This window comes from Apodemus sylvaticus, chromosome 3 (genome assembly GCF_947179515.1).
Source record: "Apodemus sylvaticus chromosome 3, mApoSyl1.1, whole genome shotgun sequence".
NCBI lineage: Eukaryota > Metazoa > Chordata > Mammalia > Rodentia > Muridae > Apodemus > Apodemus sylvaticus.
In genome coordinates, this window is record NC_067474.1 from 142735334 (window position 1) to 142805348 (window position 70015).

Below are 70015 nucleotides of genomic sequence, written 5' to 3' on the forward strand. Positions count from 1 at the left end.
TGTGTGTGTGTGTGTGTGTGTGTGTATGTGTGTGTGTTCCTCCCCCAACCCCTCTCTCCCCGCATGTTCCTGGTCAGCCTCTTCCCTTCCTTCTCTCTCTCCCCTCTCTCTGTTCTCCTCCTCTGTCCTGTTCTTTCTTCTCTACCTCTTTTCCTTTCTCACCCCCTTTTCCCATGCCTGAAACAAACTTCATTTTATACTAGGGGGAAAAAAAGTTCCCTTTGCCTCCTAAGTCTTATGAGTCTCCTTCCTCAACTCCAGGAGGGAAACTTTGGATCTGGAGGAGACACAATAGACACAACAATTGTTTGTCTGTTCTAAGAATCTAGACAGGCTGAACTTCAACTCACCCTGTAGCATAAGCTGGCCTGGATTTCTTTCAATCCTCCTGCCTCAGCCTTTCAAGTGATAGGATGATATGTGTGCACCACCATGCCTAGCCTCCAATCCTCTTTTATATAAAATATCCATCACTAGTTGGTTTTATGAGACTAGTATGACGTTCTAGAGTGTTGTCCTTGGAGGTCAGTGGTGCGCAGAGAAGGTCCAATAATACTGCTACTACTTGGGCCTCTGGGGTGAGTCCACAGGCCAGGCTGGGTTGGTGTGTTACAGACAGGAAAGCTGGAGCCACCAGAGTCTGTGGTGTGGAAACCTGGAGGCTTGCAGAGGCCTTCCCAGAGGAAGTGGCGTTGGAAGTTCCATGGTGTCAGGTAGACGTTAGCTAGGCAAGACAACTGAAGAAAAGAATATTCTAGATAGACATGTCACTCCAGATCAGTGGTTGGTGGTGTTCAATAGTGATAGCCCCAGCCTCCTGACTGCCTAGAGGGATGATGAGACTCTGTGTTAACCCTGAGGACCTCTGCGAGATGATCCTTTACACTGTCTAGACTTCCAAAGAACTGGTCAAGATGAGAGACTTCTTGTTCAGCCAACCACGTCTGCCTGGGGCACCTTCTGCTTTCTCAAACAGTGGGAGTGGACTTTGGAGACAGTGGCCTAGAATGTTGGTTCTGGTTGCTGTGTGACAGTGGACCAGTCGCCTCTCTTTGGGCCTTGATTTGTCCATCTGAAAAGTTAATAGTTGGGGATAAGTTGAGACCTTCCACCTTTGAGGACCTTTGAGGGCATGCACCTTGGGAAGACAGCACCCTATAGTGATTCGGCTCCTAATCTTGAGTTCAAATCCTGCCAGCAGCATTTACAGGGTCTCAGGCACAGCACTCTCTCTCAGGCTCCTTTCCCTCCTCGGTGGCCTCTGGCTCCTACGGAGATTAAATGAGCTCATAGACATGAAGCGCTTGGGACTGCGCCAGGCCCAGCGACTGGCAGCTGCTGTCACTCTCTTCTGTAATGGACCTGAAATGGAATGTGCCAGTGCTGCTGATGGCCCTGAAACACGTCTGCACCCTCAGGCTTGAGCGTGAGTGCAAACTCTGCAAAAAGAATCAGAGTGTCCCAATGGGAGTCCAGAGGAACACCCAGGACTGGGTGGAGGCGCTTCAACAGAAGCTGAGGTAACTCCCCGTGGAGACTGCTGGGTGGACGGAAGCTGTGCTTGCATGTGGGCAATCCCCAAATGCTGTCCTACGAAAGTGAGCCTAGATGTAGCTCAGGGTGGCAAAAGAACCATCCTTCACCCTCAGCTGGTAGGATCAGGATGGCCTGGGGCAGAAGAGAGAGAACACAGTCTCCCATCTCTTGTGACCCGCTGGGGGAGTCTCTGCCTGTTCCTGTAACCATTTAATTCTAACCGCCTGGTGCCTATTCAGTTTGCAGCTTATGTAGTCTGACTGGTTTTTATACAAAAGATGTGAATCCAGAGAGAGGCAGGAGCTTGCCAGAGATCACATAGCCGATGAGAATGTAGGTCTCCCAGGCCACAGGCCCTGCTGATCCCGTCGGAATCAGCCTCTTTTGAGTCCATCAGGTCTGTGAATGGTAGCTTGCTCTCTGGCAGCCACAGCTTCCCCAGATGTTTCTTATCTCCACATTTTGTGGGAATATGGCCACCCAGTAACAACTGGGCTCAATGCTTTCAGGGAAAACGACTCCAGCTTCAGGGATCCCAGGGAGGAGCATTTGTTGCATTGAAGTTATGGCTTCGGGAAGATCCTCAGGGCAGGTCCTCAGGGGCCTAGAGCTCCTCCGGGCATCCCAGAGCCAATTCTTTCTGACTTAGAGGCCAGACTCACACATTCCTCTGTAGGCAGAACCAAGTGACCACCTGTTTCCATAAACAACAGTAAGTGGTGAGGGATAAAAGTCTCTTGTTTTGTTACCACTGGGAGAGCAATTTGGAGTCAGCTGGGTCTGAACCCTCACTCCTTGGCTCTGTGATCTTGGTCATTTTCTTCTGTCTCTGTTAGCTGCTTTCCTCATCTATAAAATGGGATAATATCTCCCTTTCGGGCCCACATGGAGTTGTTGAGATAATGAAGGTAAAGTACCAGGCACAGAAGTAAACACTTAGTTTTTTTAAAAAAAAAATATTATTATATGAGTATGGGTGTTTTGCCCACATGGATATCTGCACCACATACTTTCCTGGTGCCTGTGGAGGCCAGAAGAAAGCATTGGTTAATGGTGAAGCCTCCAAGGCTGGAGGAAATCTTCAAGGCTGTCTCAGCAGGTACACTCAGGTAGGAAGCATGCATATGTAAAGGTACCAGACAGGCCAACCTCTACCAGACAGACAGACCAACCTCTACCAGACAGACAGGCCAACCTCTACCAGACAGACAGACCAACCTCTACCAGACAGACAGACCAATCTCTACCAGACAGATGGCCAACCTCTCCCAGACAGACAGGTCAATCCCTCTCACACAGACAGGTCAACCCCTCCCAGTCAGATAGGCCAAGCCCTCCAGTCAGGCAAGCCAACTACTACCAAACAGGCCAACCCCTCCTAGACAGATGGGCCAATTCTTACCAAATAGGCCAACCATTATCAGGCAGACAGACAACCTCTCCCAGACAGACAACCATAATCTGCCGGACCTGATCTTCTACACTATCCTGCCCACTTGATAACTGACCTGCAATTGTTCACCCACTGGGAGGTCGATAGGCAGAATTCCTATCTTTTGAGAAGGGAAGTCCTCCCAACAGTCACAAGTCATTGGCTTTATGAAGGAAGCCTCAGGAACTGGCAGAGGTAGCTACAGGGGGGGCTATCTGAAGCGAGAAGAGAGACCTGTGTTCTAGAAGAAAGGTTGCTACTTTGACTAACTCAGCAGTTTTGACTGACTACACTGAGCAAGTCCCTTTCCTGTCCTTAATTTTCTTATCTGAGAGCTGGGGCAATAATCTTTACTTAGCTAGGTTTTCTAGATAGTTCTGCGAATGTATTTTTGTTGTTATTCTTATCGTCTTTAATAGTGTCGCCGTAACCCTGGCTGGCCTCGAACTTTTGGCAACCTCCCTGTTTCAGTCTTCGCAATGCCAGGATTGTAAATATGAGCCACAGGACTCAGGTGGTTCCACTACGGGTGACCAACTGGGGACACGTAAGCATCTTCCAACTGGAGAGGCTCCAAATCCTTGCTGCGTCCGGAGGTTAAGGCATGCCTGCTTAGAGCTACTCAGACCTGGACTCAAGTGTCACCTCAGCACTTTCTAGCTGTGTGTTGCTGGGAAAGTAATGGAAACTTTCTGACTCTTGCTCTCTTGACCTATAAAGTTGATATTTGGTTTCTCAGCTACAGGCTATCAGCTCATCTTCTAAGATGCGCTGAGACATGCCTACTATGAGGTAAGAAAGAGGAAGCTCACAACAGTCTCTCAGGAATAGGAACAGGTTCTCAACCTTTAATCCCTCTCAACACCTCACTTCCCACTGGCCCCAGGCTGCTTCTAACAGACATACCCTACGTCACTGGGGCCACAAATAATAGAGACTAATCTTTTTACTTTATTTATTTGTTTGTTTGTTTGTTTATTGGTATTTATGCCAGGGATTGAACTCTGCCACTAAACCACAATTCTAGCCACACCTTAACTAGTGACAAAAGAAGTAAGTTCATGGTAGGAAAAAAAAAACATTAAAACAGAGAAGTAAAAAAGAGAGAAAGATTACAGGTAACCTCATCATACAAAGATAAGCCGTGCTGACAGGGAACCTGGCTCTCCTGCATTTCTCCGATGTTAAAGGAGAGCTGCCTGTCAGTTGGGCTTTTGGGCAGAGGCAATGAGTCTCAAGGACCACTGTGTCCCAGTCTGAGGGGCTGGACCATCTGTGCATGTTAAAGGATAGAGAAGATAGTTCAGAGAACACACACACACACACATACACACACACACAGAGAGAGAGAGAGAGAGAGAGAGAGAGAGATGCTTGGCCCCAGATGCAATGCCACCCTATACCCTTATACTCCCAGACAGATGGATAAGAATGTGTTTCTGCCTCACGTTAGGGAACTACGAATGTCAAACTTTAATCCAAAGCAGTGGCCCAGGGCTTGGGTAACTATGCTCAGTAGTAGAGGCTCTGGTTCAATCCCTAGTATCCATTAATTAATTAGTTATCAATTAAGTAAGTAAGACAGTGGCCTGCTCTTCTAACCCCTGAATTGTCCCAGTAAAGTTTGTCAGGCCGAATGCCAAGGCCCATTGCGATCTCTGCCTCTCTAACAAATAAGAAGCATCTTTTAGAGTCTGGCCCAGTTTCCCTTGCTCCTGAAGGAAAGGTGGGCCACTCAGTCACTTGGAGAAGCATTCTGGGGAAGGAAGAGAAGGCTGAAGAGGCTGAGCTATCGAGAGCAGGGTGTAAAGGGTTTTAAAACTAAATCAGCCACTGCCACTTCCTCCTCTTGGGGATGTCATATCAAGTCTCATCTCTAACCTAACTTTCTCTCTTGTAAAATAAAGATCATTTGAGTATCTGCTTTGCAGAGGGTTTTGAGTTTGGGTGTTTATTTAGAGACAGAGTCTCAGTATATGACTCATACTGACCCCAAAGTGATGGGCAATCCTCCTGTCTCAGCGTCTGGGGGGGGGGCTCTGAGTATGTTCTGCGGGCTTAGAAGTATGTCCTGCTACACCCAGCATTGTGTATGCTAGACACAGGCTCTTCTGCTGAACCAGTGCCCAGCCCACTGTTCTTTCCTTATTGATGAGATGTCTACAGTGTGCTATTTGATCTCATTTTCTTCACCACTGTGCAAAGCTGGGCTGGGACTGGAGCTCACTGGTAGAGTATTGGGCAAGTCATTGTCCTGACCTTAATTCTTCATCTGTGAAGTGGGGATATGATAATAGTATTAGAACAATTATGGGGGACACATAATGCATATAAAGCATTTAGTACAGTGTCTTGAACAACTAAGTAGGAATTCGATAAGTTATAACCAGTACCTTGTAGGTATTAGCCGACCTCATGAGCCCTGGAGACATTCTTGAGATGAGTGAATTAGCCAAGATTCCTGCAAATCACTGTAGGGAATTATCAGCATTGCTTCTTCTGGTCCAGCTACTCCTTTGTTCACTCTGTGGGCAAGCATTACAACGAAACACAGCACAGCTTGACTCTGAAGCCATTTCCACAAATGCCCCACCCAAGGGAGCCCCTTGGGATAGTAAGACTTTTCTAAAGAGGTCCAGGGGAGGAGATAGAGACACACCATAGCTCAGGGTGAGCAGAAAATGCTGTGCTCCCCTAACAGTTCTGACTGGCTCTTTCATTGGCTGTTGTTGTGTTGTTCTTGTGTGGTTGGGTGTTTATTTGTTTGTTTGTTTTGAGATAGGGTCTGTATAGTCCTGGCTGTCCCAGAACTTGCCATGTAGACCAAGCTGGCCGTGAACTCTCAGAGGTCTGCTTCCCTCTGCCTCCTGAATGCTGGGATTAGAGGCATGCCTCTTTGTTTTGCTTTTGAGGTAAATTCTTGCCATGCAGTCCTAGGACTCACAGTGTAGATTGGAATGGACATACACTTTTAACAATCTCCATACTTCTCTCTCCCAGATACTGAGGTTACAGAAGTCCACCCACCTTGCTCAGCTGGCCTGGACCTCTCTTACAAATACATTTAATGTGTATGTGTGTGTGAGAGAGAGAGAGAGAGAGAGAGATGGAAGAAGAGGGAGGGAAGAAGGGAATAGGAAGGGAGGAAGGGAGAAAGAGCATGCATGTGTATGTCATACATGTGTGTGTGACAGTGCGCATGTGGAGGTCAGAAGACAGCTTGTGGAGTCAGTTCTCTCCTTCTGCCACGTGGGTTCTGAAGACCTCAGATCGTCAGGGCTTGGTGGCAAGTGCCTTACTTACCCTACTGAGCCATCATCTCGCTGGCCCCTCCCTGGTCTAGACCTCTTAACCCTCTTGTCTCTGCTTCCCGAGTGCTGGAGTTACAGGTGTGTGCTACCACACCCAGCTCACAGCTCGACGTCATTGATGTGCCACAGACACAGTTCCCAGCTCTCAGGCTTAGGCCGTCCCTGGTTGCTCCTGGCAGGGGACATGATCTTTCTACCTCTCCAAGCCTGTTCCAAGCATCGCATCACTGCAGGGTTGGGAGGGGCAAGGGTTAGCTTTCCATCCTTTCTCTCTGCCCCCTCCCCGCTCCCCTGTAAAAGCACCGTGGTCCTGCTCAGGCCATTCACCTCGACCCTCAAGAACAGGAGTACACAGCTGCTGCACAGTCTCTCTGTGGCAGGCGCTTTCCGCCCGCTGCCCACCCCTAATGTAACCTCAATCTGCACCCACTCCCCAAATCTACCTGCTTCGGGTGCTCGCAGGTTATCTGAGCCCCACCTCCCCTCCTGCCAACTCTTCCTCAGAATATCTAAAGCCATTTGGGGAACAAATCAAAGCCCACATCCTCCTCTTCGTGGACTCAGAAGCTCAAGGCCACACCCTCTCCTAAAATAGTTTTTTCTATGCATTCTCCTAATTCAAACTGGCCTCTTCCCCAAAGTGGAGGTCATGGCCTGTGAGTCTGCAGGTAGCAGCATCTCATCCGCAAAAGTATCTTTAAAAAACATTCACACTGAAAGAGTACAAAAAAAGCATGGAACTGTGGCTTCTTCCCCCCCCCCCCTCAGTAAATATAGTATTACAGAACCCACATTACTTCCCAAGGGGCAAGTCTACCTGCGTGTGTGTGTGTGTGTGTGTGTGTGTGTGTGTGTGTGTGTGTGTGTAGGTTCTTATGCCTCTGCCCTCGGCCATATTTATCTTTCTTCTTCGAATCCTGCAGGCTTTCAAAAAATGTGGCCTTTGCTAAAATGCATGTATGGTCCGTTCCCACCTTCCGCTGTTATTATGAATTTGGGTCTACAATTCCCCAGGCTCACTGTCGACAGTGTTCAGAAGACAGCTTTTCCTGGAAAGGCGAGACAATCCACAAGACTGGAGTCTCCAGTAGAAAGGGCTAATAGAGCATTCGGGCCCATATGGTGTTTACCCGATTTTATCTTATTTTATTTTTGCAGCTGTAGGTATTAAAACCCAGGGCCCCTACCTCCGAAATACACCCGTAGTCCCTACTGGGGTTTAAACCAAGAGCTTTGTATATTAGAAACACCGCCGCGAAGCTCCGCGAGGGAGAAAAGCCCCACACTCCCTCCCACAGAGAAGCTGGTGTGGTGATCCGGGAGGACCACGGATGCTGCAGCCCACCCGCAGGCGCCAGAGGCAGTGGGAGTGGCTGGGGGAATTGCAAAGAAAGGATTTTGAGGCATCCCTGCCAAAGAATGGGGTATCCTTGACCTTGGCGGAAAACACTGCGAGCGCTGCGGCTACAATTCGCTGGTTTCCTTCTCCTCCCTCCCATCTCTTTCCCCCCTTCCCCCCTCCCTCCCTCCCTATTCAATGCAGCGGACTGCGGAGGAATCCCAGCCTGGCGGGAGCGCCCACCCACGCGACTGCGGCACGCGAGGGGCGGGAGCGGGAGGGCGGGGGATGCCGGTCTTCCCTGGAAGGCCCTGGAGGGAGACGAGGGGAAGCTGATCACGTGGTACCGCCACCAGGCGTTGCAGGATTGGCGGGTCTGGCTGCAAGGGAGCCGGGGAAACCTGTGGCCCCCTCCCCTTGTGGGCCCGCGAGGCGCACCCGCACTGCGCGTCTGGGAAGGGCGGGAGTCGTGCTCTCTCTAGGGATGTAACCTCGTGGTCGGGTCCCAAAGTGCTCTGCCCCCGCAGTCTACCAGTCTGGAAATACCTCGCTTCCCCTTTCCTTCCCAGCTTCTGCTCTTCCCACCTGCCGGCGGCTCTAAAGAGCCTGCCTGGAGGCTTTATTTGGGCTAGTTCAAGTTTCCCTTACAATTTTTCGATTTAACTCAGACTAGAGAGGGAGCAGAATACTAAGACGTTCTGCACCCCTCAAACCCCACACATCCAGATCGACCCTCATCTCCCACGTCTGCTTGTGTCTTGGGCAGAAACGGGAGAGCTCTGGTGAAGTCTATATGATTAAAAAGCCTGTTACATTTATTTGGAAATATTTAACTCGTTTTTATTCAACGCATTAAATATTTAAGCCACTAGTGTCCCTCCTTTGCGTTCATTCTGACTTGTAATTAACGGTTATTTGTGTGGCTGTTGCTAAACGGACTTCTGCTTGGAATGTAAGTTCCACGAAGGGGGGAGGGGCGTGTGTTTCCTTTCTCCATCGTTGTAACAGCAGCACACTGCGGGTGTAGGAGGCTTTATATTTTTTCCTCTCTCTGGAGATGTAATAATGAGCCAGCGGTAGGTATGCTGAATGAGAAAGAGCAGAGCGACGAGATGGCTCAGCTGATAAAGGCATCCAGTGTCAGGCGGAGACAACCTGAGTAGGGCTCTCCAGATCGCTTAATGGAAGCAGAGAACTGACTCTCAGACCTCCACCTGCACACGTGCTGTGCAAGCAGCCGCCCCACTCAGTGAGAGGCAAAAGCAGGCAAAATCTGTTGTTGGTAAGGACCGGGGTTCAGTCCTCACACAAGCGTGCACATACAAAAAAGCCAACCAGTGTAAGCCATAAGGGAAAGGCTAGGTGGCTGACATTTATTAAACATTTTCTGTTATACAAAGGACTAGGATATGGGGCTTTCAAGCAAGTTCAACAATGAAGCCGCTCTGATCACAGAACCTACCCTGCAAATAGTAGCCACCTGTGGTCACCTCTGCCTGGGGGAGGGGGAGGGTGCTCCCAGACGCACCCCACACCCCACACCCCCCACACCCCCGCTTTTAAGGATCCTGGGCAGATCCAGAGACTCTTAGAGCTTCTGCCTGAGCCTGCTGCTTTTTTCTGCTTATGCAGATTGATGGAAACTTCTTCAGCACCAAGAACAGATTTCCAGAGCTATTTTCGTGCACCGTTTCTCAGAATAACCATCTTGAAATATGGCAAGGAAATATATTTAGGGGAGGTGTGATCAGGGAATCTCCACTGACACATAGTAGGTGTGTAATAAACGTTAAGCGAATACATGGCTGGATGAATAGACAGACAACAACTGGAGAGTGCTGGGGTGGGGCACAGATTTTGTAACAGAACAAATACACCATTTCTGACTTAGAGGGATCACTCATTCACCAAATACCCACGGAGCCTTCTCCGAGTAAGCCTCCATGTCCACAGTCCCCTCTCTTCTCAGGCTGCCACGTGTCCTATGTCTAGACAACAGGATGCTGACACTGGAGGAATACATATAGAACAGTCCAGAATTTAGATATCTGGGTTCCCATGCTGGTTTTGCCAACTGGTCATGTTGTCCACAGTCTCCAGCTCTGAGGCTCCATCTTCCGTTTGGAAAAAGTGAGGATCGTGGTATGATCTCACAGGAGCTACCTAGACATATAAGTGAGATGAGGAGTACCAAATGCCACTCTTTACAGTGATACTGAAGATAGCCGGAGTGATCACACCTACCAGTTTGCCCAGAACAGAACAATGGATAGCTTTGTTGAATCAAAGCGACTCTTAGCATTCTTTTTATCCTCAAAAGCGTCCAGTTTTAGATGGTAGGCTGGTAATAAAAGCGACACTGGTTAACTGTATTGTTGTATTGCTGCTTATCTGTATGGTTATCTGGGGCACAGGGGAAAGAGGTCTGAAGAACAAACAATGAGCCAGGACCTACGCGTGGGATTACATCAAGAGCAGAGGGCCAGGAAGGCTAAACAGCTGAGGAACAGCAAGGCAGTTCTGGGGAACAGGCAACACAAATAGAACCAAGCGGCCGGAAGGAAATGAGGATTATACAGGGCCGATCTGAACCAGTGGCTTCCCGAAGGAGACCAGTTAAGGAACTGGGGATAAATTCCAGGCAATACACATAATGAGGCCTGAACCAGGCAGGACAGGGCCTGTAGGTCCAGGAAGTGAGGAGCCAGATGCAGGAATCTGAGCATAGGTCAGTAGCAGGAGGATATCCAGGTGGAAGAGAGGTCACTCAGTAAGTAGCCTTGGAGACTAGGAGATGAGAGGCGAGCCAGGCAGGGCAAACTGAGTGTTCATCACACCTGGTCATAGGTAAGTGTGAGGTTCACTGCAGATAGCACTGGTGCAGGAGAGGAGGGAGCTGGGGGGCCAGCCACTGTTCAGGTAACATCTGACTAAACGAGCTTCCATAAGCAAGCTCGCTCCAGCACTTGCCACTCTTGTGGAAGACGCACCTGGGTTCCATTCTAGTACCCACAGAGTGACTCACGACTGCCTCTAACTCCACTCTGTAACTTCTAGGGGATCTGACACCCACTTCTGGTTTCCATGTGTATGGCACCAGGCATACACATGATATCCATCCATCCATCCATACATACATACATACATACATGCAGGCAAATATTCATACACATAAAAAACTGAATCTTAAAATATGTATAAAAATAAAATGAGCTTTCACAGCCAAGCTTTATTGTATACATCGATAGTTCCAGAACTTGAGAAACTGAGGTAGAAGGATTGGAGCTTTGAAGTCATTGTGGATTGCACACAGTGGGGTTCAAGTTTAGCTTGAGCTACGACACTGAGATCCTGACACACACACACACACACACACACACACACACACACACACACGGCACTGGGGAATCTAACTCAATGTCAGAACACTAGGCTAGCCTGAGAATAAGGCTACCAACAGTGCATGATAGATACACGTAAAATAAAGTAAAACAGCTTCCTGAGCAACCTTGAGAGGCAAGACAGGATTCAAAACCAGAGCCTCCCAGTAAGAAAAGAGCCATTTGTTATAGTCCAACAGGCCCTTTAATCACCGAGGTCGATACAGTGAGGACTCGGTTCCAAAGTCACTCGACACAAGCGTGCAGGCATTGCTTTATCTACAGACCCTTGCTTTACAACACAGATTCTAGCACCTACAGCCAGTGTGCACACTTTCACTGTGAAACACTATCAAGACGTTTAAGAGGCCAAACCTACGGTACATCTGCATTTGTGCACTGGGAGGATATTGTTCACGGGTCCATAGGAGCGTGTCAGACAGTGGTCTGGACAATTAGGTGAGCAGACAGGAACGTGTGGTTGCTCTTGAATAGGAGTTTGTGGTCGCCACAGGGGTCACAGGAGTAGGTAGAGTTAGCGCTAATTGGTAGGGTTACTCTCCAAGAGGTGTTTTTCTGGGTCGAGAGAGATAGAATCAGGAGCTGAGTCTGTCAGGTGCAGGTGGGAGTTGTCCTCATGGTCTATGAGCTGGCTTTAATCAGCAATAGTGACTGATGGTTACCCTATGTGCAGCCTTGGAGATGGTGATGAGGATAGGCCTTGCTTGGTCTCAGTAATCCTCAGTAGGCCAGTCCCAAGAGACCAGAGGAGAGAATTCCTACCCAGAGTTAGGTCTTGACACAGTTAGCCTCTGCCCAGAGGCTAGAGAACATCTAAACTTCCAATGTCAGCCAGGTATGGTAATAAACTAATACCATCACTCAGAGGCAGGAAGATGTCTATGAGTTTGAGGCTAGCCTGGGTCTACAAGTTCCATGCCAGCTAAGACTGTATAGACTCCGTCTTGAAAATAAAATAAAAATAAAATTCCAGTGTCCCTTAACATCGTGCAGTAGAGTGTCTCAGTGGAGCCTGTGGATTGGAGCATGTGTTGGTTCAACGTTTACTCCAACTTCTTTGTATGACTGTCCTTAGTCCAAATATTGCTGCACAGTCTAGCCACCAGGCACAGTAAAGACTGGGCTCTGTAGCCCGGCATTCTGACTTCTAGTAGCCTGGCCCCAACTTACCTCTGGTGAATATTTCATATTCCATTTGTTCGCTGGTCCTATCTTTTAAAAACTCTCTTATGTGTATGGATGTTTGGCCCGAGTGTATGTCTATGCGCCACATACATACAGTGCCTGAAGAAGGCACAAGAGGGAGGGCATTGGATCTCCCTGTAACTGGATAGAGGATTGTGCACCACCCATGTGGGTGCTGGGAATCGAACCTTGGTCCTCTGGAAGAGCAGCCAGTGCTCTTAACTGCTGAGCCACGTGCCCAGCACCCCTTCTTTTCTCACGATGACTCAGCTCCTTCCTCTGGAGAACTGTTCGCCCTCCTACCAACCATACGGTGGGGGCTGACAGCGTTAACTGAAATCTGAGATAAATCAACCTAAAGGATGAAGTTTTATCTTGGCTCACAGGTGCAAAGGTTTCTGTCCACGACTGGCCTGACTGTGTTCAGGCCTATGATGAGGTACGCAAAGGAAGGGAGATACGTGGTGGTAATGGTGACCCAACAATTTGAAAACTAGGTGGCATTGAGTGGGATGCTCGGGGTTGGTAAAAATGAAGGACTTATGACTTAATGTTTAGCTCCAAAACAACAAAACATCAACTGACACGGGAGGAAGGGATGATGTGTGAGGACTGCAGGAGCTGGCTGGGTCCCCGATGCAGCTGGTCTACTGCGGCTCGTCCTGGGGCCAAGCCATCATGGTCCCAGTAGTTCCTTGAGCCAAAGCTCTCTCTTCGGACTTCCACCGGTTTGTACCAGGTTCAGAAGTTCCTGGCACTTGATGGAGCCCTAATCCAGAACTTTCCATTCTGACCCGTTACACCCGCCGCTCATGCTTCCTCAGACTGAGTGTGCCTTGGCTTTTCCGACTACGTGTTTCCTCCTGGCTTCCTCTCTTTGGAATGTTCCTTTCCTGCCCTTACAAGCTTGTCCACTCTTACTCACTGAGAGCTTGCCCCAGGAGCTCTTCCGTGTGAAATCAGTCCCTAAGCCCTGAGCAGATTCTGCCACCGGCTCACTCCACTGACCTGTCAGAGCCTCCGGGTGCAGGGCTTCGCTCCAATGGCCTGCTGCCTTGTGTGTAACCCCCAGAAAACTGTGTGCACCGTCTCTATTATGACTCCAGCTTTTGGCAAAGGGTTGTGTGAAGGAAATAGAACGACTATTTACCGAATGAGCGAAAATCCATTTCCCCTCAGGCCATCTCCCCCCCCCCCCCAGTCACTACTCAGTCTCTAAAGGAAAAAGAGAGAAGGAAAGTGGGAGGAATTTGCCTTAGTCTCTCTGTTCACTGGTGATGATCCAGGAGAGAAATCCTTAGGGAACCAGAGCCACCACAAAGTCCGGGGGCGTAGTGGCACTGACAAACTGAGCCTGTCTCTGTCTGGGAGTCTGTGCCCAGGACAGGCAAACATTTGGACTTCCCAACAAGCTAGGGTTCTTTTCATTCTTTCTTTCTTTTTTATTCTTTCACTCCTCTTTTTTCTTTCTTTCCCTCCCCTTCCTCCTTCCCTCGCTCACTCACTTTCTTGCTTCAACAGTCTCATGTAATCCAGGCTGGCTTTGAACTTGGACTCCCCACTGCTGGGGTTACAGGCATGCACTACCACACACCACACAGCAAACTAGAGTCTGACAGCTGCTCCTCTCAGCTGTACAGGGCAATGCACCTCAAGGCATCTGGCTAGACTTGGGATTCCCCTGTCCTTTGGCCCAATCTGACCAAGAAACAAGGCAGTCTTCTCCCCCACCTCTGTCCTAGGGGCTTCTATAACCGATAAGGAGAATGAGCCCTGAGGACAGACAGATATGGCTGGAGGGAGTCGGGCAGAAAGACTGTTGCCTGCTACACAGCTTACATGTTCTCCTCTCCCCTACCTGCTCCAGCCTCTCTTGAAGTTGGCCTGGGCCTGTGTGACCACTTCTGGCTGACAGTTCTGTGAGTGGGAGTTGAGGTGTTCAGTTGTTGATGAGCAGCCTCCAGCCCTCTCTCTCTCTCTCTCATCCGGACAATCTGAACATCTGAGGTGGAGAGGATGGAGCTCAGAGCCCCGAATCTCTAAGTGTAAATTAAAAGAAAAGTTAACAACTGGATGTAACAGTACACAACTGTTATCCCAGCTCTTGGGAGGCAGAGGCAGGAGCATCTCTATTAGTTCAGGGCCAGACTGGTCTACAGAGGGAGTTCCAGGATAGCCAGAAGTTGCCTTAGTGGGACACTGTCTCAATAAGGCCTTGACTCGCAGCAGGTATATTACTCTCCTTGTTCTGACAAACAGTTGATAAAAGCAACAGCAGGAGGGGGGGTTATATCACTTCTCAGCCTTTTAGCTAAGATCAAGTGGAGGGGGGGTTTATTTTGGCTCACAGTTTGAGTGGATAGATGTCATGGTGGAGGTTTCTTGGTCATAGTAGGTCCTGCTTACATTGTATCCACAGTCAGGAAGGAGAGAGAGAGAGAGAGAGAGAGAGAGAGAGAGAGAGGGAGGGAGAGAGAGCAGAGCGGGTGTTCAGCTGCTTCCTCCTGTCTTAGTTCCAGGACCTCTCTGCCCATAGGACGGTGCTACCTACTCACTTCAGCTATTGAGAAACCACTCTTAGAGACACAAGCAAAGATGTGTTTCTGTGGTGATTCTAAATCCAACCAAACTGATAGCAAAGGTTAACCAAGGAGGCAGGTTTCCACAGGTGGAGAAAATAGACCCTGTGTTAAAGCCATCTAACTACTGGACTATTTGTTACCAGGACAGAGCCTAGCTGAGTGTCATTATACAGACACAACATAACCCAGCAGGAGCTGGAGCTAATGCTTACAGAAGTGTGTTTTAGCTATCTAACATCAAACCTCTTAAGGATAGCTGCCCCTCCGCCACACACAAACACACACACACACACACACACACACACACCTCTTTCTTGGATTCTCAGAAGCATTCATCACAATTGACAGTTGACCACTCCCTCTTGCAAACAAATTGTCTTGGCCTCTATGACATCACGCCTGCTTGATTTTCTTCTTAGGCCACCAGACCCTGTTCTGTTTTCATTACTGGACATTTCTTCCAATGGACTTCGTTTGCTGTGTTGTAATCTCAAAAGTTTGAGGATCTGTAGATCTGGTTTTAAATATTGGCCAGTAAAAACAAACAAACAATTTATTGTGTTCAAGTATCTGTTCCTTTATTGCGCCATATTCCCTCCACCACCATCTCTCTAATGCATGTTAGGCATGTGAATCACTATAAGCCTTCACTCTACTATTCCTTAATAACAAGGCACTATTTTATCTTTAAAGAAAGAGATGTGTCAAGATGATTGTTTTGACCAATGATATTTAAGCAAAAATGTTCAGAACTTCCCAAGCAGTCTTCTTTTAAAAAGACTTTTCTTCCCACCATTTGGAATATGGACCCGAATGAGGTGAGCTTAAGACCGAAGCTTAGACTGTGTCCATCTTTGACTTATTTTTTATGGAAAGAAAGTTTTCTATCTTAAACCTTCCTCTTTGGTTTCTCTAAGTTGCAGCCAAAATCTAATCCTGACTTGGCTTTATTGCTGTTGAAGGTATTTGCTTATCTCTCATCACCAAGACTAAGGGTCCATTGTCAGAGGAACTGGGGAAGGGGGACTGAAAGAAACCATTTCCGGGGAAGAAATTATTGGGTCTCTTTGTACTAACACCGAATAACCAGACTACCTGTGAGATACTGCTTAGGGGTAAGTTCACTAGTTGCCAGAAAACAGCAAATGCTAGAATAAAAACTTTGGACTCTTTCTTGTGGATAGGGGACCTTGCTTGTTTTATCTAGAAGTGCGTCTCACTTTGAGGATGTTCAATGAGTCAATATAATCATTAAAGGCTAGCATCAGTAGAAATGTTGGATGTTGCATCGGTGGCAGTTACTACCAGATCAACGAGCGTCTACTTTGTACAGATGAACTGAAGACACCCTCATTGAAAACAAGACCCCTGACTCCAGGACAAGGAATAGAGGGCGGAGCCTGTGCAGAATTCGGCTGCGCCAGACCAAATAAACGCAGGAGGCGGGGCTTCGACGTAGCCTGCGGGCCCCGCCCTCCAGACCCCGCCCACCCCCTCTCGCGGGGCCGCGCGGGTTGTGAGGTGTCTGAGGCCGGCGCCTGCGCAGTTGCCCGCAGCGCGCGGGGCGGAGGCTTTATAACCACTTCGTAGCGGCTGGTCGGCTTCTGTCTCCGGGAGGGCTGCCTAGGCGGCGGCGGCGGCGGCGGCCGGGGCGCCGGCTGGGAGGGGGCGCTGAGGCGGGAGCTACGGCGGCGCTGGGCGCCCCTGGCTCCTCAGCCTCTGCGGGCCATGGGCTCCGAGAAGGACTCCGAGTCGCCGCGCTCCACCTCGCTCCATGCGGCCGCCCCCGACCCTAAGTGCCGCAGCGGCGGCCGGCGCCGGCGCCTCACCTTCCACAGCGTCTTCTCTGCCTCGGCCCGCGGCCGCCGCGCTCGGACCAAGCCTCAGGCCGAACCGCCGCCCCCGGCCGCGCCGCCGCCGCCCGCCCCGGCCCCGGTTGAGGCTCAGGCCCCGCCGGTGGAAGCTCTGCTTTCCGAGCCCGCTGCCGAGGCTGAGGTGGAGGCCGCGGCTGCCGGGCCGGAGGAGGACGAGGCGGCTGAGGGCGGCGGCGCGGAGGAGGTGGAGTGTCCGCTGTGCCTGGTGCGCCTGCCGCCGGAGCGGGCCCCGCGCCTCCTCAGCTGCCCGCATCGCTCGTGCCGGGACTGCCTCCGCCACTACCTGCGCCTGGAGATCAGCGAGAGCCGCGTGCCCATCAGCTGCCCCGAGTGCAGCGAGCGGCTCAACCCACACGACATCCGTCTTCTGCTGGCTGACCCGCCGCTCATGCACAAGTACGAAGAGTTCATGCTGCGCCGGTACCTGGCCTCGGACCCCGACTGCCGCTGGTGTCCGGCCCCTGACTGCGGGTGAGCGCGGGGGCGTGGCCGCGGGGGGGTCGTCCCGGGTGCAGCGGGTGTCACCCACCTTGAGGGAAGCGAGGAGGGTGCCCAGCAGGAGGTAGAGGACAGACGACCACGAGTGAGCGACCCTCGGACCAGCCTTGCAACCGGTCTGATGGCACTCGGCACCCTATACCTACTTAGGAGGTTGAGGTGGTGGCTGGGCGCTAAGAGAAGGGAACTAACTGTCCATTAAGTCAGAATCCCAGGGTGAGCCGCGTTTTTTGTTTTGTTTCTTTCGCCCAGGTAGGGAGAGGTGTGTGTATGTGCGTATTATGGTAATGATAGAGAAGGAATATTTGTTAAAGGAGAGAGAATGAAAATGTCCTACCGAAGGGGCCGCGCTTCCGAGGGGTGTGTCCATGTGGCTAGGGGCGCGCTTAGCAGCAGCACCGCAGAAGGCGTGTTCTTCCACACAGTTGCTGCTGAAAGTTGAGATGCAGATGAGAGAAGGCAGCTCACTAACAGCTCTAGGGGCACCCTGGGCACCTCGTGCTGTGCTAAGCCAGTGGCAGGCACCTTGTGGTTTTTAACGTGCTGCCGAGGGCAAAGTGACAGACTTTTTGACCAGGAAAATCAATAGAGCTCAGAAGTTGATCTGCTGGGAGAAAATGTGTTTGCCTACCCTTTTAATCTTGAAATCTGTATGATAGCCTTTTTAATGTTCTATGTATGCTTGATTTCAAAGAACAGTGAGTTAAAGTACTCTTTAGAGCAGGAATTACCGATTTCTCTATCTGAAGCGTTCAGTGTAGGTCCTCCACCCCCTTTCTTTAAAACGAAACAAAACAAAGCAAAAAGCTTGGTTGTCTCAATCATTCCAATCTATGAATGGTCAAATGCAGCCAAGAAGGGGCTCTTCAGTGTGATGGGGAGTCAGACTGCCATTACCTGTTCTGTGACCTTGGATAGATTAATTATATTCTTGTGTGTCATGTTTTGGGGGCAGAAGATTCTAGGGACTCTTTGCAGTGCCTAGTGTAAAGGTAATGCTAGTAAAAACGTGTGTGAACCCTTGCTTCAAAGGCTTTAAAAGCTTTTAATTGTAGCCTATGTGTCAAGGCCGAGCTGAGATTTCCATGACGCTGCCATCTGTCTCCTCTTCAGAAGGAACTGTGTAGTCAGAAGTGCCAGACTTGAGAAGTGGGTGTGTTTAACCTCACTGAGTTTCTAAATTACTCGGAGATGTGGCCAAAGGTACCGAGATGGCTTTCACTTTCTGTTTACTGAATACCAGGAAGGGCCTTGTGGCCACTTGAAAAAGTCTGCTTGTGTCTGATGGTCTTACTGACTTTTGAGAGGTTAATTTATAGAATATTCAAGTTTTGCTGATAACTCTTTTTAGTCTATTTTCTGAACCAAAAAGATATTAGTTAAGGAAAGCACTACCTGATTAATTGCATAATAGTGTATTAACTACTTTTGTAGAAATGAGAGTTTATTTGAATTTTAACAATGAAATGTGACTTCCTTGATCATCTTTTGGGGAAAGCTCTCCAATTTGTTTGTTTTTAAAAACTCAATATATGTCTTCTCTCACGTCAGTATAAATGGACAGAAATTAATATAAAAGTTTGACAGAAATATAAAGAAACCATTAGTGGTTTTAGAGTTACTTGAGTTTTCTTAATTTAGCAGGATTTAGGGTAGGCTCATCCAGATTCTGAGTTTGTGTGTGTGGTTTTGGGTTTTGAGTTTTGTTTTTGTTTGTTTTGAGATTCTGTCAGATTCTGTTTTAATTAGTCAGACTATAACAATCATATGCACACTTACTTTTTGTCTGTATCTATGTGTTTAATGAAAATAAAATTTAGGGAAAGAAAGCAAACCAGAATCAAGGTACCTGTGTACCAGGCATGCATATTTTGAGCTTCACAGCAATATGAGATTGATTTGATAGTTTTATAAATGAGGAAACTGGCATTTAGTGAAATTAAATACTTTGTTCAGGATGATACAACAACACACTGTTAGGCAATGAAACAAACCAGTATTGGAATATTCTTACTTCAAAAGCCAATAATATTTTTCAACTCCGGTATTGGCTTGTCATCACAGTCCCCATTTTGGCAAGATCTAGGAAGTGTGTCTTGGGAACAACACAGAGGGTCAGGGATGCTTGACCCTAGTTTCTTTTCTGATTCCTATAGTTAATAGTCTTACCTGCTTTGTTTTTCTTATCTGTCAGAAGCCTAATCTTGTCTTAAGACTTAAGAGGCTTAATTAATTAATGTTTATCAAGTGATTGTCAATGTAAGGAAGGTGGTTAGATACACAGAGCCCCCTTATAATTCATTTATTTTCCAAATAATAGTTTGAATTTCCCAATGACAGTTGTTCTGCCCCCTCTTCTTAATGCCAGAAGAAAAATAGGTTCTGTGGTGTGTGTTGGGGGAGGGGGGCTTCATTGTGTCTGGGAGCCTGTGAAGACCAGAGGTCAGTTTTGGCTGGCCAGTAAGGCCCAGGGAGCCTCCTGTTTCTGCCTTCCCAGGCAACTCCAAGAAAGTACTACAACTTCTGATGTTTTTTTGGTTTGGAGACAGGGTCTCTCTGTATAGCCCTGGCTGTCCTGGAACTCACTCTGAAGCCAAGGCTGGCCTCAAACTCAGAGATCTGCCTGCCACATGAATATTGTGATTAACAGTATGGCCCTCCATGCAGCTGCAGCCTCTCATTTTGCTTTGCTGATGACCTTGAATGCTAACCCACTACCTCTACCTGCTGAGTGACGGGAGCTGCAGTCTGCCACTACTAGTCTGGTTTATACAGGCGCTGGGAATGGAATCTTGTGCTTTGTGGGTGCCAAGCGAGGTTTCTGCCTGCTGAGCTATGTTCCTAATCCTGATTTGGATTTTCAGACAGTCTTGCTTACTTAGCCAAGACTCAAACTCTTGATCCTCCTGTCTCCACCTCCCCAATTCTGGATTATATGTCTGCACTACCATGTGTAGAGTTTTGTTTTTTAGTTTTTTCCTTCCTTCCTTCCTTCCTTCCTTGCTTCCTTCCTTCCTTCCTTCCTTCCTTCCTTCCTTTCTTTTTCTCCTTTTCTTTTTTAACTAGCCTATTATTCTGGGTCTGGGAAAAATCTTGTGTAAGCATTAGAATAGAGGCCCTGTACCTCATGAATCTCTTCCTACACCTGACCATGTTTATTGTCCACACCTCAGTCTTGGCAGCCAGATTGACTGAGTCTTCCCATTTATACATATGTACATCTTCAGGCTAAGGGGGTCATGTAAGTGACTTTGCAGACTTAGGATCATTTTACTGTGGCTAATGAGAATATCATAAATTAAGAAATCTATTTTTTTTAAGTATTTGTAGGTCAGAACAGAGTTCTGAGACTTCTTTTCTCATATGGTTTTATCAATGAGAGAATCAATTTCAGCAGGAAAATAGACACAGTATTATTTGATATACCAAATACTGTAGTAACAAGTGTAATCTTAAAATATACTTTCAAGTGAAATAAAATTAGCTTAAAATGCAAATAGCTTGCATTTTTGTAGTTCTTTGCAGTGAGTCTTCAAAGTATTATCTCAATGACACAGTAAATTCACTTTAGCCACATGCAGATAGGTAGTGGAAGTATAATTTTGTAAAGGAGAAACCAGTTCAACGAAGTTTAAACATGGCATTAAAGCTTCCTAGCTAATAAGTAGTGCAGTTGATCAATTGCCCTTTTGAGTCTCTGCCTAAGTGTGTCCTTTCAGAAACCCACAAATGATGTAACTGTATTGTTTTTCTCTCTGGCTTCTATTGACCATCTTTAATTTTCAGAATTTCTGGGAAACTAAGGGGTGAGTAGAATAGTCAACAGAATTTCCTGTCATACAAGGGCAGGTCCTCAAAATAGAAGAAGCACTAAGGCTATCTTGACCTAAATTCTGTTGCAGGTCCAGGCTCTGGCCTCTCATCTCTTCCTCCATTCCCTATAGAGTTGTACTTCCCACTGATCCTAGCAGATGGGATCAGCTACTGGCCTTCCCACGCTACTGGACTGGCCTATCTTATAAACAGGAAGCTTCTGTTCATTTATGTATAGCACACTAATTTATATATAGTGCATTTTTGAGAGAGGAACAGGCTCCCTGGATGAGATGTTTCACATTCAGTAAAGGATTTTTCTTTTGTGTGTTTGAGTCAGGGTTTCATTGTATATCCTTGCTAGCCTCAAGCATGCAGCAGTCCTTCCCTCTGCTTCCTGAGCTCTGAGACAAGTGTACACCATGCCCAACTAGGACCTTTCCTCCCCGATCCTTCCTCAGTCTCTTACCACTATTTTTGTTTGTTTTGTTTTGATGCTAGGCACTGAACTCATGGTCTCAGCACATGCTGGATAAGCATTCCTACCACTGAGCTACGTCCCCACAGCCTTCAACCTTTTCTGTTAATCTGTCCCTTACTTCCTGTTCTGCAGCTTTCGCCTGAGTTCTTCTCAGTCTCTATGTACGCTCACCTTCCAGCTCAGTAATACTTCTTTCCCATATTTGCCAAAGTACTTATTCTAAAGTGCTTAAAAATGTTCACTGATTATCTGACCTATAAGTTCTGGGTATAAATATCATTTATTTGCTGTACATGGTGATACACGCACCATGTTAGGCAAATAATTCTGGCACTCCAAAGAAAGGCAGATATAGGGATTACTATGAATTTAAGGCTAGCCTTAAAGAAGTTCATACCTGGTCGACAAAGTAGATAAAGCATTTAAAACCTGAGTGTAGTGAGTAATATGTGGAGGTATAAAAACAGGATCCCGAGGTTGGAATCTGGCTCACTTAGCATATTATCATAGCAAGTTCCCCAGCTAGATAAAACCACGTAGCTAGACCTTGTGAAAAATAAGACTTTTGCCTATTTAATCTGTCCTTATTTTGAGCTTGTTTATAGCTTCCAACTTTCCCATTATCTTTTTGTTGGTTTTTCTTTGAACTGGGGTCTCTTTATGTAATGAAGGCACAATGACCTCAGAGCCTCTTGCTTCGGCCTCTCAAGTGCTGGGTGTCTTAGTCAGGGTTTCTATTCCTGCACAAACATCATAACCAAGAAGCAAGTTGGGGAGGAAAGGGTTTATTCTGCATACACTTCCACACAGCTGTTCATCACCAAAGAAGTGAGGACTGGAACTCAAGCAGGTCAGGAAGCAGGAGCTGATGCAGAGGCCATGGAGGGATGTTCCTTGCTGGCTTGCTTCCCCTGGCTTACTCAGCCTGCTGTCTTACAGAACCCAAAAATACCAGCCCAGGGATGGTACCACCCACAAGGGGCCCTCCCCCCTTGATCACTAATTGAGAAAATGCCCCACAGCTGGATCTCATGGAGGCACTTCCCCAACTGAAACTCCTTTCTCTGTGATAACTCCAGCCTGTGTCAAGTTGACACACAATACCAGCCAGTACACTGGGATTGCATGCATGTGACACTGTACCCTACTAATTTCAACCAATTTTTGTTTTTATTTTCTATTTTTTGTCTATCAATGTTTTCAAGGTGTATTATAGATATTACTTAAAAATGTTTTATGATCAAATGTGAAGGAGAAATATTAGTTGAAATAAACTAAAATAAATAGTTGTTTTATTTATTTTTTGATTTGTTGGTATTATTTTTGTTTTTTAACTTCTTAGACTTTTAAGATGGTTTTATGCAGCCCAGACTGGCCTCTACTTTCTGGTGGCGCTCAGGCTGACCTTGCATTCCTGATCCTGAATGCTAGGATTACATTGCATGTCACCACATCATTAAGTATGTTAATATGTACTGTACATTTGCCAATGCTAATATGCCATGTGATATATGATATAACTTTCCAAATTCAGAGTACCAAGGATCATACATGTCTCCAAACAGCCATGCTATCTTTAAGGCTTAACTATTTGCCATTTTATTTGTTTGTTTTCGAGATAGTGTCTCTATATAAGCTGTCTCTCAGTTGTCTTGGAACTCACTCTATAGACCAGGCTGACCCTAATTCACAGAGATCCACCTGCCTCTGCTTCGGGAGTGCTGCAGTTACAGGCATGTGTCACCACTTCCTGGTTATTTGCCATTTCCTAAAATCCTTTTATTGATACCATCCTGGCTTGCCTTCTGTTAGGGTCTCAAAGTAGACCAAAAAAACAAAAACAAAAAAAACAAAACAGTTCCTATGGAGTAAGCTATCCATATTCTGTGTACTTGTTCAAGTTTACTTCTGAAGCCTTCCAGTCTCAGAAGAATGGGGTAAGTAGGTGTGAGAAGAAGGACAAAGAGTTGAGCAGCATTGTTGTTACAAGAGCAGAGAAGAGGAAGGTGGGAAAGGTAGACAGGTGTGTATATTTAAAAAAAGATGGACAATCAAAGATGGACGATTGACAGACGGATTTTAGATGGTAACAGAATAAATACCAAGGAAACTCCTAGGTATCTTTAAGTGTAAAAATCAGTAAGTTTTGCATAAAACTGTCAAGAAAGACCTTGAAAAGGAAGGTGGTATTTGATCACATTTGAGAATATGAGTAGAAATGCATACTTGGCTGCATAGTCTGGCTCAGTCAACTTCTAGCCATATTGAGATCATGAGTCTGAAAAGTAGACTAAATCCGAGGTAATAGACACAGCTAAGATGTACAAGTTGAGGGCTGAGGGGTTTGAGGGTTTGAGTTCCTTGTTGTAATTGTTGGTTTTGCTTGCTTTTTCCTTTGGTTCTGGACATTGAACCCACATGTCTAGATGTGCTATAAGCAAGTGCCCTACCACTGAGCCACACTTTCCTCCAGCCCTCCTCTCCCTTCCCCTTCCCCATTTGACCTTGTGTTTATCTCACACTGCTCTTTAAATTCACACCCTCCTCCTATTTCAGTGTTCTGAGTGCTAGTGCTATTCATTCTCTCTCTCTCTCTCTCTCTCTCTCTCTCTCTCTCTCTCTCTCTCTCTCTCTCTCACTCTCTCGCTCTCTGAAAGAACCTAAGCAAAAGAGTATCCCCAGGATAGAATACCTTCTGGAATGAATAATGAATTGGTGTAAGAAATAGGGAGTCCAGATACGGAGGCCTTTACAATTGTCTGGCTGAGTAGTATGAAATGGAACAAGAAAAAGGAAATAGTGAGGGTGTGGCTTTTCTAACCCCTTTTATTCTTATTTATTTTATGTGTATGGGTGTCTTACCTGCATGTATTCACCAAGTGCATGCTTGGTGCCTGAGGAGGTTAGAAGAGGGCATCAGATACCCCAGAGCTAGAGTTACATTTGTTTGTGAGCCACCATGTGAATGCTGGGAATCAAACCAGGATCCTCTATGAGAGCAACAAGGCTCTGCACTGAGCCATCTCCCTAATCCCATGCCTATCTCCTTTAAAGAACCTTAGGGTTCTTTTGTAAATGGATAATAAAAGACTTGAGGACTGGAAGTATAGGTATAATATAGGAACACATTTCTTTACTGGAATTTGTGAGGCATAATTACATTTATACTACTAATAAGATAGCCTGCCACACTGATATTTCTGAAGATAACATAAAAGTTGTGTGAGCTTCAGGGAGAGCATTCTCTCTCTTCAGGCAGCATGTACTTTCTTATACCCTACTTTAAGCTTCTAATTAGCAAATCTGAATCCTTGGTTAAACTAAATAGCAGAGTAGGAGAGAAGTTCCCTCCAGTCCAGTATAGGATATACAAGAATAGGAACAACATGGTCAGAGTAGATGGAGCGCATGAATGAGGCTTTTGTTCCAACTAGAGAAATTTCCCCTTAATTAGAAGATTTACCCTTAAGATGAATTTTTATAAAATTGCAGGATCAGTTTATACTGCTTAATATATAAAAAGTCAACCATACGCGGCTAAGATGAAAATGTGGCCAGGAGAAGAGCTAGAGTGCCTTGGGGAAAGCCAAAGAACCAGAGCAAAGGAGGTCCTTGTGGTACCTACCACAGGTGTGCAGAGCAGGAATCCAGGGACAGTGCTGGACACAGGCACAGCCACAGGCTATAATGTACTGTTAAAACTGCACTGCACAAAAAGGCCTATTTGCCTGGAGAGGTTAAGTACATTTTATAGAGAAGATGGCATTTGAACTGGTTCTTTTTTGGTTTTGGTTTTGGTTTCAAAATAGGGGTTTCTCTGTGTAACAACAGCCCCGGCATTCTTAGAACTTACTTTGTAGACCAATTTGGCCTTGAACTCATGAGATACACCTCCTCTGCTTCTCAATTGCTGGAATTAAAGGCTTGCACTACCACACTCAGCTTGAGCTGGTTTTTAAATGGCTATCTACCAGAAAGAAGATAGAAAGGGCATCACTGAGCAGAAAAAAAGAGAGCAAGCAAAGGCTAGAAGTCCAGTGCAGTATATGCTATAACTTTCAGTGCAAAGTTACTAATTCAGTTTTAGAATGTCAAGTTATACCTGAAGGCAGTAGGCTGCTCTACTCCATTAGAGGGTTTGGAGATGTGTAAGTTCATCTGTGTCATTCAGTATGAATCAGCACAGAGTAGGTACCCAAAACAGGAATTCTAAGTCTTATGTCCTGAGTAAGTCTATGTCATAGTGATAGACTTCCATAGAGTCATCAGGATTGGGGGTTATTTTACTTCCTTGGAACTAAATTCTACTCCTAAAGTTGGTTTCTCATTGTTTGGTGTCCGTGGCCTGTCTGTGCAGTTTCATTGTCATACCTTGAAATTTGAGGACTATCTGCTCACTGCCCAGTGAAAGGATGCCCGATCTGCTAAAATAAAGAAAAACGGGGTAATGTGAAGTCTGAAGCTACAGCACATACTTTTATACTCCATTCATATAGACACCAAGCAGGCCGAGAGCGAAGCAGCCTGGGCCCAGGCTTGACAGTGAAGGAATTGAAGGAAGGAAGGAAGGAAGGGAGGAAGGGAGGGAGGGAGGGGAGGGGAGGAAAGAGGAAAGGAAAGAGGAAAGGAAAAGGGAAAGGAAAGGAAAAAGGACTTGGCTCAGTAGTGGAATATGTGCTTACAAAGTGCTGGGTTCAATCCCCAGCACCCCTACACACACACACACACAGAAATAATAAGCACTTGAACTATGTAAGGCATGTGTTATGAAGTTTTAAAGCCTCTCATTAGTACTCTTCTTCCTTTATATCTTTAGAACTTAGCTAATTACATTTCAGAAACCATCTATACCTTTTCAGTTAACACAAAATATCAAGCAAGTCACTTTTTTTTCTAAGATACATTGTTTAGTAGCTGTTTTTCCTGCTAGCTGGGGTAAATATGCTCAGAACTCCCATAGGAAATGAATCATCGTATTTACACATTGATCTAGTCTCACTTTGTTCTTTCTGAGACATTAAGGAAACAGATTATGTGATAGGAGATATATAGATTATCATTTATATCTATAGTATAATTCTCAAATCAATCTGAGTATTTAAATTGCTATACTGAACATATTAATAAGAAAACTATAGGATAAGTAAGGAAAGCTTACCAGCATTTATATAAGTTGTTTGAGGTTTTTGAATATTGGAGAAAAATGTAAACTAGAGGACAGCAAAACATAGATGGCAAGAAACCAGTAATCATTGATCTGTTTGAGGGCGAGTGAGATGGTGCAGCAGTTAAGACCTCAGACTACCAGAGGATCTGAGTTCAGTTCCCAGCAGCTGAGCCAGGTGGCTCACACCTGCCTGTAACTCCAACTCCAGGAGATCTGACAATTCTGACCTCCACAGGCACCCACCTTTGTATGCACATGCCCACATGCCTATTCAAAATTAGAAATAAGACAAATCATTTTTAAAAATTTTATTTGTTTCTCCAAAGTACTTTTAAAATTTAATTAATTTTACAGTGCCTGGGATTGAACTCAGGGCCTTGCACATATTAGGCAAATGCTGAGCTACACCCTAGCCCTTTAATTTTAAGCAAAAGCTCACTTGTAAGGACAGTGTGAGCGATTCCTTGACAATGGCAAGAATTAACTTAAAATGCCAGTAGTTATTTATAGGGGACTAAGAGGACTTGTAAGGACAGTCTGCAATAGCGCATCTTTAACATACCTCAGCAGAGGGAGAGGAAGACATGACTTTGCTGTGTTGGTAAAAGGTTAGTAGTAAGGTTTTGTAAGCTGTTAAGAAAGAACACAATAGGGAGCTAGAGGTTGGTTAGGAATGTAGGCTTCTCTTCCAGAGGACCCAGGCTCAAATTTGAGCACCCACATGGTAGCCTATAATGACCCTAATTCCAGTTTCAGGGATCTGATGCCCTCTTCTGTCTTCCATGGACACCAGACATGCACATGGTGCACATGCGTACATGCAGACAAAACACCCATACATATAAAAATAAATCGAAAAAAAAAAAAGAAACAAAGACAGCATTAAAAGGTACAGATTTAAATTAGAAAAAGAGAAAAAAGCTAAACTCAAGGGCTGAAGTAAAGGCTCAGCAGTTAAGAGCATGTGCTGTTCTTGCACAGAACCCCAGTTCAGTTCTGCACCCGTGCTGGTTTGTTCACAGCTGCCTAGACTTCCACTACAGAGAATCCAGTGTCCTCCTAGTCTCTGGGCACTGTGCTCATATGCATATACCCTCCCTACCCCACACAGCATACATGTAATTAAAAATAAAAATAAATCTAGGGTCTAGAAAGATGGCTTAGTAATTAGGAGTACTTGTCTTACATAAGACCCAGGTCCAGTTCTCAGTACCCTCATTGGTGACTCACAGCAGACTGGTAACTTTAATTTCAGTATGATCCAATGCCCACTGTGGCCTCCTCAGGCACCAGACACATACTTAGTGCACATATATAACATGCAGTCAAACCCTCAGACACATAAAATAGAAACAATAAATCTTTTAAAAGCAGACAGAAAGAAAACCAAAAATGAGCTTTCGATAGACTTGAGGTCTGTGGGAAACTATTGTTTCAGACTGTAATAAGATGGATCCACTGTGGATCTAAGATGGAAGAGAAGAAAGAGCGTACCTGCTTTAGTTTTTGCGGTAGCTCTGTATTTTTACAACTGCTCTCTATGTAAACAAGTTCAAGTCTCTCTAAATATAGCATACCATTGAAAGGGAATTGTTGTATACCCTATTATTTATGAAGCTGGCTGTGGTAAAGTGCTCCTGAAGCAGTTTAACCTGATTGAATGCATGCTAGGAATCCAGGCTGTTTTCAGGAAATTAGCTATTTTTTTTCTTACATGAAAGGGTAAGTACAGTTAGTACAGTTAATATACTTGGTGTGTGTGTGTATATGTGTGTGTGTGTCTTTGTATCATATATAGTGGTACCAAACAGTATAAGCTGATGAATAATTTTTGTCAGCTCAATCTTACCTCACTTTATTTCTTTTTGCTTCCTTACCCAGTTATGCTGTTATTGCCTATGGCTGTGCCAGCTGCCCAAAGCTAACCTGTGAGAGGCAGGGCTGCCAGACTGAGTTCTGCTACCACTGCAAGCAGATATGGCATCCAAACCAGACCTGCGATATGGCCCGTCAGCAGAGGGCTCAGACTTTACGAGTTCGGACCAAGCACACTTCAGGTCTCAGTTATGGGCAAGAATCTGGACCAGGTATAAACTGGCATTATCTCATTGTCTCCTTGTTGGGTTTCTGTTTAAAAAAAAAAAAAAAAAAAGACAATCTCTTTTAGTTTCTCTAGAACTAAAAAAGACTGTCTTATCTATGCATCCTTGAGATCAGAGAAATATTTGATACTTCTGAATAGCTGAGACTACATTTTCTGGCTTGGTTGAACATCTGCTATGTTGCGGCTTGCTGGCCATGATTAGGTAGGTAGTCCTAGCTGTGTGACATTGGAATACAACAAAATGGAATTCTCAAGCTGCTGTCTTAATATGTGTCTCAGCTTGGAGAGAGCACTTTGGTTTTTTTTCTCAAGGGGCAGAGAAACATTTAATTATCGTAAGCGTGTCATGCTTGCCGTCTAGCCTACTGCGTCACAGCTTCTGAAGCAGGGCACAGAGTTAAGAAAAGGAGATGAATACTAGTGCAAGTTAGTGAGTAACCTGAGGGGGTGTCAAAGTCACTGTCCACCTTGGATTGTTTGGGCAGAGCAGTCTTTAAGGCATCAGCCTCTTTTAGATGTGCTTTGCCTTACTGATGTCATTTGAGCAAGTTAGTAGGAGAGAAATTATGCCATTTGCTTGTTCCGAGCACAATATGATCTCTGGAATTGTCATTTGGATAGGATAGCTTGTAAATTGCTGGGGAAATTACCTGGTGCATGCTGTACAGTTACTCCACTGATTTTGATTTTTAAATTTGAAAGTGTTATAGGAAGGGATTTGTTAACGGCAAAAGTTAGCTTCCTAAGAAACCACTGAAACTAGTAGAGAAGGAAACCTACCACTGAAGAAAAATGCCTGCTGCATAAACCGTTACAATTAGGTTCATTCCAGAGAATAGAGACAGCCTATTTGAATAAAAACATAATCACATGCTGACAGTAGTGGCGCATGCCTTTAATCCCAGCACCTGGGAGGCAGAGGCAGGTGGATTTCTGAGTTCGAAGCCAGTCTGGTCTACAGAGTGAGTTCCAGGACAGCCAGGCTACACAGAGAAACCCTGTCTCAAAAACAAACAAACAAACAAACAAACAAACAAAAAACAAAAAAAGATGCTAGTTATGGGAATAAGCAACCTAACATGAAATGAGACCCATTTACAAACATTCCTGAGTCTGGCTGTGCAGCTCAGGTGGTAGAGTGCCCACTTAGGATCGGTCTCCAGTAACACCTCATCAGCCATGCTGGCATGACCTGTAATCCCAGTGCCTGGAAGTTAAAGGCAGAGGGATCCTAAATTCAGGATCATCCTCAGCAATTTCAAGCCACCCTGAGATAAATGAGACCCTGTCCCCAAAACAAACAAGAGTCCTTGATATAGTCAGCCTTCCAGTAAAGTATTACACAATTTGGAATCGTCAGGCAAAATCTCCTGACTGCCTTGTTCTCATTTCTTACATACACTCTTAGGAATAATAAAGTCAGACTGAATTTAACTGGGGGTGTTTTATCTTTCCTTCCCTACCTAATAGATGACATCAAGCCATGCCCACGATGCAGTGCTTATATTATCAAGATGAATGATGGCAGCTGTAACCACATGACCTGTGCAGTGTGTGGCTGTGAATTCTGCTGGCTTTGCATGAAAGAGATCTCTGACTTGCATTACCTCAGGTAGGTTGGACATATATCCATTGCCTTTGTCATTCTGTGCCCTTGCTCATTTAGGAAAAGGGATACTGAGGGCTGGAGAGATGGCTCAGCAGGTAAGAGCACTGACTGTTCTTCCAAAGGTCCTAAGTTCAGTTCCCAGCAACCATATGGTGGCTCACAACCATCAATAATGAGATTTGACGCCCTCTTCTGGAGTGTCTGAAGACAGCTACAATGCACTCACATAATAAATAAATAAATCTTTAAAAAAAAAAAAAGGAAAAGGGATACCAAAGAGCCATGGTTGATCTCATTTACAGAATGAGGAAACTGTAACAAGTTCCTTTAAAGCATACCTGGTGTCTTTTCCAGTCCAGTCGGTAACAGCTTCCATTCCCTTGCTTTCTTACCTGCTGCATGGCTTTTAAGGCTTTCCACAGTCTGGTTTTAGTCTACATTTCTAATCACTGCTGTTCCAGACAATCTGAGCTCGCTTATTGGCTGTGTCTCTTGCCTCCAGATTTGTTCATGTTAGCTTATTGTCCACAGTTACCTTCTGACCACTTCAGCCTCCCTGTGTTCCCCTTTATCTACCCTTTTCAGTTCTTGGTAGGGTTGTTTGGGTTTACTTATTTTTTTAAAGATTTATTTATTTTATGTATATGAGTACTGTTGCTCTCTTCACACACACCAAAAGAGGGCGTCAGATCCCATTAAAGACTGTTGTGAGTCACCATGTGGTTGCTGGGAACTGAACTCAGGACCTCTGGTAGAGCAGTCCGTGCCCTTAACACCTGAACCATCTCTCCAGCCCCTACTTACTTGGTTTTTGAAGTTGTCTTTTGTGTATGCATACACTTGTGTGTACCACCCATACATGTAGAGGTCTGAGGACAGCTTGTGGGAGTCAGTCCTTTTCATCCCTCGTGGGAATTCCAGGCATTGAGCCTAAGTCATTATGCTCATACTGAGCTAGCTGTCTTGCCACCCCTTCTCCCCTTTTTTTGAGACAGGATCTCACTGTGTAGCTCTGGCTCAGAACTACCTGTGTAGACCAGGCCTCACTGAAAGAGGTCTGCCTGCTTCTGCCTCCTGTTTAAAGGGCTGGCTGCTTTTTGGCTTGAACTTAACAGCCTGCTGATTCAGCTTCTCCAGTGCTAGGGTCATAGGCATGTGCCACTAGGCTGGGTTTACAGAGTTTCTACTTACTTTTGAAAAACAACTTAAATGCACCTCATCCAGCAGGCTTCCCATTTCTGCTTCGTCCTTCACTGCCATTCCTGTATCACTTGCTCTAAGTGCTGCTGCTCCTTGGTACTTCATAGTCAGGTCTCATCTCATTAACGCAGTTCCTCTATCCAGTAAGTTTCTAAAGAATTGAGTAAATATTACATTATTACTCTAAAGGAGCTAACATTTATGGACATTATTGTGTAGCATCCATTGTGAAATGAGACATCTCATTTCCAGTTTAGTGAAAATTTGAAGGTTTATATGTAACAGACATTGACTAGGGACACAGGAACAAATAAGGCATGATTTCTACTTGGCCTAATACTGCTAGATGTACCCTGTAGAGAAGGCAGCACAAAGGGCACGAGGTAGAAGGATCAGACCCAGCAGGGCTAAGGGTCAAAGTAACCACTCAGGAACAAACTCAGAGAGAAGACATGGTGAGTCTCTCTTTCCCCAAGAATGTGGTTTGTGTATGATAGGTAAGAAGGGACATGCGCCCTGAGCTGCAGACACAGCACGTTGGGCGAGATGTCAAGTGCAGACCTGTGCAGGATCTCTCTCAGGTAGTGCTGGCCAGGGTTGTCGGGTCAGCATATAGTGACAATCAGGGTGGTCGGGTCAACATAGGAATGTGTCAGACAAGAAAGGAAAGAATGTCAGTTTTGAAGGTCTCTCTTCACCAAAATCTGAGAAGCCCAGAACCCCTTGTCCTTTGCCCCCCTTGTCTAAGAGATCTGTTTTCTGTTGCCTCCTGTCACTTAGTCACTCTTACTGTAAAGATGGTTGTTCCTGTCAAGCCTCTGGCCACAATAGTTGTGTTTGTGATGCTACCATTAACTTGAGCATGTTTCCTCTATAGTCCCTCAGGCTGTACATTCTGGGGCAAGAAGCCATGGAGCCGCAAAAAGAAAATTCTTTGGCAGTTGGGCACATTGATCGGTGCTCCGGTGGGGATCTCACTCATTGCTGGCATTGCAATTCCCGCCATGGTCATCGGCATTCCTGTCTACGTGGGGAGGAAGGTAAGACATGCCTTGCTATGCCTGCTCCAGCTTTGGCTTTGTTGGCAATAGTTTGAAAAAAAGGAAAAGGCCTTATATTTCAGGACTTTGTGAAAGCCAGCTGGTTTGTAGATAAAAATAACTTTAATTTCTTAAATGGATTTTTATAAACTCCCATGAGATCTGAAAGTTCTTATTAACATCCTGGGCCTGGTTTGTCTCAGTGACTTTAAGGTGAAATTCCCTTGAGCTACTTTTTCTTTTCTTGGATTAACTTTTCCTGCATTCATTTCTGTTTTCCAGGTCTGGGTTAGGTTAAAATTTGAGAAAGATCCCTCTTTGGGTGGAGGGTATGTTTTAATATAGCTTGGGAGCAAACATTTGTTCTTTTTTTCCCCTAGCAAAATACTGATGTCCTGACCTGCTGACCTGGATTTTCTTTTTATTCTTAGATTCACAGCAGGTATGAGGGAAGGAAAACCTCCAAGCACAAGAGGAATTTGGCCATCACAGGAGGAGTGACCTTGTCAGTCATTGCATCCCCAGTAATCGCTGCTGTTAGCGTTGGTAAGCTAGCGGCCTCCAGCTCCTCTGTTAGCTTACTGTAGCAGATCAGCCAGCAGGTCAGGTGTTCTACTGTGGTGACACCTGCATTGTGTGCCAGCTTCCCTTTGCTAGTTAACTTTCTGTGCGTTCACATATGTGGCATGGAGGCAGGGGTACTTGTGAATGCAAGAGTGCTGTTGGAAACAGAGGCCAGCCTCAGGGGCCATTCCCAGGAGGCTGTGAGGATCCACCTGTGTCTGCCTTCCCAGCTCCATATTATAACTGTGCACTAGCACTCCTGTCCTTTTTATATGGCATTGAAATCGTGTCCTCAAGCCTGTAAGATAAACAGTTTACCAACTAAGCCAACTCCCCAGCCTGGAAATTCATCATAATAGGCACCATTACTATGATGGTTTTTCAGCTACACTGCATTATCAGGATGTGTCTCAGTCTAGGACCTACAACTCAGTCTATCACACAGAAAAGATTGCATTAATGAAAATTAAACGCTAGACTTTTACTTTTCCTCCTTTTCTTCTGTTTATTTGTTAAAGGATTCACACATACACACAAAACACTTATTTTCTATTAATACTTCACAATGTCTTGGGAGGTATGAGAATTTATTTTAGAAAAATTTAGGCTAGTGTGGTGATGGACCCCTGTAATACTAGCACTCAGGAGGTGAAAGAGGACGATCAGGAGTTCAAAGCCATCCCTCACCGTATCAAGACCAAACTGAGCTACATGAAAGAAATCCTATCTCACAAACACAAAAGTAAGAAATGAAAGATTAATTGGAAACTAACATTTTATGAGTTTTATCATTTATCAGTAGTGGTTCTGAGTGTCTCACATGTGGATCTATTTAGATCTCATACGTGCCATAAAGGCAGCATAACTAGAACTATAAAGGTGCAGTCAGTCTGTATGGGTGGAGCAAGGTCAGGTCACGGGGACATGGATCCAGGCAGACTTCTTGCTTGCTTGTTTTATTGTTTTTGTTTGTTTTTAAATTTATCTTTATGTGCATTGTTTTGTCCGTATTGCATGTTTCTGTTTGAGGGCATTAGATCCCCTGGAACCTAGAGTAACAAACAGTTGTGAGCTGCCGTGTAGGTGATGGGAATTGAACCCAAGTCCTCTAGAAGAACAACCAATACTCCTGACTGCTGATCTCTCTTTCCGACCCCAAATCCAGGCAGTCTTCCTTCTTAACATGCAACCACTGAGCTACTCCTCAACACACAGCAGTGTGATTGGAGAATTCAGTCTAAGGGATCCTCAAATCGCAATCCCTACAATCACTCATCCAGTGTATGTTTTATCTGTATGTATATCTGCACACACTTGTATGCCTGGTGCCCCTGGAGGACAGAGGATGTCATTAGATCAAGTCCCTAGAACCAGAGTTAGACAGTTGTGAGCTACCATGGCGCTGGGAATCAAAGCTGGGTCAGTACTTTTAACCAGTGAATGATCTCTCCAGCTTTCAGTCTTTGATTCTTGATTGATTCAGTTTAGCACTGCAACAATGAAGGGGATAGTATACAATCTATATACGTTGGATACATTGGATTCTACATGTATATTTTCTTTATCACTGGAATGTTTCTATGGACAGACAGTCAATGGATTGAAGCCAAGACATCCAGACTTTTGTGACTGTCTGCTCATGTGTTATACCAGACAGCCTCTTCAGGTGGTCCAGTTTGTCTGTCTTTGGCCCTAGTGGCTTGCTTGTGCCCAATCTGGGAGGGAGAACCAGGACAATGGCAGCCTGTTGACCTGATGGCATGTTTCCATCTCTCTCCCCAGGTATTGGTGTCCCCATTATGCTGGCATATGTTTATGGGGTTGTGCCCATTTCTCTGTGCCGTGGAGGTGGCTGTGGAGTTAGCACAGCCAATGGAAAGGGGGTAAAAATTGAGTTTGATGAAGATGATGGTCCAATCACAGGTAAAGGAAGGATTTTTATTTCCATTTGAATCTATAGAACAAAAGATAAAAGTCAGTAGAATTGAGCACATATTTACAGAGAGGTTGTCGTTGGATTTCTTTGGATAATGAACTTGGGGGGGGGGGGCCGGTAAAGTATTTTTAGCCTTTCATTTCTTGGTTCCAGAATTATTAGGTTAATTCCTCTGGGTCTTGCCTATGTATGGCAGGTATGAGCCAGTAGGATGTCAGGTAACTGGTGTGTGCTAGTGGGGTGGTGCTACAAAAGCTCTGCATCTGTGCTGCGCTGTCAGTTTCAGAGGACTTTATACAATTATTATTATCTTGCTTGCTTTTTACAGCAGGTCTCTGAAGAGGGAGGGCCAAGGCAGTTACCCCATCTCAGTAGGAACTGCTTTAAGCTTGTGTTTCACGAGCAGGGGCTTCTGCAGACCTGATATGAGAGCAGATCTTCTGACTCCTACTTGAACACTTCATAGTAGAAGCTGCACATGAACTAATCCTATGTTGACGGGGCCTGGAAACTTCCTTACAATCCCAGCACTGGGGATGGTGAGGCAGAGAAGGGCACATGTTCAAAGCCAGTCTGGGTGACAGGGAGACCCTGACTCAAAGTAAAAAGAGAAAAACAAGTCAGGCATGATAATTCACATCTGTAATCCTAGCACTTGGTGAGAGACTGACTGATATCCCAAGCCAGCCTGGGCTAAGTACAAAATTCAGGACAGCCTCGGCTATAGAATGAGACCCTGTCTCATAAAACTTTTTTTAAAAAAAATCCGCTAAGGTAGATAAAAATAGCTGCTGTAGACTCCTGTACAGAAATACTAGTGGGCTTGGTTAGAAGGTGGTGTGATTCAAGTGATGCTGAGCAGTCATTTAATCTCAAATTCTTATTTCTGCATCTGAAATAAGGACTACTAATCACTAAGTTATCGAGAAGATTAGATACAGTTGTTAGCAGTCTGATTCTGTTGTCTCACACAGTAGCTGCTTGTTAAGTAAATATTGTACTTTTCAGCATGAAAATCCTCCACTATGAAGAGTTTTTTCAGGAAAATGCCTTCCAGACGCTTTGTATGTTGTGTTTCAAATGGAAATGTTTGGTTCTACCCACAGTGGCTGATGCCTGGCGAGCCCTCAAGAACCCGAGCATTGGAGAAAGCAGCATTGAGGGCCTGACTAGTGTGCTGAGTACCAGTGGCAGCCCTACTGATGGCCTCAGTGTCATGCAGGGTCCGTACAGCGAAACAGCCAGCTTTGCCGCCCTTTCAGGGGGCACACTGAGTGGTGGTATTCTCTCCAGCGGCAAGGGAAAATACAGCCGGTAAGTAGAGAGGTGGTCTGTAACAAGCAATTGGAACTATTTGTAAGAGAGGACACACTGAGCAGTGTCTATACCAGGGATGTCCCGCTTTGATTTAATCGGCAGTGTTTTTTTTTTTTCAAAGTTCATAAATTCTTTGCATCATAGTGACTTCCACTTAAAGATTGTTGACTTTAGATCTTCTTGTTGCTTCCTTATGCTGCCTGCTCTAGGAAGCATGAAGAGCAGAAGGCATTCTGTTAGGCTTGCTGTTGGCTGGTGCTGTACTCTTATGACCTTCCTATCCCCACTGTAGAGAGTAGGAAAATCAGTTCTATGAATCTGTTAAGAATACATAAAGCCAGCCAGGCGGTGGTGATGCATGCCTGTAATCCCAGCTCTCTGGGAGGCATAGGCAGGTGGATTTCTGAGTTCGAGGCCAGCCTGGTCTACAGAGTGAGTTCTAGGACAGCCAGGGCTACACAGAGAAACCCTGTCTCAAGACAAACCAAATCCAAAAAAACAAAACAAAACAAAACAAACAAAAATACGTAAAGACTTGTCAAAAAATAACTGATCTACTTGCATTTTGCTGATGTGACCTACTATAATGCCATAATTATATATATTCAAAGGTGCATAACTGGCATTAGCTGAGAAGCAGTTAGTTGAGTTCAGTGGTGGAAAAGCAGCCTCATAGAGCACAGCAGAGCAGGAGGTGAGAGAGACAGATCCTTGTTTTCAGGTACCTGGAGGGCTTCCAGCTAAGGAAACAATTAGTCCTCGGTGGCTGACTGGCAGCAGCCTCTGCTGATTTCAGTGTGGTGTGGAGAACATGGAGGAAGCTGTAGGAAGCCCCCAGAGAGGACACTGTCTTCCCAGATCCTGAGCTGCTGGTCCTGGGAGGTTAGGGTGAGACCAGATGGCGATTTGGCTGCAAAAAAGATAGAATGGCAGATGGCAAGTGGACTAGATCTTCACCTTGGTGTCCTTTGTTCGCCTGGGAACCTCTTAAAATAGATTTTAGGAGCATATTTCCAGAATTAATAACTTTAGATTGTCCTAGGATGGGACCTGAGGGTGATCTATATTTAGAAAAGACTCCCCAGATGATTCTAGTGTAGCCACTGGCATGAACCAGCCTCTGGCAGCCACCAAGGAGGTGGCCTGATAGGCTTTGAGAAAGGCCGTGCCCACTGAGTGATGTGTGGCAGAACTGAAGCTGGAACGCAGGCCTGAGTGCACCCCCAGTGCCCTCATTTTTCCAGTGTGGGGTAGAGACACAGGCAGAAGATGGATCCACTGCTGACCTAGCTGTATCTTCTGACGAGTGTCCCTTGTTAGCGGCTGCTGCCTCCACATGCTAGTATTCACTGCTGTGCTCTCTTACAGCCAGCTCCCCTTGAATGAGCCACAGACATAGTTGGAGCGTGACTTGCTGAGACTGCATTGCAGCCAGCAGCTGCTGCATCCTGTGAAAGCCTTTCCTTTATGGGAAGTGGATGAGTCAAACGGGCTGGACTGGGAAACCCATTATGAAGAAATACTGAAGTGTAGAACGAAACAGTGCTGAGCCAGAAAGGAAGCAGTTAGGGGTTCCCAGCTTTGAAACCCCAGTAGGAAGTGCTGTTGATGAGGGAGGAGGTTGGCTCCTGTATGCCCCTCATTTTTACAGACTGGAGCTTACCTGATTACTAAGTGAGTTCTTCCTCTCTGTCCAAGGTAGGAAGGGCAAAGTGTGAATGAGGCATGAGCACTTCCTTCCTGGTCCTCAGAGCAGTAGAGAGGTGTGGAGGTTGGTGCAAAAGAAGGCTGGGCACCTGGCTGTGTCAGGTGCTGGAAGAGAGTAAGAGGAAGTGGTAGTCCTTTGTTGTTAAAGACCTAGCCTAAGTTTCTCAGGCAGAGAAAGAAACTTTGGAAAGAGGGCATAGCGTCCACAAGGCCATGCAGGTATAGAGTGTACACTCAAAGGTTAAGATGTCGGACTGAACGGGAAGACAAGGAACCTGAGCAGCCTGCAGATCAGGAGGGCGTCTGTAGGCAGGAAGGGAGCTAAGAGTTAGGGGGTTTTAGGATGGTTGGGTCTTCGCCTGCATGGACACTGCTCTGGAAAGTTTCTCAACTTGAGTTTAGGGGCTGCTGGACAGAGCCTAGTATTGATTATTTATTCAAGGACTTACGTTAAGCAGTAGCATTGGGGACAGAAAGGACGGGGCAATTCCAGTTGATTCGTAAGAGAGGAACTATGTGGGCATATATTTGAGCTGTTTGGCAGTTGGAGATGACCCAACAGATTATCACAATTCTCAAGAGAATAATGGAAGAGGTGCATGCCAGGAAACAAACCATCAGAACACCACGTCTCATATTAACTTGAACGTCCCCGCTTTACACAGGTTAGAAGTTCAAGCCGATGTCCAAAAGGAAATTTTCCCCAAAGACACAGCCAGTCTTGGTGCAATTAGTGACAGCGCAAGCACTCGTGCTATGGCCGGTTCCATAATCAGTTCCTACAACCCACAGGACAGGTATGTGAACAGTCAGAGCCCAGGACCACCGCATTCACTGGGTAGTAAGTAGGTCTTCAGAAGCTCCTTCCTCATCTCAGGGCCCTGTGTGCCATCTAGTGGGAGATGTGGCATGCTGCTGAGCCCTTGGAGCAAGCGTTTCTGTGGTGCTGGAGTGTTCATCTCTTGATTCTTGATAGCCGTTGACTCTTAAGAGATTTCCTCCCTCCCTCCCTCCTTTCTTCCCTCACTGTCTCTCTTCCCACCTCTTCCTTTTGTCTAGCTGTTGAAACAGTGGAATTATTCAGTTGGAGCTTAAAGAGCTGGGCTGATGTCAGCTAGTGCCTGGGCTAGGGCTCCTGCTGCCCTTGCTGGATCTCCTTCCATATTCTGTCACTTGGAGCACTGTGTCTGCCCTGCTGTGGTGAGGTCCTCTGTACTGCAGGAGCAACGACTTCTGACTGTGATGCAGTCATAAAAGCTGCGACCTTGCTCTCACATTCCTATTTGGAGAAAGATAGGATGAGACACTTAGTTGAATTCTGGAAGCTATTTATTTGTGTATTAGTTTGTTGTAAATGAATATGTATGTATGTATGTATGTATGTATGTATGTATGTATGTATGTATGTATACCTGCATGCCAGAAGATCCCATTACAGATGGTTGTGAGCCACCATGTGGTTGCTGGGACTTGAACTCAGGACCTCTGGAAGAGCAGCCAGTGCTCTTAACCGCTGAGCCATCTCTCCAGCCCCTCTGAAAGTTCTTTGTAGATGTTTTAAGGAGAATTTTTGAGAGTGCATGAATATGCATGTGTGTGTGCGTGTGTGTGTGTGTGTGTGTGTGTGTGTGTGTGTGTGTCTAGAAAAGGGGAAAGTGAAAAATGAGCTCTGGTCTACTTGGGCCCCCATCTTCTAACTATTTAAGCCAGACCCCAGAAACTATTTTAGGAGCAGATATTATAATATAATTATAATATAATATAATATAATATAATATAACCTATGTGTGACTCTCAGCACAGTGAATTTTGTTCCCACAGAGAGTGCAACAATATGGAAATCCAAGTGGACATTGAAGCCAAACCAAGTCACTATCAGTTGGTGAGTGGCAGCAGCACAGAGGACTCTCTCCATGTCCACACTCAGGTGGCAGAGAATGAAGAAGAGGATAATGGTGATGGTGCTGGTGGCAGTGGTGGCAGTGAAGATGAGCCCCCTTACAAACACCAAAGCTGTGAACAGAAAGACTGCCTGGCCAGCAAGGTTTGGGACATCAGCCTAGCCCAGCCTGAGAGCATCCGCAGTGACCTGGAGAGCTCTGACACGCAGTCGGATGACGTGCCAGACATCACCTCAGATGAGTGTGGCTCGCCCCGCTCCCACACTGCAGCCTGCCCCTCCACTCCCAGAGTCCACGGTGCACCGAGCCCAAGTGCCCACAGGAACCTCACTGCTCCAGCTGAGGGCCAGACTGTCTTGAAGGCAGAAGAGTATGAAGTGGAATGAAGGCCTCTGCTCTGAGAAGCACACTTGTTGTAACTGCATCTTTTGGAATCTTTTTTGGGGGAGGGGGGGATTTATGTATTTTGTTTCAAAGATTCTCTGGTCAGGGTTCCCCCAGGGAAGTTCTGAGAAATTTGCAATTTCTTACCAGATAAAAAATGAAATTTGCCTCTAGTATCCTCCCCTTCTCTTGTTTTTAGTTTTAATTTATTGGCTGAACTGATGTTGGCAATCTGTGAGGTGTGTCAAAGAATGTACATATGTATGTGTGTATATTGTATGTATGCTAACATTATTGATGACACATTTTAATAAAGAATCTGTGGTACCTGACCTCATGTCGCTGTCCTTGGCTTGGGTAGTCCTGCAGAGCCAAGTGTTTATTGGAAGAGTAGTCTGTCTGTCTGTGAGAGGCCTGCAGCTTTTTAACCCAGGGAAGAAAGGTTTCACTCCCTCCGACTGCAGTAGCGTCACCTGTAGAGCAGCAACTCCCCATACCAGGAAGCAAGGCCAGTCTCGCTGGCTGTGGACTGTGTCGGCTGAGTCTGCTAGATGGGGAGAAGACTGAGATGCACTTTTTTGCCCTCAAGAGGCAATTCTGCAGTTTTCCTGTCAGAGCCAGGCTTCATACTCACCACTCTGTAGTCCGTGTTTAGGGCAGTCTGTGGAGAAGGGCTTTGTGACCCTGCAGAGTCACAAGTTAGGGAGCAGAGTATTCCTTCTTTTCCAACTGGGGCTGAAACCCAGAGCCTTGTGCATGCTCTGTAGGTGTTCTACCTCTCAGCTGCATCTCAGCTCCAGGAACCAGTCCTTACTGGAGGAAGAGAAGTCTCTGCAAGATGACCAGGCAGTAGCGTAGGTGTTGGCCATGCTCTCAGGTACACACTCCCTGCTGCGAAAGCCAAGCTCAGGTTTAAGAAAGGCTAGGAAATGAGGTGTCCTGTGAAGGCAGAGAGGAGGCTTGCCACCGAAAGCTCCCTTGATCTTACACATTTAGCAGAAGTGAGCTGTTAGTACTAGGAATTTGGGCACTGAAGAATAAGGTCCTTGGGCTGGGTGGGGGAGGGGAGTATAGTTCAGCATAGGAATGCCTGGCTTCTGTGTGTAAGGCCCTGGGTTCCATCCCTGGGACCATAAAATAATAATAGTAATGATAATAAATGTCTTTAGGAATGAAAGCTCATACAAAGAATTGCAGGACAAGTGATCAAAAGACTCCTGAGATTCCAGATCTGGCAGCAACGACTTCCTTTGTGACTGTCAGTCAGTTACTTTCGTATGCCTCCATTTTGCCCAATCCTTAAACCATAATCAGGCAGCGTATTTATCTATCGCCTTAGCACTGGGCCCCGGGGAGAGCTGAAAGCATCTTTGTCTGAGGACCAGCTGCCTTTCTGTTTCTATCCACAGGTTTACCTGCTGCCTTGTACAGTCAAGGCTGGGCGTCCAGACAGCAGCCACTGTGGAAGATCTTACTTCTCAGGCTTCACAGGCCACCTTGTATTTTCTTGCACGCTGGAACAGGAAGTGCTGTTAATGGACTTGGCATCTCAGTAAGAAGGTGTCCTAGAGATGTCCCTGTGTGACTAAAGGAACCCGCTGGGGGAAAAGGCAGACAGTTTGGAGACCCCTGGAATGCAAACGACCCATTCAAGATTTGCAATTCTTCTAAAGCCTCATCAAAAAAGCACTTAACTTGGATAAAGTCAAAGGCAGTCTGTCAGAGTGCGTGGTCTAGAGTCAAACCTGTAGTCTTTATCTGGGTTGAGGTAATGCTGTGGAACTGGGCGGACTACTCCCCCATGTCTGTTTTCTCTCAGTCTGATTCTGGGACCACGGGGTACTGAAAAGAATGCTTTGGTAAAGGCCCATATTTCTAATAAGGAGAAAAGTCAAGAAGACTGGGTAGCTTCTTGATACTGGAACTCAGATCAGTCTCAGAAAAATGTTGACTTATTTGGAATTTCCCTGGTGTCAACAGCCGAGAAGGCTCGTTGGCACCATCTGGAGGAAGAAATGGGTAATGCTCTTCAGCCTCCATTCGCAGAGAGGCTTCCACTGCTGTAGGTATGGAATGTAGCAATAAAGAGGGCACAGGGTTTCTGTCCCCATGGAAAGGAGACAGATGCCACCTACACGAAGAGAGGTTTGTTCTTAGGAGAGCGTAGCAGACAGGGCCGTTTCTGAATGGCAGTATTTTAATTTTCCAGAACTATGACAAAATATCTGAGATTTTACCTGAGAAAGAGGAAGTGGCTGAGGTCCTGTGGCTCCATTGCTATTGGGCCTGCAGTGAGACAGAGCATCATGGTGGGGACGGGGTGGGATTACACAGTGGAAGAAGCTGCTCAGATCATGGCAGCCAGGAACCACAAAGGGATGTGCTCGCAGCATCCCACTGAGGGCATGCATCTGATGGCCTGAGTTCCTCCAACTGGGCCTTCTTTCTTAGTTTCCGCCATCTTCCAACAGCACCATCACAGCTAGGGACCAAGCCTTTGACAGACAGTCCAAGCCCAAATAGTAGGGATTATAAATCCTCTGAATAGAGAAGGAGGGGGGGAGAGGGAGGCCTTGACTGACTAGAGCACAACACCCTCTCTGACTGGAACACTGTGGGTCCAGTCAGAGAGCAGGGCTGTCTAAAAGGCAACAGCTGGGAAGAAGTCAGGAGGAGTAGCGCCCTCCTGTGGCAGAGGGTGTGTGCAGCCAGCTTTCACAGGGCACATCTGGTCCCCTGACATAAAAAGCAGCTTTGGGCTTGGCAGATGAGCGCATTCATGTCCCAAACACACCAGCTTATACTGCAGAGGCCAGCAAGCTGGGAACATCATGTCTTCCTCGAAGCCAGGGCTCTGTGTGTAACTTGCCTTGCCAGTGAGATGCATGAGTGCAGTGTAGACAGAAGTGACCGAAGGGGAGACTTTCTTTAGCTTCTTTGGCTAATGCTCCTGCAAAATCGCTACACCTCAGATCGCTCCTCAGTGGTCCAGGGCCAGAAGTAGCTTTGAGGGTATGGAAGAGCATCCCAGCCATAGGCAGCAGTTTGGTGCATGTTCTTAGAGCCAGTTGGCTCCTCATCTCTGTGGTGATGTAGCATCTCCCTCACCTCCCATGTGAGGATAACCAGAAACCTACAAACACAGCCTGCAACCCCTCAGGGATTTCCAACTCTTTTTGTGAGCAGTGCATTGAACCCTTCCTACTTAAAACTGGTAGAGTTTTGGGTTTGTTTGATTCCCCCACCCCCACCCCCACCCCGTAACTTCTGCTGTTTCAGAAATAGTAAGAGCACAAACCTTAGCTCAGTCGTGACTAAGTTGGGTTTGAAGGAAATGAAGATGTCATAGCTTTGGGATCTGGTAAACTCCAGTCACCTGACATGCAGTCTTTTAGAAGAAAAACCAAGTATCTGCAGGGAAAAGCCAGCACATAGGGAACGAGGCTGGACGATAGAGTGAAAAAATGAAGGGTTCCAGACGTATGCTGTGCAGCCCTAAACATCTTCCCTTGTAGCCACAAGCCTGCCATATCTGAAATAAAATGGGGCCAGGCAGGTTTCCTATGTTGTAGAGCATTACTTTCTTGAAGCAATGCAACCCTGGAATGAGAAGTGGGACTATTCCCTCAGATCTGGGTAAATCCGACAACTCACTGTCTCTACAAAGTTCCTCTCAGCACAGAAGCAGCCCTCCCGATTCCCTGGTGTGGAGAACCTGGGCTTGCCACTTCCGGAGAGAATGCCCACCCCTGTGCCCTAACTACTCCCCCTAATTACCTCCACGTCAGAGCTGGGGTCTGGGTCTCTGCCTCTGGAAGAAGGTGCGAGCATCAGACTGAGAGATTGCAGGGCAGGGACACTCGGTGGTTCTCCACAGAAACCTGGCAGTGCTCTTGGTTTTCTAAAGCTCTGTCACACCAAGAAGAGAGAGTGAAAATTTTGTTCTTGATGGTTGAATTGGTCAAAGACACTCCGGAGTCAATCTGGTTCCTAACTTTGTCAACTAAGAACGGTTCTCAGCTGAGTGGTTAGATAAAACTTGGTCTTCAAGGTGGCCTATACTCAAAGAAATTGAGATGTCTAAAATTCTTTAGTCTAGATGGAAGAATCAAACACACAAAGACACGTTGATTATAGACTATGTGTGTGACTTTGGTTAGTTTGTTTATTTTTTTGCTTTTTGTTAGTTTTTGTTTGTTTGTTTGTTTGTTGTTGTTTTTTTTTTTTCGAGACATGGTTTCTCTGTGTAGCCCTGGCTGTCCTGGAACTCACTCTGTATACCAGGTTGGCCTCGAACTCAGAAATTCGCCTGCCTCTGCCTCCCAGAGTGCTGGGATTACAGGTGTGCACCACCACCACCTGGCTGTTTGTTTTTTTGAGACAGGTTATATAGCCCAGGCTCACCTCAAACTCACTACGTAGCCAAAGATGACCTTGAATTTATTTTAAAATCAAAGTATTTTAGCAAGCAAAAAGATTTTTAGCAGGTGAGAAAACAAAAGAAAGGGTGTAGAGGAGGAGGGACTGGGTTGAGCAGCAGCGCCTGACCTGAAAGCCATGATCCTCCTGCCTCTGCCTCCTGGGTGCTGCTAGGATTACAGAGAGTGCAACCCAGTTCGGATTCTGCCGTGCTGGGGATGGAACCCAGGGCACTGTCATGCCAGGCTAAGCCATACCAAGCAAGTTACCCACCCCCGACCCTTAGCTTGCGTTTCTCTTGACCAGATTTTTCCATCCATCATTCCTTTCACCGTGGCATTGGAAAGGTCAGAAGTAAAGGGAACATCTACTGGGCTTTACTTGGCAATGTTGGACAAACCCAGGTTCTCAGGGAAATAAACACTTGCCTACCAAGCTACCTTTCATGGTTTGGCCTAAAGGCTTTAAGGGATGTGACCACTGAAACAAAATCCTTGACACTTGGTAGGCATGGTGGGATCCTGAAGTGACAGGGTCAAGGGTTATTTTCCAGGCAACAAAACCTGAAAATCGTATGTGTGTGTGTGTGTGTGTGTGTGTGTGTGTGTGTATCCCAAGATCTAGCAATGAGAAACCTGTCTGGAGCCACCAAAACAGAGAGTTGTGGGTGCTGGGTCTACGCTGAAAAAGCACTGGAACAGCATCAGAACCACATTAGAAATCCAATTTTCCACAAAGATCTTAAGCCGTGCTCCATGCTCCTGTATTTAGGGAGGTAGAAATGCTAGTTCTTTAGCGATTGCTTGGAAATCAGCCTCCAGCTAGTGCAACTGCATCAATTTAAAAGGATTCTGTGGTCCACTCATTAGAAGAGAGGTTCTGGGGGTATTACGGATTGAATTGTCTCCTAAGCCCCAGTACCTCAAAATGTGGCCATGTTTGGAAACAGGGTTCTCCCAAATATAATTAAGATGTCATCCTGAAGCAGGATAGTCTCCTAACCCAGTATGGATGGAGTCTGTCTTTAAAAAAAAAAAAAAAAAAAAAAAAAGGATTGGGGGCTGGAGATGTGGCTCACAGAACATGTACCTAATGCACAAGGCCTGGTGGGCTTGATTCCCAGGTCACACATACAAAAAAAGTGGGGAACAGATATGTGCACAGAGTAGGCATAGTAGAGAGATTGGAGTGACCTGAGAACCAGGAGAAGCCAAAGACCACAGGACCCTGGGTTGATAAAAACAAGGGACAGCTCCCCCGTTCCTAGCCACAGAAGCTTCCAGCGCAGATCCACGGTTGCTGGCACCCAGACCCAAAGCTGCTAACTCCTGATAGAAAGCCACGTGGCTTTGGCATTTTGTCAGTTAAGAAAAGGAACCAGGGCCTGGGCCTAATTCACATTGCTCTTCTGTGGTCCTCTCCCAGTTCCTGGAGACTCAGAAGCTACTAGAATCTTCCCACTGGCTCAGAATAAAAGCTATTATGGTTAAAACAGCAAAGGAAAGTCTTTCCCCAGATCGCCTTTCCACAGAAAATCATAAGCCAAAAGCATTTGGGAGGGGCGGGTTCTCCTGAAACTGCCACTGGCTTCAAACTTCCTCTGTACCTGAGGGTGACTCTGAACTGATGATCCTCCTGTCTCCTCCTCAGTGCTGGGATTACAGATGAGTGACAGTCACCATGTTTTGTGCCCTGCTGGTGATTGAATCCAGGATTTCACGCCTGCTAGACCAGTGGTCTCAACCTTCCTGATGCTGTGACCCTTTAATACAGTTCTTCATGTTGCGGTGAACCCCAACCAGAAAAATATTTTTGTTGCTGCTTCATAACTAATTTTCTACTGTTATGAATCATAATGTAAATATCTGATATGCAGGATGTCTGATATGTGATTCCTGTGAAAGGGTCATTTGACCCCCAAAGGGGTCGTGGCCCACAGAAACGTCAATCGCATGTCCCTCTGTCCTGCTTCTAGGTCCTGGCCTCTCTAGCTCTGCTCAAGTCTCATCTACACCTACTGAAGAGTGATCTGAACACATCACTCTTTCGGTCTCTGGCCTCGTAGGAAGTGGCAGGCTTCTAAATCAAAGGACAAAACAGGTTCCAGAGGACAGGGACAGGATCTGAAAATAACCCTGGATTTTAATGCCTGGCGCATGGCAGTACCTGCTCTAAAATGAAGCAAGAGTTCCCTGTTCAGCCCTTACCACTGAGTGTTCAGGGAGCGCCATATAAATTGGCTATGCTGCAGTAACTTGTATTGGGGTGGGGTTCTAGGGTTGACCCCAGGGCCTGCACATGTTGAGCAAGCACTGTAACCAAGTTACATGCCACGCCTGCACACTGCTAGTTTGGTTTTCGTTGGTTGGTTGGTTGGTTGGTTGGTTGGTTTGGTTGGATTTTTGTTGCTGTTGTTTTGTTGTTGTTTTCAAGAAGGAGGAGGAGGGAGGAAGAAAGAAGAGAAGAGGGCTGGAGAGATGGCTCAGCGGTTAAGAGCACTGACTGCACTTCCACAGGTCCTGAGTTCAAATCCCAGCAACCACATGGTGGCTCACAACCATCTGTAATGAGATCTGACGCCCTCTTCTGGAGTGTCTGAAGACAGCTACAGTGTACTTACATATAATAATAAATCTTTGGGCCAGAGCGAGCAGGCCAGAGCAAGCAGAGGTCCTGAGTTCAATTCCCAGCAACCACATGATGGCTCACAACCATCTGTACAGCTACAGTGTACTCATATACATAAAATAAAATAAACAAATCTTTAAAAAAGAAAAAGAGAAGAAAGAAGGAAGAGGAGAAAGAGGAGGCAGCAGCACGGTGGGGGCGGGAAGTGGGCCTAGGGGAGGCCTTAGAGAGTAAAGTGCCCACCACTCAAACCAAGAGCCTGAGTGTGGAGCCTCGGTAGATATGTGAGAGTCCCGCAGGGTGGCACAGCTGCGGCCTCAGTGCCTGGGAGCAGGCGGGTCCCAGGAACCCGATGTCCAGCTCGGTGCCTGAATCACTGAGCCTCAGTGAGACTCTCAGTCGGGAGAGGGCCAGCGAGGCGGCTCAGTGTGCACAGCCGTTTACCCTGAGCCTGATGACCGGAGTTTGGTCTCTGGGACTCAATGGTAGACGAGGAGAGTCGGCTCCCAAATGCTGTCTGGAGCCTCCACACATGTGCTGTGTCACCCGGGCACGGCTTCACACACAGATGAAAGATGAAGCCTTTAAAAAAATTAACGCCGGGCGGTGGTGGCGCACGCCTGTAATCCCAGCACTTGGGAGGGAAGAGGCAGGCAGATTTCTGAGTTCGAGGCCAGCCTGGTCTACAGAGTGAGTTCCAGGACAGCCAGGGCTATACAGAGAAACCCTGTCTCGAAAAAAAAAATCCAAAAGAAAAAAAATTTAAAATAACATGGAGCATGACCAAAGAAGACATGTGACATGCATGCATGAACATGCACAACTGCACACACAAATACATGTACATACAAGTACACATACATGAATCCACGTGTACATCCTGGCCTCTCCCTCTCACGATTAGCGTTATCATGGTTATGCATAAATTCACTAAATTTATTCCTTATGTGGTCTCCCACACCATACCGTGGAGCCTCATCTAAGGCCCATGGGATCGTGCCAGAGCGCCAGGCCTTCCCACTCACTGACAGCACACTGGGAGACATTGCGGCAACTTCAAGTCCTCCACAGGGTCAGGAATGGATTCTGACGCAGTGACAGAGACCCCACTCGTTCATCCTTTTTAGATGAAAAAAAAAAGTACTGTTTTGTTTTATGGCTATTTTGCCTCCTGTATGCCTATGCATCAAGGATGTGCCTGACCAGAGGCCAGAAGTGGGCATCAGATGCCCTGGAGCTGGTGTGACAGATGGCTGTGAGCTGCCAGGCATGCACAGAGGACTGAACTCAGGTCCTCTGGAAGAGCAGCCAGTTCTCATTTTGTATAGACAGGGCTTGCTGATATGAACTTATGTAGACCAGGCTGGCTTTGAACTAATAGAGATCCACCTGTCTCAGCCTCAGTGCTGGGATTAAAGGTGTGTGCCACCCTGCCTGGCTTGCTGCCTCTGCTTTTAAGCAGTGAGCCAGTTCTCCAGCTCTGGGTGCTGTTTCTTTGATCATCAGAATGTACAAGCCCAGGCTGGAGAGGTGGCTCAGTGGTTAAGAGCACTGACTGCTCTTCCAGAGGTCCTGAGTTCAATTCCCAGCAACCACATGGTGGCTCGAAGCCATCTTTAATGGGATCTGATGCCCTCTTCTGGTGTGAGTGAACACAGCTACAGTGTACTCATATATATTAAATAAATAAATAAATAAATAAATAAATATTTTTTTAAAAAAAGTCAAACATGGTAGCACAAGTCTGTAACCCCAACACGGGGGAAGAGGAGAGTGGAAGATCTCTTGAGGGTACAAGTCAGCCAGTCTAGACAAACCAGCAATCTTAAGATTCAGTGAAGACTCCCTGTTTCAAAAAGTAAGAGGGCAGTGGTAGAGAAAGGTACTTGACTGCTGGGAGATGGACTTCTGGCCTCTCCATACATGTGAATGTACACACACACACACACACACACACACACACACATGTATACATGCACACACACACAAACACACATGTATACACGCACACACACATGTGCACACACATGCACACACATGCATACACATGCATACACATATGCACACACACACACATGCACACACACATGCACACACACATACACACATGCATGCATCCTGAAAGCTAAGCCATGGAAGGCTCGGTTGCTCTAGGAAAGAAGAGTGGGATACCGGCCACCCTGTCTGACAGCTTCACCCAGCTGAGCTGCTGGCCCTGGAAAAGCAGGAGGCAGTGGTCAGGAGAAAGAGCGTGGACGTGAGCAGCTGATTTAGGCAATGCTGAGAAGTGACTCTGGGGACTTCCGGTTCACTTCCTTGCTCCATGGTTGGTACACGTGTTAGGTATCAGCCTGTTTCTCTCCACCCGTTCCTCTTTCCCCTGGCCTTGTAGTGTATCTGCGGGGGCGTCGGAAGGTGACAGTTCAGTCTTTTAGGTTACAGAGCGTCAAGACAGAGTTATGGCCAGGGTTGGAATGAATATCACCAGAGAGACATGACTGATGAGACTCAAGTCTTGAACCAGCCAAAGGTTGGACAGGCAACAGATGTGGTCGGTTGGCTTTTAGCATTCACATGACCACTCCCTCAGTGCGAGGGTTAGACACTGTTTCCCTGGCTCCTGTGCAGCCAGGATCTGCATACAAATCAGGTCTACCAACTGCATATGTATATGTAGGTGTGTGTGTATGTGTATATATGTAAGGGAAAGTGAGACGGGCCATATGTCATATGTGTGCTGGACTCTTGGTTCCGTGACAGTAGCCCTGGACTGCTCCAGCTGCATTTCCATGTCGACTCAGTCACCAGCAGTGATGGCGAAGCTCAGTGCTCAAGCGTGCTTCCTGGCTGCGGCGACACTGGCTGCAGTCAGAATTCTGTGTGCCTGTTGTGCATGGATGTGCGTGCTCATTTTCCTGTTATTGCTGTGGACAGGGACCGACTCTGCACACTAGGTGCATGGTCTACACTGTACTGCACCCCAATTCGAACTGTCAGCTTGTCGCTGAACTCCCTCACTTCACAAACTTTCAGTGGAAGGACCAGAATGAAGTTTATGATCTCTTGCCAACAACAGCTTCCGTTTCCTCGGCTGCTTGGGCTCGGCTCTGTAGCTAAGGTTAAATCCAGCTCCAGCAGCACCTGGCTCGCCCCAAGGTCGCCTCGGGGGGCTCCAGAGACCAAGCACAGGCTCTCCTGACCACATTTTGTAGAATCACCTCCAGGCTATGCCTACAAGGTTCCTATGAAACTGATGTGTGGATTGCAGGGCTCTGAGGGGTCCCAGGGTCAGGTCCCACGGCCAGGCCTGAAAAGAGCAGGCTCCAAGCTCAGCTCTGAAATTCCACACCGCTCCATCTTCCCACTCTGACCCGGTTGAGTGAATTGAGCGAGGGCTTCGTGGGTGGAGAGCGTGATAATCCGTAAAGGTGCTGACACTGTGTGGTTGAGGCCTGAGGCCTGAGTTGTAGAAGCACAGAAACTGACAGTGACAAAGGGACTAGAAGCTCGGAAAACTGGCGGTCCTCCAAACCTGCGCCAGAGGTGCTGCTCAGCTTCGCTTTGAGGTCTGCGCATGTGCGGCAGGTGGAGCCGCCCCTAGACCTAGGCTCCGCCCTCTGCTGTGCCTCGCCTCAGGTACCTGTCTTGGAGGAAGCAAGTTCATTGCTAATGGGATGCTGACAGCTCATCCATTCTGGGCTTAATCTGTTTGCTGCTGCTGTAACACAGGACCTGAGTCTGGAAAAAAAATCTACAAAAATTAGAGAAAAATATTTGCTTATTACACTTCTGAAGAGTGAAAATTCCATAGCCTCTCCTCCTCCCTCTCCCTCTCCCCCCTCCTTCCCCCTCTCCAACTCCTTCTCTCTTCCCTCTCCCCTTCTTTCCTCTCTTTTTCTCTGTCTCTCTCTCCCCTCCTCTCCTCCTCTCTCTTTTCTACCTTTTGATATGTAGCCCAGGCTAGCCCTGACCTCACTATACAGCCAAGGATAACTGAACTTCTGGTCCTTTTGCCCCTATCTCCTGAGTTCTGGGATTGCAGGTGTGCAGCACCACACCAAGTTTATGTGGAGATCCAACCCAGACCTCCATTTATGCTACTGAAGTATTTTACCAAGTGAACCTTATCCCCAGACCAAGTCTCCTTACTGTTGTCTCATGGCAGAAGAGAGAAGGGGCAAGAAACATGATCATGACTTCACATGTGTGTGTATGTGTGTGTTTGTGTGTGTGTGTGCATGTGTGCATGCACGTGCATTTGTGAGGGAAGTAGGGAGGACAGGAAGAGAGAAAATTGGAGATTCATTATAATATGTGTGTGTGTGTGAGAGAGAGAGAGAGAGAGAGAGAGAGATTGTTTTGTATTTTTGGTTTTTCAAGATGGGGGTTTCTTTGTGTAGCCTTGGCTGCCCTGGAACTCACTCTGTAGATCAGGCTGGCCTCAAATACTACATGTGTTTTGGGGAAACACATTCAAACCACAGCACAGGGCCTGTATTAGAGCACAGGAATTGCTACCCACAAACTGGCTCAGACAATGTCAACTAGGAGAGCACTCACAAAATGACACCCAAAACCCTTCCCTCAGCACAGAGTCCTGAGAGAGGAATCAGCATTGCTGTCTCTCTGTCCTTAACAGGAGGCAGCCAGCTTCGTCGGCGAAGAAACAGAACAAGAACATCATGGGAAACAAGTGGGCAAGGGCTCAGGTAGGGCAGCTGGCATGAGAGACAGGTCTTCTAGGCTGAGGATGGATTTGAGAGTAAGTGGAAAGTTTCCAGAGAGCAATTTCGGGAGAGGACAGCACAGAAATTGACTTCCTTCTGCTGAGGAGTGAGTGGGAGTTGAGGAGGAGAAGACAGCCTCTCTCTGCTCTGTGCTTGTCTTTTAATGGAAAAGACTTAAACAGGAGAGAGAGAGAGAGAGAGAGAGAGAGAGAGAGAGAGAGAGAGCATGTGAAGAGATGTATGTGTGGGTCTCTGGTCCTAAGAAGAGAGAGAGATGACCTTAGACAGAGGGGTCAGCTATGGTCTCCTTTCTGCTCAGGGGGTTGGAGGACAACTAAAAATCCAGTTGATTGAGAAAATGTAAAATTCCTAGTATAGAGCAGAGGATAATAGGGCATAACCTTGCAAGTTCTGGTGTCTGAGGCACGCATAATATCACTCTGGGATTGCACTCGGGGAGTTGCAAGGCTACAGAACACAACTGTGGGTTGTGAGACGGATCAGCAGACAACGGTGCTCACAGCCAAACCCCAGGACCCACATGATGGAAGGAGAGAGCCTACTCCTGCGCACTGTCCTCTGGTCTCTACACATGAGCCGTGGCACATGTACACACACACACACACACACACACACACACACACACACATACACTGTAAGGGGGAAAAAACCTACAAAGAACAAAGTTGGAGCAATTAGCAGAAATTCTGAACTATTTTGGAGTTCCAAGAAAATACACACTGCTTTCTTCTGCGGTTTCTAAGCAGAAAAGGCAGAGGACAGATTTCCCAGATGCTCCTAGGTCGACAGTGTCTGTCTGCTGCTAAATGGAGCCGGGTGCTGAGGATGTACTCGGCGGTTTGATTCCTGACACTGCAAAAGAGATTTAAAACATTCAGGTAAGATAGGACTGAGAAACAGGGAGACAGCAAGGCAGAGGCATCATTTAAACAAAAATCACATTTATTTATGTATGTATTTATTTACTCAAGTTTGTGTTTGTATGTGGATACTCTGTATCTTGGCATGCGTGCAGAGGTCAGAGGACAAGTTGAAGGGGTCAGTTGTCTCTTCCACCTTGTGGGTCCCAGGGATCACACTCAGGTCATTAGGCACGCTGGCCCGCTGCGCCACCTCGCCATCCATTTGTTCCGTGTGTGTGTGTGTGTGTGTGTGTGTGTGTGTGTGTGACCTGACACACATGCAGAGGTCAGAGTCCTGTGATAACTGTGGGAGTTGGTTCTCTCCTTTCATCTCGCGAGTCTCAGGATCAACCTCCTGTCATCGGGGTTGGTGGCAGGTGCCTTTACCCAGAGCCATCTCTACAACACTTCTCTTTAGCTTGATGTCCATGCATACATATATAAAACAGAATGTGTGAGCTGGAGAGATGGCTCGGAGGTTAAGAGCACTGACTGATCTTCCAGAGGTCCTGAGTTCAATCCCCAGCAACCACATGGTGGCTCACAACCATCTGTAATGGGATCCGATGCCCGCTTCTAGTGTGTCTGAAGACAGAGTGTACTCATACAAAATAAATAAATAAATCTTTAAAAATAAAATAAAATTGAATGTGGTGTTGTGTTATTTACATAGAAGAATTGTGGGATTGAGGCTTGGGATGGTGACTGATGATTATCAACTTGACACAGCTAGACTCGCCAGAGACGAGCCTCTGAGTGTGCGTGTGAGTGGTTTTCTGGGGTGGGGCTGGGGGGGTTAATGAGGTCACGAGGTCCAGCCTAAATGTAGGTGGTCCCATTTCATGGGCTGGGGTCCTGAGATGAACAAAAAGGAGAAGGCAAGCTGAGGACAGACATTCGTTTCCCTCCGCTTCCTGGCCGCGGATGCCACGGGACCTGCCTGCTCAGGCTCCGGTGCCCCAGCATCCTCATCCTGCCGGGCTGTACCTTCTAAGCCTTTCTCCTTTAAGTTGTAACATTTTGTCTCTGCAATGAGAGACGTCAGGAAGGCAGTTAGTAAGGTGAGGAAGAGTCCATACCCATGTCCCCCAGCAGAACGGCCACCAGGAGGTCACACCCTGGAAACACTTGACTCCAGTGCAAACGCTCAGGGCCACACCTGGTACAATGTTCCAGGAAGGGAACACTGCTCCTCCTATGTATCTGGCCTGCTTTCAACCCTTTACACCCCTCAAGTCATTAGTGCCGCAGAAATTACGGGAGCCTAGAAGACATATTACCATCCTGTTTGACCAGGAAACTGAGGCCCAGGGAACAGGAACCACCAGCAGGCCACAGTAAGCTGTCAGAAGGCAAGGAACTAGAAGTCTGGTCTGGAGGGAGGGATTTTGTTTTGTTTTGGTCTTTTTTTTCTTTTTCCTGAATGTAAGGTGGTGCATGAAGAAGTAGGCGGATGCAAGGGTCACACGGTGCTGGGACAGTGGACTTTAGTCTCCAGGAAAAGAACTGGTGATAACCTCGGGTCACTAAACTTGGATGACAATTGGAAAATTACAGTCTAATTGGAGCATGTGAGGCCGTGGTCTTCCCAGCTCACAGGCCCCAGGCTTGGGCACAGTTGTGGAGACTGTGGAGACAGCCACTGCTGTCTTCACCCTTCAGCACACACCCAGAAGTCAGGAGCTGCCACGCAGGCAGGCGTGGACACAAGCGTCCAGTCTCACGAAGACTTACAAGGCTTGGTCCCTAACCCAATTCCAGAAGTTCCAGCTGTCCTCTGTGCCCGGCACTGACAGAGACACACCATGTACTCCCACACCTGAGATTTGTCCCCACCGCAGCAGTGACCACAGGCACTCCCCAGGGCAGTATCCCTGGGAGGCAGGCTCTGTCATCTGAGAGCTATTGGTAGGGTGGGAGGGGAGGGACTCTGTCGGAGCCTTTCCTTTTTCAGCAAAAGCAAGACATGAATAAGTGTTTCCCATAAGATCACAACAGTGTTTTGTGTAAGATTGAAACACTGTTTCTTGTACAGTTGCAACAATGTATGTCCGTATAAGACAAAGAGCAGAGGGTTTCCCGCCCTTCCTCAGGCCCTCACCACTTTACTACTCTGGTGCCCTGCTTCTATTAGAAGCAGCTCCCACATCCACAAACATCATCACAGTCGCATCTCTTCCAGGATAAGGACCCAAAAATAGAGTTTCTGGGCTACAATTATGAGCATGTAGCCATTTGCAATAGGGCTAACAGCTGGGCAAGTGACCGCTAAAGGGTGCCCATGGACAGAACACTAACTGCCTGCTAGGGAAGGCGCCAGCTAATGGCTTAATGACCTGCCTCCATCCTCCCTTCTATCCATCCTGTCTCCTTATCCTTCGTCCATTGCACAATGTCCCCTTCAGAAGTCAGCTGATAAGAAAGGCCACCTACCCACCTGCCGGGACTGAGCAGGGCAGCCTGCCTGACTTGTGATTGTCCAGCAGTGCCTGGGCCTACACCCCCCACCCCGCTGCTAATGCATTTTCCAATTTCCAAAAGCTGGATGTGCGGATCCAGGTGACACAAGGAACACAGGAGGTGTCACTACAGGGTGACACTATAGGCACACAGTCACCAGACACCTGGGGTCCAGGCTCTGAGAACTGTAGACATCTTGCCGGCCTCATCCATGGAGACTGTATTCATGGAGCTCAGAATGGATGTGGTACAGATGCATTAGTTATGCCTGCTGCGAAGACCTCAGAAGTCCAGGAGGTGCCTGCTACGGCCGAGGCAGAATGCCTGGCAGAGACGTGGGTGGGAGCTTCCCAACTGTGTATTCACCACTTCTGGCTAAATGGCCCACAGTGAGTGCCCACCTGTCTGAACCCGAAGGAGGAGGACAGGGCTTCTGTCTGCAGCAGGGACACTGTAACGAAGCGAGAGTCCATCCAACACTTGATAACCCAAAGCCAACTCGAAGCCCTCACAATAGACATTCTAGGATCTCTGTGAGTTCGAGATCAGCCTGGACTGTGAGTTCCAGGACAGCATAGTGAGACCCTGTCGTGTGTGTGTGTGTGTGTGTGTGTGTGTGTATGTGTGTGTGTGGCCTTTGTGCTGTATCAGTGCCATAGGCTGTTCCAGTGGAGATCGGAGGACAACTTCCAGAAGCCAGTTCTCTCCTCCCATATGGGTCCCAGTGATGGAACTCGGGTTATTGGGCTAGTGGCAAGGGACTTCGCTGACTGAGCAATCTTACTGACCCCTGCGATTTCTTTTTCTTTTTCTTTTTTCTTTCTCTTTTCCTCTTTCTCTCTTTTTCTCTTTCTTTCTTTCTTTCTTTCTTTCTTTCTTTCTTTCTTTCTTTCTTTTTTTTTTTTTTTTGATTTGGTTTTTTGGAGACAGGGTTTCTCTGTGTAGTCCTGGCTGTCCTGGAACTCACTCTGTAGACCAGGCTGGCCTCGAACTCAGAAATCTGCCTGCCTCTGCCTCCCGGAGTGCTGGGATTACAGGCGTGCGCCATCACTGCCCAGCGTCTTTCTTTCTTTCTAAGCTGCATTTTCTTACATCAAGGGACAAGAATTATTACCCTTGACATCACCCCACCACCGCCAGGACCGAAAGGAAAAACACCTTGCTCAACATGGAAGACCAGACTGAGACCAGGAGACAGGCTCTCTCTCTCTCTCTCTCTCTCTCTCTCTCTCTCTCTCTCTCTCTCTCTCTCTCTCTCTCTGTGTGTGTGTGTGTGTGTGTGTGTGTGTGTGTGTCTGTCTGTCTGTCTGTCTGTCTGTCTCTCCCAGCTAAAGGAAGACCCAGCCAGGGGGCAGTGGTGGTTCTGAAGTCACACCGCAGACTAGAAGCAGACCCTGGTTGCTCCTTCTCATTCCCCAGCTTTCATCCTGGCCCAGGTGTCGGTGTCCCGTCCCCTCGTCCCCACCATCCCGGGTCGCGCTCACATGCTAACACCACCATCTCCCAGCACGGCCGATGGAGACCCCTTGGAGCCTCAATGTCCATCGGTGGAATGGGCGTGCGAGGGGGAACGAGGGCGGCTTGGCGCCGGGCGCCTGGCTCAGCGGCAGGGGCGTGGCCGTGACTCAGCCGCACAGTCCCGGGGTCGCCCAGCCGGTCCGACCGGCCTCGGCAAAGCGCGCGGGGCGCCGGGCTGGGCGACTGAGGGGTGCAGGGAAGGGAGACTCCAGGAGCCTGCTTGGGCGGGAAGAGGAGCCCAGGCCGCGGAGGAGAAGGATGGGAGCGAGACCTCGCTGAGGCCGGCGGGGGCCTCTGGCTGGGATCGACATGTGTCTGCGCATCGGTGAGCTGGGGCAAGCGGGGGACCCAAGTCGCCTGCTACACCCAACCCTGCTTCACGGACTGGCCTGCTTCAGGTCACTTTCCTCTCAAGCCTCAGTTCCCTTAGAAGCGGGGTGACAAGCGGCTGGGCTTTATTTGCTTTAGGCAAGTGCTCTACCCCCAGCAACACACCAGCCTAAAAATTTCGAGGCAGCGAAGTTACTCAGCGACGAGCCCAGAACTCAGTACTACTTGGCCCGCTCTTACTTTGAACACCTCCCGCCTCAACCTCCTTAGCAGCCGGGGGCTCCAGGTTCGAGCCAGTGAGGCCCGGCTCTGAGTAAGCCTGGTTTTGGTATGGCCAGTGGCACCTCACCTCCTGGCCTTATTTTCCTTTCTAAGAGGCAAGACTCGGGAGGCTCCGGGATCCGCAGATAGGAGAAGGGATGCTGGAGAAACAGATGGGGTTCTGGGGTCCAGGCCCCCGGCTCCTTACCCTTCACAGGTCCCATGTCCAGACCTTCCTCTCATCCAGCCAGACTGGAGGGAAAGGCCAGTCAGTCAACCAGGATCCTTGACGGAGGTGACTGCTGCGGCCCTCCCCCACGCCCTGGGCGAATTCTAAGGAGTCCCCACTCCTCAGCACGCACATCTTCCTATTTCTCCATGCCTAGTTCTCCTTTGTCAAATGAAGACCTTTGCACCCACCTCTTGACCAGGATGAAGTTCTTTTCTGCTAATAAATGCTTAGCACCATGCGGGCCCCATTGCCCAGTGCTCCCAGCAAGGGAACGGAGAAATATAGCCTGCCTAGGGCTCTCTGACTAGTGCAGAAGGACAACCCTAGCCTGCCTGTCGGACCATAGCCTCGGTCCAGAGATGCTGCTGCTTTTAAGCCCAGTAGTGTCTGGGTCGCTGCTGGCTGCTGGGTGGGTGGATGGGTGGGTGGATAGGGTGGGACCCGTGAGGCCCCTGGAACCAGGCTGCAATTCCTCTTCCTGTTTGGCCAGCTGTTCATCTTCACAAGGCCATTCCAGTTCCTCGTGCCTTTCCAGTCCATGGTCTGTCCCCTGCTGCAACGACAATCCCAGGGCCTGCCAGCTAGAGTCCGGAGAGAAGTTAGGGCAACCCCACCTGGCACTGTGCAGAAAGAATCTGGAGTTCTGAGGGGAGGGGGGCCTGGTGCCAGGTCCACAGTGAGTGTGTGACAGGCTCCTCCTTGCACCCCCAAATGCCCCCCACTCAGTCTCTGTGTGTGTGTGTGTGTGTGTGTGTGTGTTACTGAAGTTGCTTACAGGAGTTTGGGGGAGGGGTTCACTGGAACATAGGCCACTCACTAGTGGCTACACCACTGAAATAAAATAATAATAATTTCTTTTTTTTTTAGGCAGAGTCTCACTCTGTAACCTAAGTTGGTCCTGGCTTTGCAGTAATCCTCCTGCCTCAGTCTCCTGAATACAGGGATTATGAGCCACCTTGGCCTCCTTGGCCCCCTGCAATTGCCCAGAGAATGCCCATTTTAGTGATTCTTTTCTTGTTTTCATTCAGCTACAGAGCTCACACATAGGGAACAGGGCCAAACTTCTCTGCCACGCGTGGAGACATTGGGATTTAGCAAGGGTCTCAAAGTCAGAGGCCACTGGGAGAAGCAAAGAGAAAGGACGCTGCTCGACTGAGAGGGTCAGCCACACCCTTCCGGTTTCTAGGAGCTAAACTGAAGGGGGCTCCCTGGGGTCCAGGGTGCGGGGCCAAGAGGCCTGTGGGATGATGGAGCCAGGGCAGCTCGGAGGAGGAGGAGGAGGAGGAGGAGGGGGAGGAGGAGGAAGAGGGGGAGGGGGAGGGGAGGGGAGGGGGGCTTCCTGCTGTGTGAACGGGATAGGACTTGACCACTCAGAAAGTGCATTTGTTGCCAGAATCCCTCCTGGTCCCAGATCCAGTTAAGCATGGCCTGCACTAAGAGTCCCCGATTTCCTGTCCACCCGTGGACTTTGTCCACACTGAGAAACAAGGGCTCTTTCCTCTCCAGGAAGGGAAGTGGAGACTTCCCTGTAGACTTCCCTTCCTCTTGATAGCTCCAGTTAGCAGCCGCGTGTGAAGTCCTGTGTGTTCCAGGCCCCATCTACCAAACCGACTACTGAGCAAGGCCTGACTCCTGCCCAATACCCTGCGGGCTCCGCAAGGCCTGAACAGTGCCTGTCAGGCTCATAGATACCTTAGAGCATGGCGTGGAGCAGGCGCGAGGGGCGCTTTTAAACATGGAAGGGCTGAGTGAATGACCGGAAGGCTGGATGGCTCAGTGGGAGGGTCGGGCTGGGTCCCTGCTACTCAGAACACAATAGTTAGCAATGACAGCTGTGTGGACCACCTGTGTGCTTTGCCAGTCTCATAATTCAGGGACTAAACACCAACTGTGAAGCTTTTAGAGTCGAAGAAATGGGTGGGGGGGGGGTCTCAGATGTGCAACCCCACCCAGCAGGAAGCGCCTCACCTCGATCCCGACCTGTGTCCCCCGCAGGTGGCCTGAATGTGGACGAGTTCCGGAAGGTGCTGATGAAGACAGGTCTGGTGCTGGTAGTGCTGGGTCACGTGAGCTTCATCGCAGCCGCCGTGCTCCACGGCACCATGCTGCGCTTCGTCGCCGCCGCCACCAGTGACGCTGTGGTTCTACAGTACTGCGTGGTAGACATCCTCTCCGTCACCTCTGCCATTGTGGTAATGGCCCGGCAGGGAGGCCAGCAGGAAGGAGGGACTGGGTCCCAGTCAGAGCCCCAAGCACTAACCCTGTACCACATATGGCATAACCATATACAAACTGGGCAGGCACTCGAACTCTCTCTGCCTCAGTTTTGTCCTCTGTAAAATGGGGATGGCGAGAGTGCGCATGCACAACAGAGGTTCCCAGCGAGCGTCTGAGAAAGTCCTCCACAGACAGTGCTTAACCGAGGGGCCTGGTGTATGTCTGGTGGGAGCTGCTGTGACAGATACATTGTGGTACAGAAGGAGCGAGCATGCGCCTAGCTAGGGAGGGTCAGTGAGGGTTTCACGGAGGAGTAGACCTCTGAGCCGGGTATTTATGGATGCGTAGGCGTTCCCAAGGGACCGTAATTAACAACCCAAGTATGCGGCATGCTGGGGCTGGCTTGCAAAAAAGCATGCCAGGGTGGCAGGCAACCTATGCCAGGCTGTGTGGCAGACCAAATGTGTGGAGCTGGGAACGACTGAGATCTGTTCTGGAGAGGCTGAGTGAAACAGTCAGACAGGACTTTAGCATCAGGGTAGACCACGTGCGTCACTTGGTATAAGCAGTAGCCATTGTGATAGCTGGACATCTTTGTTTGATGAATGAATACTTGAAAGAATCTGGTGTGCTTAGGTGTACAAAAGCTCTTCTCTGCCTGTCAGCTAAGGCCCGCTGTAGACTTGTTCATCTCTGGGAGACCTGCTGACTCCTCGCTGAGGGACTTTTCTCTCTCTGAGCTTGGTCTCTGCCTACAAAATGAAGCTCTGACAACCTGGTGGGCTCCAGGCATGGTGACCCAGGCTCTGGTCTGTGGAGGCTCCAAGGGGAGGAAGAGTGTGGTGCGATGTGCCGGTCGGTGTCTGTTTTGCTCAGGAGCTGTTTGAGGAAGGCATGGAAGGTGGCCAGGTCAGGAGGCTCTGGGCTGGAACACTTCATTTTTGCCTTCCTTTCCCCAGTAAACCACTCCCAGCTGCCCGTGCCTGGGGGATTCACCCCACTCCTTGGATGTGGTGATTTATCTTGCACATCCCGCAGACAGGGGCTCAGCCCAGAGAAGTTGAGGTACTTTCTTGAGGCTGCACAGTGAACGAACACTGCCACTTTACCCCCATGGTACTGTGTCCAATACCGAGACTGACCCTAGGAAAGCAGAGAGGCTAACGGAGCCCCGATGATCTAGAGGTTAGCCGCTGAGCTTAGTGGATCTCGGGGAATTAGGACTCCGGAACAGGGCGTCTTGGAAAGGATGATCTGTGGGTATGTATGAGTGCCCAGGTCCAGTACGATAGGGGAAGACAGTGGCCCAGGATAGACCAGAGGAGGCCAGGACTAGGTTGTTAAGAGCCTGGGATAACCTGATGCTCTTAGAGGAGGTTTCTTTGTCTTTGGGGTCCTTAGGCGTGAACCCGGCGTGAACCCGGCTTCCCACATTCTAGGCATCCATTCTATTCCCAAGGTCCATCTCGGCCCTCTCTTAAAGATTCTGAATTCTGTTCGTGATGCCTCCTGCCTGTCTAAGATGGGGCCTCACTACCTAGTCCTGGCTAGAAAAGGACTTTTTATGTAAAGCAGGCTGACATTAAACTTGCAGCAATCCTCCTGCCTCAATGCTGGGATTGTAGGTATAGACCTCCATGCCTGGTTTCTGATTTAATATCATTTTGGTTTTAGTACCTTGTTAGTAGAATGCATTTCTTCCAGTCTTCTCCGTGCCAAGGAGCTATGCCGTGGGTCCTGCCGCCTAGCACATTCCCTGGCTTATGCCTGCAAACTTAGGATGCACAGGACCCTTAGGACTCCAGCTTTAGGCAGTGCAGAGGTCATAGGAAGGTCATAGGAAGCAGGAGTCAAGGCCAGAGGACAGGGTGGGAGTGGAAATTGCAGGACCGTGGAAGATGTTGGGGAGATGTGTATCCAAGCGCCAGTCTGACCCCGAGAGCTGTCCCCCATCGTTGGTGTAAGAGCTAATCCAAGCTTTCCCACAGGTCACCATTGCGGGAATTTCAGCCGTCGTCCTGTCACGCTATCTCCCCAGCACCCCCTTGGTATGTGACACTTCCTCAAACGGGACTGTGGGCTGGGTCAGCGGCCCTCATGGGGCCAAGCATGATATCCGCTGACCGGTGCTCTTCCTGCCTAGCGCTGGACCGTGTTTAGCTTGTGTGTGGCCTGTGCCCTTCTCTCTCTGACCTGTGCCCTCGGACTCCTGGCTTCCATTGCTGTGACCTTCGCCACCAAGGGCAAGGCACTCTTGGCAGCCTGTACTTTTGAGAACCCTGAACTCCCAACGCTGGCACCTGACTGTCCTTTTGACCCTACTCGAATTTACGTGAGTGCCTTGTCCTGGAAGGGGCTGGGAAAGAGTCTTGGGACCTACCTGCACCCCTATCCCTGATTAGATGCTTGTGCCCCTGGACCTACAGAGCTCTAGCCTGTGCCTCTGGGCCATCTCCCTCATATTCTGTCTGGCGGAGAGCGTGTCTGCCGTGCGCTGTGCCCAGCTTGTGCATCGACTACTGGAACTGAGACCCTGGTGGGGGAAAAGCTGCCACCACACGGTAAGTTCCCCCCACAGTCCTGGGAGGTATCTGGCTGGTCAGCCTCACCCCTCTCTGAACAGAGCCTCAGATAACTGGAGTAAATGTTTGCTCACTGTCACCAAAGGGCTCCAAAGTCCAGAGAGGCCAGATGTGCCTGCTAAGTCACACAGCTGTTGTCTGGCTCTCCTAACCTTGAGGGGAAGCACTGGTCTTTGGGGATTATACAGGAGACACTCGGGGGAGGGGGGATTCTGGCCTGTCATGAATGACTGATAGTGCTGTCTACCATCACCACCACCACCCCATGACCCAGAAGCCCCTAGTCCTTCCTTCATCCAGTTTGAGGGTATCCTGAAGATAGAGACCCCAGGTCCAGGGGTGGTTACCAGGTTTCTGTGTCTGCAGATACACGCAAGCCCAGAGCCCCTGGACGGCCATGACCTACTGGGCTGCGGCTCTTGCGGCTGACTCTGACATCTCTGCAGTGCCATGGCTACTGGGGCATGTGGCCACGCCCACACTGACCAGCGCCCAGACAGCCATGCAAGCTTAGCCAGATCCAGGATTCCTAGAGCAAGCCCCAGAAAGATCAGTGGACTCCTGGGGACGCGGGAGAGGGCTGTGAATGCCCTCCCCCGGCCACCAAGCACAATGCACTGAAACAAGACTTTATTTTGAAGTTATTAAAAAGAACAAAGATGCTCCGTGTGGCTGCATGCAGAGGGGCGTGGGGCTTGGCCAGGGGCCTGCACGTCTTTCCCACATAGAATGCTGTGGAGGGGCTCTGCCCATCTGTCTGTGGGCCTCTGTGTGTGCGCGCGTGTGCGTGTGCGTGTGCGTGTGTGTGTGTGTGTGTGTGTGTGTGTGTGAGGGGAGAGGTGGAATACAGAATACAGATGGAGTAAATCTGGTTATCCAAGTGCAAAGAGGCAGGCTGGGTTTGGGGACCCCCAGTTGGAATCCTGGAGGATCTTTTTTTTGTTGTTGTTTTTACCATGGCCTCCAGCCAGCAAGAGCTGGGACAAGAAATGTTCTTCTGCAGAGAAGTAGATCAGGGAACTTCTTCAAAGCCCCACAGCCCAGGAATCCTCCATGTCTCCCCTCCAAACTAAAAGACTCTTCACCTTGGCACGACTCCCCTCCTTCCTCCAGGCTGAAGACCACCCAAAGGGGACCTAACCCACCCCCACCCCCTGCCTCGTGTAGTGGCAGAGCCTCCGGGCTGTGGGTGGGTGAAGGGGGTCCAGCTGTCTGAGTAAAGAACACAGAACCCGCCCCGAGGGTAATCCCGGTCCCACTAAGGGAGATTCTGCCTCTTGGGCCGTGGGAACTAACGGCTGCCTGCTTAGCCCCTTCCTTACAGGGTTCGCTTCTCCAGAGGCCCCCCCCCCCACAGATGCAGACCCCAGAAAGGGATCCCCACTCTGGCCCCCAGCCTGGATAGACACGAGGGAGAGGAAGCTGAGAGCCGGAGGAGGGCCGGTGAAGGCAGGGAGGCGAGCTGGCTCCTCTCAGCTCAGAACTGGGAGGCGCTGCTGGGGTCGCACTGCAGCAGGCGCACGATGGATGGGTCGCTTTTGGCCCCGCGGATGAACTCCTCCAGTGACAGCTTGCCTGCGGGGCGGGGCGAAGGGAGGACTGTGAGCGAGGAGAAGGTGGCTGCGAAACCAGGCAGGTGGGAGAGAAAAGGAGGAGGCTTCCCACTCTCCTCCACCCCCACCCGCCACTCACCGTCATTGTTTGTGTCCATTTGGCGGAAGATTTTCTCAGTCCTCTTTTCTGGGGTCGACTCATCCTCCGGCATCTTCATCACGGACGAAACCATCTTGTAAATGGCCTGTGGGATTGCGGACAGGGAGGGGGAGAGGACATCAGGGAGTGAGGAGGGCTGGGTTAAGCTCCCATCCTGCGCTCTGTCTCTATAAACATCCCAGGGTTGTGCTCTGCTGGTCGTGGAGGAGGAGGGGGTAAGGAGAAGTCTTGAAAGGTTGAAGTGTGCCCTGGGCCAGGGCCCTTAGAGGGCCAGGTGGGAATTACTGATAGAGCTGATGAACAAAGCCACTACAACCTGAAAGCTTCAGGTGGGTGCCAAGCGTTTGGGGTGCACTGAGTCGAGGGAGATGTCGGAGGACATCCAAGCCCAGATAGCAAAGTGCCTACAACGCCAAATAGGCACTTGCTCCTCGGGTGTGAATGTTTTAAGGGTTGAGTTAGCGCTCCCGCTCAGTGACCGACAGGGGGCGCTGAGCTGAAGAAGATGGCGCTGTGGTCTGCGGCCGGCAGGGGGCGCAGAGCAGCGTCGAGGCAGCTGGGACCTAGAAGGGGCGGGAACATTATGCAAACGAATGCAAATGAGCACCTGCCACCGGTCCAGGGACAGCCTGAGCTCTGCTAGGCTGAGGGCGGCAGCTGCCACGTGTAGGAGCTCCAGAGGCAACACGAAGGAGAGTTGCTGAGCTATTGTACAGAGCATGTAGTGCTCGGTCTGTGGGATGGGCTGTTTCTGCTCCCTGGAGCTCAAAGGCCAGACTAGTCACCTCGAACTTTCAATTTTTTCACAGCGACGCCCCCTCCAAGAAGCCTCCTTTCTTCCCCCATGCTATAACCCTCCCACCCTCTTCTTGTCCAGCTTTGCCTCTGCGCTGCTCTTTTCCGGCCTCTTCCTTCAGCTCTGTCCCACACACTGCCTCTGAACGCTCCAAACACAACCCCCCACTACCACGTCCCCAAACCAGCAGGCCGCCCCCTTATTTCCGGCACACACAGACCTCCTTCTAGGCCCACCAAGTACCAGTGCCTTCTGGAAGCTGCCTCCCACTTCTCCTTGGTTGTTAGGCGTGCAATGCTTTCCTAGCAAGGTCATCTGTGATCCAGCACTGGGTCAGGGCCTCGGCTACACAGAGCCTCCCGGATGGACACCTCCCAGGGAAGTAATTATTTCCCTGGAGGATCGTACCGGCTTGCCACCATTCAGACGAGAACAGTAACTCTGGCTACTTCTAGAATTTCCAAATCCCAGTACAGTGTCTTGGCACAAGGCAGGGAACTCCCTGTTTAAAGGCCACTGCCACCTCCCACCACCCTCTGTATCAAGTCCAAACCATGTGCTTTTGGCATTCAGGATACTTCACAAGCTGTTCACCACTGGCCTCGCCATCACCAGGCCTTGCTGGAGGGGTGATTCTGTTACGACTGAACACCGCTGGGCCGTTCAGGGTCTCCAGCATTTATAGCCTCTGCCGGGAATAGCATGGATGACCATGTGTTATGCGAGCACTAGGCACCAGATCCTACGAGCAGGAATTTCGTTTTGTTTTGTTAGAGACAGGGTTTCTCTGTGTAGCCCTAGCCGTCCTGAACTCACTCTGTAGACCAGGCTGGTCTTGAACTCAGAAATCCACCTGCCTCTGCCTCCTGAGTGCTGGGAGTAAAGGCGTGCGCCACAGTGCCTGGCATACATGCGGGATTTCTAAACTCAACTCAAAAAAAAAAGCATTTATCAGATCTCTCCTTTCTGGATAAGAAACCAAGGTTTGGGAAGGGAAGGGAGGGAAGCAGCAGCTCAGAGCTTGCGTCCTCTGAGCCTCGAGTACAGTGGTTCCCACCCTTCCTAAGGCTGCAACGCTTTAATACATTTAACGCTAGTGTGGTGACCCCCCCCAAACCATACAATTACTTTTGCTGCTACTTCATAACTGTAATTTGGCTACTGTTGGGAATGGTAATATAAATGTCTGATATGCAGGATATCTGCCACGGAGACCCACCCCTGTGAAAGGGTCATTCAAGCCCCCGAAGGGGTTGTGACCCACAGGCTGAGAACCGATAGTGCATGCTTGGACAATTTGGAAGAGTAAACAGCAGGGGCTCTGGAGTGGCATCCTGATCCTTTCTGTACTTGCCCTCTCTATATATATCCTTGGAAAAAAAACGTAGCCACTGTGAACCCCAGTTGCCATCTGTAAAATGGGAGTGCTGTGTCTATCTCGTTGGGACTGTCTGGAGGATTAAACGAGACAGAGAAGTCTGACAGTGTCTGGAGTAAGTGGCCGCTCAGTGGCAGCTTCCATTGTCATTAGTCATCGACTGTGTCCTCGGGCTTTTCTTTTTTCTTTTCTTTTTTTTTTTTTTGGTTTTTGGTTTTTTTTAAGACAGGGTTTCTCTATGTGGTCCTGGCTGTCCTGGAACTCACTCTGTAGACCAGGCTGGCCTCGAACTCAGAAATCCGCCTGCCAGAGTGCTGGGATTACAGGCGTGTGTCACCACCACCCGGCTGTCCTCGGGACTCCTAAGTGTTCCTTCATATACTTGTCCCTGACCTCCTCGGTGAGACCTCCATGAGGCATACTTCCGCTTTCCTTCCATTGTGCCACCACCCAGTGTAAGGATGAGAAGGGGACTTAACAGTGACTTAGAGGGTGGCCATTCCCCCTGTAACAATCCTTCTAATTAATTGTCTGGATCGCTCGCTCAGAGTTCCACTGGAGCCTGCTCGTCATTAATCAGGCCCTGGGGCTCACAGAGCTCCGTCTGCTCCAGCTGTCTGGAGTCTCTGGGGTGTCAGAGAGGAAGTCCAGGTCTAGAGGGCAGACGCTGGTTTAAAAAAAAAGAAAGAAAGAAAAGAAAAAAAAGGTCCTGCAGTGCATAATGCATAAAGTAGCTAACTGCTGTGCACTGGGTGTGGTAGCTTCAGCTGGGCTGAGATTTACCACTATACGATTGGAAAAGAGGAACATGTCTCTGAACTTGTTGATATCCAGGAGATTCCTAAATGGTCCTCTACCACTACTTTGACCTTTCCAGTGGGACCCCAAGAGTTCCCCCATCATCTTTCCTCCAAAGATGACTGCGTGATCCAGAGGCTCCTGAGACCAACAGGCAATTGGCATAGTGAAAACATCACTTCCCGAGACAGGCAGCTGTTCCACTAAAGCTAGAGGCTGAGATCCCTGTCCCCAGCAAGAGGGGGAGCCAGTGGGCTGAGTGAACTGGACGGGATATCAGCCCTCGAAGCAGAGAGGCTAAAAGGGAGGAAGGCCGAGATGCAGGAAGGGTCCTGTGCAAAGCTATGTAGCAGCAGTTCTCAAGATGCATCTTACGGTTGCTCACAAAGCCATTTTAGCCAGTGCCGGAGATGGGTGGAGAAAAGAATGACGGACAGTCACTGAAGGGAAAAGGATCAGCTCAGGACCACCAGGACCACATTCTCAGCACAAAGGAGATTCATTTTCCCCAAAGGCACAGAGGGCAGGGATAAGAAACAAAGATAAAGGACAAGGGAGAAGAGGAGGGGAACAGAGAGGAGGGGGCAGGGAGCATTTGTCCCAGAGGACAAAGAACTACCTCTGGATACAGAGGAGACAGATGTGACCCATAGGAAAATGGTGGTTTATAAAGGCAAAAGGGAAAACCCCTGTTAAGATGAGCTGTTTAATTTTAATTGGCATGTTAATTAGGTGAGCCAAAGGGAGCTTTTGATTGCCAGACTTCAATACTTTAATAACTGGACCCTGGTGGTCAGCCTCAGAAGGAGGAAGTGGCCAAATAAGGGAATAGACCTTGGGGCCAGCTTTGGAAATATAATCTAACAGTTTTTAGCAAGGCAGAGAGAATTGGGGAAAAGGGCAAGGCGTGCCAGAGTCGTGCATGCCATGCTCGGGCTGGCCTGAATCCCTCAGTCACTAACATTCACTGAGTACCAAGTACCTATGTAGCCCTCGATGGAGTTTTGATCTCTATGAGTGCCCTGGAGTGGCCGGCAAAAGCCAGCAGGTTTATGGCTTTCTGATAAGATGCTCACAGACAAATCTGACAACTCTAGTTTAATTCCCCAGGATCTGCATAAGAGAAAGAGAATTAATTCCCGAAAGCTGCCCTCTGACCCTCACATGTGTGCTCCGGCATGAGCATACTGCCCCTAACATAGACAGACGGACAGACAGACGGATGGACGGACAGACAGATGGATGAACAGACGGATGGACGGACAGACGGATGGACGGACAGATGGATAGATGGATAGATGGATAGATGATTGATAGATAGATAGATAGATAGATAGATAGATAGATAGATAGATAGATGGATAGATAAAATTTGTAAATGTTTAGAGGCCGGCCAGGATGGAGGTGGGGGAGAGGGAATGGGGAGGGAAGGAAGAGAGAGAGAGAGGGATCCTATCTAAAAACAAATGTCTGAAGTGGACACAAAGCAGACGGGTAAAGTAGAATCTGAGCACTGACTGCCTTCAGTGGGGGCACCATGCCATGGAAGGCTTCTGAAATAAACCTAATGCATTTCATCCTGAAGTTGGTACTAAGAAAAGACATTCATGACAAGTCTCTAAGTCTCCTCATGCCATCGGCCTCGCTGCCTCTGCTCCACTTTTACAGAAGAGCAGCAGAAGAGCCAGTCCAGAACTGGAAGCCTCCTCTCCTGCTCAGCCAGCCTGGCCTCAACCCTGCTCCTTCACGGCAAACAAGTGGCTCTACCTGTCCGGGGCACACGGACTGACCTAAGGATGTGCTCAGCTCAGCGGTCTAAGCATCTCATGTGGCGCTGGACTCTGTGGTGCCTCTGTCAATCAGTTAGGCGATGGCTGTGTGTCCACATGGCGTGTGAACACTGGAGCCAGGTGGCCCACTCAGGCTGTGAGGTCTCCGGCAAGCGCCTTCTCCTTTCAAAGCATGTTTCCTCCTCAGTAAATGAGGATCAAAAAACCAATGCTTGTAAGCAGGGGACGGGGCCCGGTGGTAGAACACAGCAAGCAAATGAATGAATGAGTGAATGAATGAGTGAATGAATGAGTGAATGAATGATTGAATGAATGAATGCCATAGCTGGGCATGGAAACACATACCTGTAACCCTATGGCTCAGGGGCTAAGGCAGGAGGATCATGAGTTCAAAGCCAGACTGAGCTACTTACAGAGACCTGTCTCCAACCAAACCAAACCAAATATAACTTGCCTAAATCAGAAATGTCAAGAAGAGAAAGACAAAGCCAGGGAAGGGACTATTCCAAATTAAACCAGAATAACAAAGCCAGGCGCAGGTAATCCCAGCACTCAGCATGAAAGACAGGTTCTGTGAGTTGGAGGACAACCTGGTCTATAAAGTGAGTTCCAGGCTAGCCAGGGCTACCTAGTGAGATCCTGTCTCTAAATAAACATAACCAGAAAATAGGATAATAAAATTCAATGTAGGATCCCAGACCAGCAGGGGGTGGGGGGGATTTGGGGGAGGGGGGAGAGGGAACAATAGGGAACCTTCTGGAAAGAGGGAACAAGGGCATAGGAACTGTGTTATTTCTATTCTATGTTCAGTATCTCGACTTGGATAATCATGCTATGGCTTATGTAAGAGAATGTCTTAGTC

General features: G+C 48.2%; 3 protein-coding genes across 4 annotated transcripts in view; 2 read left to right on the top strand and 1 right to left on the bottom strand.

Moving 5' to 3' along the window:
* Positions 1-16362: 16362 nt before the first annotated feature.
* Positions 16363-40713, top strand: Rnf19b (ring finger protein 19B). Its single transcript, XM_052177436.1, has 9 exons — positions 16363-17131; positions 28501-28706; positions 30194-30335; positions 32410-32572; positions 33004-33118; positions 34919-35059; positions 36179-36386; positions 38762-38893; positions 39918-40713. Exons 1-9 carry the CDS (start codon positions 16515-16517, stop codon positions 40381-40383), a joined length of 2190 nt encoding a protein of 729 aa, XP_052033396.1. The 5' UTR covers positions 16363-16514; the 3' UTR covers positions 40384-40713.
* A 16652-nt stretch (positions 40714-57365) lies between these two features.
* Positions 57366-63107, top strand: Tmem54 (transmembrane protein 54). Its single transcript, XM_052175846.1, has 6 exons — positions 57366-57381; positions 59875-60071; positions 62085-62144; positions 62240-62428; positions 62523-62657; positions 63045-63107. Exons 1-6 carry the CDS (start codon positions 57366-57368, stop codon positions 63105-63107), a joined length of 660 nt encoding a protein of 219 aa, XP_052031806.1.
* A 995-nt stretch (positions 63108-64102) lies between these two features.
* The window catches only part of Hpca (hippocalcin), a 6744-nt gene continuing 831 nt past the window's right edge, over positions 64103-70015 (bottom strand). The window contains exons 2-4 of one of the 2 annotated variants that reach the window (XM_052175677.1): positions 67429-67434; positions 64371-64476; positions 64103-64253 (exon numbers count right to left, since the gene is read on the bottom strand). In XM_052175677.1, the coding sequence (XP_052031637.1) occupies positions 64156-64253; positions 64371-64476; positions 67429-67434 (210 nt within the window). In that variant the 3' untranslated portion in view covers positions 64103-64155. The remainder of the gene's footprint in view (positions 64254-64370; positions 64477-67428; positions 67435-70015) is intronic. The other variant, XM_052175676.1, reaches the window with a different exon arrangement.

Excerpts from the sequence above, each read along its gene's own strand:
- Rnf19b (XM_052177436.1), top strand. The coding sequence starts at position 16,515 with ATGGGCTCCGAGAAGGACTCCGAGTCGCCGCGCTCCACCTCGCTCCAT. Across the intron at positions 17,132-28,500 it reads TGTCCGGCCCCTGACTGCGG|TTATGCTGTTATTGCCTATG; the intron begins GTGAGCGCGGGG and ends TTCCTTACCCAG. Across the intron at positions 30,336-32,409 it reads TCTGACTTGCATTACCTCAG|TCCCTCAGGCTGTACATTCT; the intron begins GTAGGTTGGACA and ends TTTCCTCTATAG.
- Tmem54 (XM_052175846.1), top strand. Across the intron at positions 60,072-62,084 it reads CCGTCACCTCTGCCATTGTG|GTCACCATTGCGGGAATTTC; the intron begins GTAATGGCCCGG and ends GCTTTCCCACAG. Across the intron at positions 62,429-62,522 it reads TTGACCCTACTCGAATTTAC|AGCTCTAGCCTGTGCCTCTG; the intron begins GTGAGTGCCTTG and ends CTGGACCTACAG.